This window comes from Eupeodes corollae, chromosome 1 (genome assembly GCF_945859685.1).
Source record: "Eupeodes corollae chromosome 1, idEupCoro1.1, whole genome shotgun sequence".
Taxonomy (NCBI): Eukaryota; Metazoa; Arthropoda; class Insecta; order Diptera; family Syrphidae; genus Eupeodes; species Eupeodes corollae.
In genome coordinates, this window is record NC_079147.1 from 77,714,786 (window position 1) to 77,786,874 (window position 72,089).

At 34.5% G+C, this 72,089-nt stretch overlaps 4 protein-coding genes across 4 annotated transcripts; 1 reads left to right on the top strand and 3 right to left on the bottom strand.

The window, feature by feature from the left end:
* Positions 1-2,339: 2,339 nt before the first annotated feature.
* Positions 2,340-4,162, bottom strand: LOC129942577 (cytochrome P450 6a2-like). The gene is made up of 2 exons (XM_056051582.1): positions 2,946-4,162; positions 2,340-2,885 (listed from the first exon to the last, which is right to left on the bottom strand). Exons 1-2 carry the CDS (start codon positions 4,012-4,014, stop codon positions 2,470-2,472), a joined length of 1,485 nt encoding a protein of 494 aa, XP_055907557.1. The 5' UTR covers positions 4,015-4,162; the 3' UTR covers positions 2,340-2,469.
* Positions 4,163-22,750: 18,588 nt separating this feature from the next.
* LOC129942580 (cytochrome P450 6a2-like) lies at positions 22,751-24,244 on the top strand. Its single transcript, XM_056051584.1, is given in 2 exon segments — positions 22,751-23,551; positions 23,554-24,244. Coding segments are annotated over 2 exon segments (1,218 nt in total). The 5' UTR covers positions 22,751-22,817; the 3' UTR covers positions 24,038-24,244.
* Positions 24,245-30,570: 6,326 nt separating this feature from the next.
* Positions 30,571-32,294, bottom strand: LOC129942579 (cytochrome P450 6a2-like). The gene is made up of 2 exons (XM_056051583.1): positions 31,164-32,294; positions 30,571-31,095 (listed from the first exon to the last, which is right to left on the bottom strand). Exons 1-2 carry the CDS (start codon positions 32,230-32,232, stop codon positions 30,680-30,682), a joined length of 1,485 nt encoding a protein of 494 aa, XP_055907558.1. The 5' UTR covers positions 32,233-32,294; the 3' UTR covers positions 30,571-30,679.
* Positions 32,295-37,483: 5,189 nt separating this feature from the next.
* LOC129940719 (cytochrome P450 6a8-like) lies at positions 37,484-39,157 on the bottom strand. The gene is made up of 2 exons (XM_056049157.1): positions 38,035-39,157; positions 37,484-37,968 (listed from the first exon to the last, which is right to left on the bottom strand). Exons 1-2 carry the CDS (start codon positions 39,101-39,103, stop codon positions 37,550-37,552), a joined length of 1,488 nt encoding a protein of 495 aa, XP_055905132.1. The 5' UTR covers positions 39,104-39,157; the 3' UTR covers positions 37,484-37,549.
* Between the last annotated feature and the right edge of the window lie 32,932 nt (positions 39,158-72,089).

Here is a 72,089-nt window from a genome sequence, read left to right on the forward strand (position 1 = left end):
AGATAATTTTAATGTCATATCTAGGTCACTGCTCATAAGTCTTGTCCAAGAGCTCGAAGAATATGTCTTTGGTGTCTTCATCTTTCTCCTCTGTTGGGCCATGCGCGTATATTAGGCTTATGTTGGCGAATTAAGCCTTGATGCGGATTGTCGTGATGCTCTCGCTCACACTATTGAAACTCAAGACTTTTTGCAAAAGTCTAGTTCCAACAATAAATCCACACCCAAATAGACGCTGTCTTTGTTCTCGGTAGCAGTCGCCGTAGTGTACATCGCAGTCTTTTAGTTTGCGTTTGTCCGGTACATCCCATTGCACTTTTTGGTTGGCTTGTTCTTCGGCTGCACGTCGTGGACTGTTAAGAGACTTAACATTATACGTAAAGAGCCGAAGTTCGTTGTCCTTATTTCGTTCGCTTGGGTTGTCAACAGTGAATTCGTCCGTATCCGAGGCTTGTTGGTGCTTCGCATCTAAGTTATTTTTACGTGGCCAAGAAGTCACCCCGACGGAACAACCCACAACCTGGAGTCCCAGATCCTAAGTATAACTCCAAGGACGGGGAGCTGGATACACCGTTCTTATAGGCCTGGGCTCCGAATAAGTCGTAGAAGCGCTATAAGGTGTTCACTAAGTAGTTCAAACTTTCTGGAACTGTTGACGCTACCGTTGATTAAATCTCGGGAATTCTTCCGATGCCGTCTGGATAAGGAGAGGTGCCTTAGTGGAAACACCTCTCCCCACCTCTCTCCTTTGCTGCTCCCCACAGCTTTCCACTCGGGTTAGAACCCAATCTCCAGTTGAGGTACTATAGGCACCCGATGTTCACCGCGGGGAGGTGAGAGTAGGTGTTGATAGACAGAGGTGGGTTTTGATAAAAACCTGGGGACGCTTGTGTCCTCTTGAATGCACATGTCTACCATTTGAACACCCTTATTTATTCCAGGGTTTGCAAATAATTTGTCGGCATATTTATTTTAGTCCAAAACTTTCTGTAAAGTGTACCAATATTATACAGATCATCAACACATTTAACAAAGGTCTATAAAAATGCAAATGTTTGGCTACACCCAACTTATCTTCTCTATCGGTTCTGTGATGACTTTATTTAGCAGATAAGACACATTAAGACTTGAGAAATATACAAAATGCAAGTCATTGTTTACATCGAACAGCAAAATGTGTGAATGATACAATACAAAACTGGTATGTCGTCTTAAGCTAAATTACAACTATTAAAATATCTACTTTATGGTGTTTTTAATTATGTTGATTCATATGACCTATCTGCTTATTAAACAAAACTGCTTGGTCATCGTTAAAAATTATAATAAATTATTATATAGCTGCGCAGTGGACCACATAAATGTTTATCATAATATTTATATTATTACATATGTGATGAAGTATCTACTTCAGAAAAACAAAAATACAAAAGTGTGTTATCAAGCCGTTGATTATTTTATATTGTTTTGATGTAACCTATAATGATGTTTGAATTGAAGTCTGTTATGAAATCAGTTAATAGATAAAATAAAATGCATGAGTGGAACTCACGATCTTGGCGGTTTAGTGTTTTGAATTGTTTTGTTTATAGTGCTTCAAAGCAGCCAAGCGTATCGATTATTTTTAACAATTACTATTGACAATGAAAATTTCAAGTTAATAATTATAAAATAATTTACAAAAATATTTATAACTTCCTATTGAATTTAATCGTTTGCAATCTCCTACTCAAGGAAGCAAAAGCAGGTGTTAAAGGGCATAATTCTAGAATCGAATGCGTTAGAAGTTTTTTTTTACTTTACAAGTTTAGGTTGGTATACAAATTTTAAAACCATCATTAAATTTTAAAAGTTCCATGAAAAGTTATTAACGGTCAATTTTGTTCTTAAAAATTGTGCTCAGGCTATAATGGTTCATATGTAAGCTTTTCTATTTGAAAAATTAATTGACCATCAAGAGCAAAGGTAAATCGTTAACGTCATACTCAAGAACATAATGATTCAATTTACGTTGACTTGGATCTTGAGTAATTTGAGCGCAAATATATAATTTGAAACAAACGCACAATGAGAATCTAAAGATCATTTGAATTGAGTTCAAAATTGGGTTTGTTCTTGAATAAAAGATTTTGAAAAATTGTTTTTCAGCAACATGCTCATGATAATCAACTTCTTTCTAGAACTTGTCTTAGGTAAAACTTTCAGCTAGTAATCTTTTAAGCTGTAAAATAAAATAATTTTCCAGCAAACAATCAGTTTACAAGTTCTCAAAAATTGACCTCACTTTAATCCTATGGGATGAAACGAAATTTCATTTCTTGAAATAAAAAAACATCAAATTTTTTAATAAAATTTATTTTTAACATATCATTTTGAGTGACTACAGTATTCCAGTAAAATTCTTAATCTTAATTTTAAGAAGAAACACAATCTTATCACATAGAGAAGTAAACCTAAACAAATATCACATTAAATGCGTTCAACACGCAACGAAATACCACCCTTGATGGAATAAAGAATATTTGAAACATCAACTGGCAGAGGATTCGGGGTCCTTTCAGAGTAGTGGAACTTGTAGTGTCTCAAAAGGATACTCAATCCGATATATGTTTGCATCTTTCCGAATCTCAGCCCAATACAATTTCTAGGTCCATCTCCGAATGGTAACCAAGTCAGTGGGTGCCGTTTTTGAATCTCTTCCGGACTAAATCTTTCCGGATCAAACTTATCCGGATCAGGATAGATCTCTGGATCACGATGGATAGCATCGACTGGAATGATTGCCATTGTTCCTTTCGGAATTACATACTTCGGATTGGACGTTGGGTAGTCGTTAAGAGTGTCTCTTATAAGGTTTGTTACAATTGAGTATTTGCGTAGAGTTTCTATAAACAAAATCAAATTAAATAAATTCCACAACATTTTAACATTCACTTTTAACATACCTTTCATCACCATTTCCATATAATGCATTTCGGCCATACTGTCGTATGTGAACATTCCTCCGTTCTTATCAAAATGAGCATTTATTTCAGCCCTTAGCTTATCTTGGATATCTTGATTCAGAGCCAACTCAAACAGTGCGAAACCCATGGTAGAGGATGACGTCTCAAAACCTGCCAAAAAGAACACAAACGATTGTGCAGCAACTTCTTCAATCGACAATCCTTGTTCGGTATTCTTCAACTCAATCAACAAATTCATGAAATCATTTCGTTTGATTGAATTCTTTTCGCGATATTCGACGGTCTCTCGAACCACTCTCATATAAAACTGATGAACTTCTTCGTCAATTTGTCGAAATCGAAGCAACTTGGCCAACTTGGGAAAACTGAAGATGAATCCTTCAATAATCTTTCCATGACGAGGCTGGTTGAAGGCTTTACCGCCCATGATGCGAAATTCGGCACGTGGATCCTTAAGGCTATTGCATTCGAGGCCAAAGGCACAGGTCCCAATGACATCGACAGTGAATCGCGCCAGAACATCCTTAACTTCGACAATCGAATCTTGTCGGACCAAATTATCGAAAGTATCCTTAAGTCTTTCACCCACCTCAAGAACAGTCGGGAACATATTCTTCATCTTGCCAGAGCTGAATGTTGGCGATAGCTTATTCCTCAAATGCTTCCATTTTTGACCATCCAAAGCAAACAAATGCCCTGTCAGAGGATCGTCGCGTTCATTGTGGAATATAGCTCGATCAGTGAAATTGTTAAAGTCCTTTATTAGAATGTTTTTGACCAAATCCAAGTCATAGATTATGACGCTTCGTTTGAGGAAGAAATAGAAGCCTCCAAATGGTCCGGTGTGTTTGTATTTCTCGTAATTAGCTTTGACCAAATCCCGCATATGGTGTGTCTTTTTGATGCCGGTTAAGTTGCCGTTCGGGAAATGAGGTGTATCATGAGGAATTCCGCGACGTGCCCAGTAGGTCATGCGTTGCCTTAGAAAATACACCAGCACCGAGGCTAGCGCTATTATAATATAGATCAAAACCGACGAAATCTCCATGACGACGACGCAACGGCTATAGATTATTTTACTAGACCGATCCGATCTCTGTGAATGCTTAAAGTTAACTGAATACAAAAATTAAACTTATGACAGGTTTATTAAAAACACGAACTCCAGTCCTAAAGCCTTATCTGTCTTGAGAGGTTCTATGTCTATGAGAGTGAAAATTACAAAGTATTTATATATATATAGGAATAGAGACACCATGCTGCAGTTTGTTATGAATAAATAACTGGTTTTGTTCTTTCTTTATAATGTTTGTATACATAGTTATCAATTAAAGCTTGGCTAGATAAATGGATCTTGACTATCTTGAGTTTTTGTTGGTATCTCTCTCCAACAAGTTTAGCGGTTAACGATGCCGCTGTAACATGCTGGTGTGTATATGGATGCGGAAGGGGATTCCAAAATGTAACCTAGTCATGATGTGTGCTTATAACGAAAAACCGGATAAGTATAATTGACTTAAACATGACCTTTTGTATCGCTATTACAGCTGACTGTTTTTTTAGCTGTGAAATTTTGCACGATGTTGATGTGGGGATAAGAAAAAGTGATAATAAGAAATGGAAAACCTTTATTCTCTATTTCGTTAATTACAGCTTAAGTAAATATTATCTATCTTATTTGCAAAGACGAAGTTCGGGAGAGCTCTTAATTCAACATGTTTCAGATGAGTCACTGCTAGAAGATGTCATCTGTTAGGATATTTACGAAATTTAACGTAGAAAAGAAAAAATAACTAACCTTTTTCTTGCATACAGAACGGAGCAACGAGATCAGCTGATTTTTGTATACTCTGTCAACAGCTGTCAATGACCTTTCCTCCACATAGACATTAGTAGCATAAAGGGGGACAATCAAGACTTGCCTTAGGAAACAAGTTTATAGTGGTACTGTGAGTCAATGTCATGAAGATGACTTGCTCAAATTAGAACTAGATTCGTGCAGTGCCTTGCGCACGTTACGCACGAATTGTGAAATACGAATATGATTTGCTGGCTACTTTTAAGTCTTGGACTTTGGGCTATATTTACTGCTATGCCGAAACAAACATTTTGACAATTGTTGTATTTTTGATGCAACACAATTTTCTCTGTCTGAAAAAAATAAGGCAAGATTTGTTAAGATTAGGAATTCCTTAAAAACACAATTTATGAGATTCTGCCATATGGAAAAAATGGCGGCAAAAACTGCATAGCATTTAAATCAGTTAAATAAAAAGAGGCTTGGATGCGGCCCACACTAACAACTACAATTTTGCACCCGTCTGTCAATATTCTTAAAACTTTTACAAAATATTGATAACAATATTTGAATGTATGAAACAAAACATTGAAGTCAATATATTTCTTTGTTCTCAAGATACTTGAGTTAAAAACCATATTTTATCAGTTTTTGTTGTTGTTATAGGTTGTCAATTTTTTTTTTCTAAAAAATTAACCTTAAAGTTAACAAAAATGTTTTGCATCATGATAAAATAAGTTGCATTTCAATAATTGCTTCTGTTCCGTAGATATTTAAGCCAAAAACCAACTTTAAGTTGCGGTTTGTTGAAAGTTTATATACAAAAATATGAGATTTTCAAAAAACAAACATTTTTAATACAATGAAATCATTTTTGAGTCGATACATTCACTTATTCTCAAGGAGTCTAAAATTAGACAAAAAGATTTTTCTTAAAATTTTACCAAATGTTAAGATCAACGTGTGTTATAAAATAACTTTGAAGTTCTAATTTAACAGGCTTTAAGGAATATTTTTTAATCTTAGGTTACTTCGATTTTCCAAAAAAGTTTAATTTAAAGCTGCATTCAAGGTCATATTCAATAATAATATGAAAGCTAAGTTTACTCTGTGAAGCCAACCCTTCCCGCAATTTGATTGTAAACTACATAATTAAAAAATGGAAAACTAATAATTAAATTTTATTCGTAACATATGAAAACCATGAAACCTTTTCTTTAAGTTCTACCTTAACTTAAGTTAATAGATTGCGATACGCACTTAAGGCATAAAAAGAACGCACCGCACATGAACAGAATGAAGAATGTAGAGGGTATGAAGATGAGGAGGTGGAACAAAAAATCTATCAGCAAATAAAGTTTAATTTTAATTAAACATATTACACATTTGAGATAGTTTTATGAACAGGGTTTTCAATTTAAGGCAGGTCAATTTTAAAATTGAAAAAGAGGCTGGGATGCGACCCACACTGATAACTTCCCATTCCATCTGTAGATTTGTCTTGCTTAAAAGTTTGTAGGTTTTCGTGTTGTGTTTGTTGAATTATTCTTTTAAATTTTAAAATTACTAACAATGTTTTCATGTTTTTAGATTTTATTTTTTTTTTGTGTAAAAACGGAATGTTCGATTTTTGTAAAGAAACTACTGATTATGAAAAACAATATTATTTTGTGAAATAAAAAAAAATTGTAGACTATATTTTTCATTTTGAAAAGCTATTTGAATGAAAAGTACATTTTTACCAAGTTTTAGTATTGTTTTTTGTTAGGTTTTTTATTTTTTGAAAAAAAAACTGTCAATTTGATTTTTCTAACAAAAAAAATTCCATATGTTAAAAAAACAATATTTCTTATAAGCTGAAATAAGTTGGGAGCCATACACTCAAATTATTGAAAAGATATTTGATTCGAAAATCAATGTTTCCAACTTTTGTTAAGTTTTCTTTTAAGTTTTTATTTTTTGTAAAAAAACTGTCAATTTGATTTTTCCCAAAATTTTACTCAATATTGACAACAATATTTTTTAATTGATAAAAGTAGTTTAAGGCCAATATCTCAAAGTTTTGAAAAGATATTTAAGTCAAAAATGTATTTTTACCAACTTTTATTATTTTTTTTTTTAAACTGTCAATTTGATTTTTCTTTAAAAATTTTCAGAATGTTGAAAACAATATTCCCTTAAAGATAAAAATTAATTGAAAATCAAAATCACAAATTTTTAAAAAGATATTTAAGTTGAAATTCAATTTTAACCAACTTTGAGGCATGTTTTTATTTTTTATAAAAAAACCTGTCCATTCGATTGTTCTCAAAATTTTACAAGGTATTAAAAACGTTATTTTTCGTTGCACAAAATTGTTTTGGAGTTGAAATAAATTTGCATTCGTAAAATTTTCGAGGTGCCAAAGTTTGTTTTAATTTTTTTTTTTAATTTATAAAAAAAAAAACAGCTCATTGGATTTTTCTTTTCAAAAAATATATATGTTTGGTATTACGTTACAATTTATTATATAAAATTATATTCAAGTCTCTAACAATTTTGGTTCGTAATATATTTAGGGTTAACCAAAATTTCCACCTTTTTTTTAAACTGCTTTGGTAAAAAACCACACACGCAATTTTCTTGAGAGCCCTTTCTGCATCTTTCTGCTTTTATATCTGTTTAATAAAACTTATTTGAAATCGATATTTCTTCTGGTTCTTGAGCTATGGACAATGAAAAAACGTCGCGAAGGTACACACGCACGCACGCACGGACCTTGAAACGTCGAGAAAAGTCAACATTTTCAATTTTACAAATCGGACCCATTACAATAACTTCCTATGGGAAGTTAAAAAGAGTCTGAGATGCGGCCCCACTGATAACATTTCCATCCCGTCTGTCTATTTTCTTAAGAAAAAGTTTTGTTTGAAAATCTAGTTTTGATAAATAGATTATTAGTCGAAAACAATTTTTTACCAATTTAAGCAGCATTTCGTAAAGTTTTACAAATTGGATGAATAAAATTAATTTGAGAGATATCAAAGAACCGATCATCAATTCTTACCAAATTTGCAAACTATTTCTTGTAGATATTATTTTTTTATGAAAAAACGAACTGTTGGATTTTTATAAAAAAAAAAACTACTGAATATCAAAAACAATATTTTCTGTAAAATAAAAATAGTTTGAAGACAATATTTTTAATTTTTAAAAGCTTTTTGAGTCGTAAGTAAATTTGTACCAAGTTTTAATGATGTTCTTTGTTAGGTTTTTATTTTTTGTAAGAAAATAGATTTTGCTCAAAATTTTACTGAGTGTTGACAACAATATTTCTTATAAGCAAAAGTCACTTGGAAGCCACAATCTCAAGTCAAAATCAATTTTTTCCAACTTTTGCAAAATTTTGTTTGGGTTTTTAGTTTTTGTAAGAAAATTGACGATTCAATTTTTTTCAAAATTTTACTGAATGTTAACAACAATAATTTTTAAAAGATAGTAGTTTTAAGCTAATATTTCAAAGTTTTGAAAAGATATTTTAGTCGAAAATCTATTTTTAACAACTTTTAATAATTTGTTTGTTTAGATTTTTATTTTTTTGTAAGAAAAACTGTGCAAAATTTCGTTTTCATTTTTTTAATTTATTAAAAAACCGTTCATTGGATTTGTTTCAAAAATATATTTCTTTGATATCACGTTACAATATATTATATAAAATTTAATTCAAGTCTCTAGCGTTTTTGGTTCGTAAGATATTTAGGGTTAACCAACATTTTCACCTTTTTTTCAAACTGCTTTGGTAAAAAAACACACACGCAATTTTCTTGAGAGTCCTTTCTGCATCTTTCTGCTTTTTTATCTGTTTAATAAAACTTATTTGAAATCGATATTTCTTCTGGTTCTTGAGCTATGGACAATGAAAAAACGTCGCGAAGGTACACACGCACGCACAGAAATCTTTCTAAAAATCTTTTATTTCGACTTTAGGAACCTTGAAACGACGAAAAATTTTAAAACTTTCAATTTGACGAATCGAACCCATTACAATAACTTCCTATAATAAGTATAAGAGAGTCTGATAAGTTTACATCCCGTTTTTCGATTTGGCTTTCTTAAACCTTACAAAATATTCATATCAGTATTTTTTGTGAGATAAATAATTTGAAGTTCTTTGTTCTCCTAATAGTCCGGTCAATTTAGACATTTGACCCACGACAAATTCAGGGGAAGCTGAAAATTCTTAAAAATGTTTAAATTATAATTATAAACATTGTATTAAAAGTCCCAACCGATTCCATGTAAGAAAAAAATTTTAGCGGGGTAATAAGGTCCTAAAAATGAGTTTTTCGCGATTTTCTTGAAAACGGTAAGTTTTATCGCAAAATTACCCCAGACATAATTTGTAGATCAGGGAATTTCCTATAAAAAAGGTATCAATAATTTTTTCCCTAAAAGCCACCGCTTCTGAGATATAACGATGCAAACAATTGCAAGCGTCATAAACGCACACGTTTCCACGCCACCTCTGAGGTAGTGTACTTAGCGCGTTTTTTTTAACGTGGTTTCCCCAATAGGCCTATTCCACGGGTCTGTTGTGATCAGATTTAGAAATTAATAGTTTATTCGTCGGATTCGGAATCGTCAATCACTTCTTCTTCTTCCTCTTCTTCTTCTTCTTCTTCTTCTTCTTCTTCTTCTTCTTCTTCTTCTTCTTCTTCTTCTTCTTCTTCTTCATCTTGACTATAGGTGAATTGTGTTAAAAGTGAAGCATCACATGTTTCTTCGTCAGTATTAAATGAATCCTCTGTTGTTGGTGATTCTACATTAGAACAAGACTGGCCTTGACAATTCGTACAAGCCAGAGAACAAAACAGCCCAACTTTTTTGCAACCACATTTAGCATTGCATCCTTTTTTACAGTTACAAAAGATAGTGTTGAGCAATTTTTCCGGCGCAGGTTGAAGCAAAGTCTGAATTGGTTCTAATATATTATCGACCAACTTCCAACCCCAATCTGTTGGGTTTAGTTGATAACCAAGCCACACTTGAACTTGGTAGTATACCCGAAGAAGATGTTGATGAGCGGAGACTGAGGTTGGAGGAAGACAAGCTAATTGTACTTGTTTCTTATTTCGAGTATTTTTGACAAAAGATGCATATCGAAACTTGTCTAAGCAGGTAGTTTTTTTAGGAGCTCCGTACATACGAAGAAGAAAGTGAATTCCGTTGGTAATAACTTCTTCTGGAGTTGAATTACATTTTTTAAAAACTTCAGCAGTTGCAAGTAAGTCTTGCTTTTCAAACATTTTGAATACAGTTGTTTTACCCCTCCTGTAAAATGCAGATGTCGTATCACAGCCAGTTATGGCGTGTAAAAATAGTATGTGATTTCGACACTTTGCAAAAGTCGACAAACTTTTTGATGAATAAAACTCTGATTGATTTTGAGATTTTCCTGGTTTTAAGAAGAAAATAGTTTTTTCAGCTGGACTTCGAGCAGTGAGTAACACGAGTAAATCTACATCTTCACCCACAACAATCGTTATATTTGTCATGTTAACTTGTTCTATTGCTGTTTCGATAATCAGTACATCGGCGTCGTTATGAGCTTGTTTAACCAGTATATTCTCAGCAGTAAACTTTTCTTTTAACATTGAAATAAATCGAGACTTGTTGTGAGTATTTGCCAAAAATTTCTGTTGCCAAAGTTCGACGACGCTGTTCTGCTGCTTTAATATTTGTCGTGCAATCATTATAGCCATCAAATACGACAGTAGCTCTGGGACCAAAATGTCGACGTACATACTGAACGTACTTATCAAAAATAACACTGAATGTTTCTTCAGTATCCCAAACAACACGGTGCAGTAAATATCCACCATCAATAATGTACGTCGCATTATCGTTGTTAATATCAATGTTTACTTTTTCGAAACAACCGTAAATGGCAGACTTCTGTGTTTTACGCATCCCGATATCATCAAACAACGATAAAGGGTACGGAGCTAATTCATATTCGAAATATTTTTCAATTTCATCCTGAAATGCTGCAGTAATACTCATGCGCTGGAACAATAATACAGGGTCAACAGGTATTTTTTGTAATGTAACTTAAAATCACCGACAGAAACATATTCTTACTTACATTACAGCTACAGAAAGTATATGGGTGAGGTACTTAGGCATATTATGACGCTCGCAATTTTTTGCATCGTTATATCTCAGAAGCGGTGGCTTTTAGGGAAAAAATTATTGATACCTTTTTATAGGAAATTCCCTGATCTACAAATTATGTCTGGGGTAATTTTGGACCTTATTACCCCGCTAAAATTTTTTCCTTACATGGGATCGGTTGGGACTTTTAAGACAATGTTTATAATTATAATTTAAACAATTTTAAGAATTTTCAGCTTCCCCTGAATTTGTCGTGGGTTTACTGATTTTTTGGTCTAATTTGACCGGACTATAATTACTGAATCGAAAACCATTTTTAATCAGTTTTCGTTGTGCTTGTAGGTTTTTGTAGTTTTGTTAAAAAAGTTGAGATTTGAATTTTTCAAAAAAAAAAATTAAATAAAAATTACCAAAAATATTTTGCATATGATGTAATAATGTCGTTTGATTTCAAAGATTTTTTTTTGAAAACGAGATTTTTAGTCGAAAACCTTCTATTTTAATAGCTTTTTTGAATGGTTTTATTTCTTATTTAAACAAATACGGATTGTATTTTTTCTAATAAAATTTAGGACTGATTTCATTCATTTTCAAGTCAGTGTCATCAATTAGGGAATCTCGAGAACCGAATATCAATATGTACCAATTCTGCGTTCTATTTTTAGAAGATATTATTTTGTATGAAAAAACTTACTTTTCAATTTTTATAAAAATTTTAGTGAATTTCGAAAACAATATAAATATAAGATGAAATTATTTTTTAAATTTTTTTAGAGATATTTGAGTCGAAAATCAATGTTTACCAACTTTTAACAATGCTTCTTATAAGTTTTATTTTTGTAAAAAATACTGGCAATTCGATTTTTCTAAAAAATTTAAACAAAACATTCGAATTTCTTGAGAGTCATTTCTTTTTGCATCTTTTTGTGTAATTATCTGTACAACAAAATTTATTCGAAGTATATAGCTCTGCTAGTTCTTGAGATATGGATGACGAAAAAAGCTTCCCAAACGTCTCTAAACATTTTTGATTTAGATTTAAGGAACCTTGAACCGTCGGGAAATTTTAAAAGTCTCAATACGAAAGATCGGACTGATTACAATAACTTTTTTTTTAGAAAAAGTTAATAAAACAAAGTGTATTTGAGATATCAATTAGTTTTATCTTTATTTGAGATCAATGCCTTTCTGTCTAAAATATTGTATTCGAAGAGTCTAGTTTGGCATGCATTATTTCTTTTTGAGGGCAGCGGTGGTTTGCGGCTTATTTGCAGAGACCTGTGACTTAAAAAAGCTTCACAAGAAAAAGTCTGGATAGGTCAAAGCACATGATCCATGAAACAGCTCACGCACAATATCACTTGAGCTGTTTGACACGTAGCGCCATCTTGTTGGTGATCATCGATCTAAAACTATCGCCGTCGTCGTTGATGGTCTGGTAAGCATCATTTTTGAAAGAGTACGGACCGATACGCCTCCAGCCTGCAATCCACACTAAACAGTCACTTCACTTGGATGCATTGGCACATCAAAATTCTCGTATAAATTGCTATAGTTCCATATCCAGACTTACTTATTTACAAACCCACTCATTTAATCATCGGCCTCATCGCTGAAGATAATTTTTAGAGCTTAATTGTGATAAACTTCCAATTGAATTTGTATCATTGGTAAGTGTTGATCGACGCTATAACTCTCCATGATAAGTTGTCTTTAGTGATTGATTTCAACAAAATATTTTGACAGAATGTAGAAAAAACAACATGGCCACCACGAGCTGTCAAAATGGACCCGTCCCTATTTAAAAACCTTTACAAGTCACATTACATCACAAACAAAAAACTGACAGAGAATTTCAACTAACTAAATTTTCAATAAACCTCAGTTTGATCGTGAAATCATAGTCAAATATTGACTTTTGCTATCATCAAAAATGAAATCGTTATACAATTTTATATAACCAAAAACAGTCAATTTTATTAGTAATAACTGGTTATCCATTTTGCGGTTTCAAAAGCATATGGCTGGAATTGTGTTTATCAGTTGAAAGTCTGACATTTACGAAAATGGATCTCTTAACTATTGCACAACGCATACAAACTGATAACGCCTACTACAAAAATGTAAACGGAAAAAAGAATTATTTGTAATAAAATTTTATTGTTTACGAAGGGAGCCTTTCGTGCTTTTTTCGCCGAAAAATCGTTGATGATTTCGTTGAAATCCAGTTCTCGGAGTAAATCACTTTCAAAGCTCAGGAGAGAGAGCTTCGATAGACGATTTAGTCCCATAGTGTCTATTTTCTATAATTTTAAATTTTGAAAATGAGAGCACTCCAGTGCAATTTGTAACCATCAAAACCAAATACATTCTCAATGCAATTTCGAGGTTTGATAATGTAGCTCTGAAATTTTGATTTTCGACAATTTGGTAGGGAAAAGGTTCCGGCGATTGATCTGTTCCATAGTCCTTTTCCTTTCTGTATGAATCAATCAAAGACACAAGACTAACTCAATAACAAGACTAGGCTCTAAATCATCCGGATACACTTTCACCAATGCCTCTGCTTCAGCGTACAAATTTTCAGCATCCATCTTCTGGATGTGATTCAGGAAACCAAATCTCGAACGTACAGCTTCATTTTTCTTTGTATTTTTCCTTGAGCGGATTCAACATTACATTTCTCGTTCTGGTGCGGGTGCGTGATTGTACATATTCATCAATATGGGAAATTTTTTTGGCTGCTTCTTCGTATTTATCAAAATCATTTCGTTTGAATTCCACGAATGATTTCAATGATTCTAGTGCACGCATTGCTGATTCAAGAATCATTTTCGGGTCTTGCAACATCTTGTTTGTAGCTTTAAATCACTCCAAAATATCGTTCCAAAATGTTGTTTTTGCACTTTTTTGCAAGTTATGCTGGTTAGAGCTTATTTGATTTCCGAATAGCCGTTGATTAACCGTTGAACAGACCAACGAGTGTCTCTGAGATTTTTCAAGACTAAAAACTGCCCACTTTTCTTCTCCAATAATTTTGCACGAAATCAAAGAATTGTACAGCCGATGGTCAAGAGTTAGCAGCTGCCTTTCCCACTAAATTAACAAAAGGACCGGAACAAGGTACGAATGCCGATAAATGATTTTACTCCAAAATAAAAGCCTGTATCCCCTTGTATTTGCCACTCACGTTTTCCAGCCCTGTTACAGATATTGTAAGCCCTGTGCATCATCGTTTCTCTCGTATCACTGAAAATATCGCTACTCTAAGTGAAAGTGTTGCCGAAGGCCCGAGTGTATCGTTTTCTCGTCGTTCTCAGGATTTAGGACTGTCTTACTGCACATAATGGCGTGTTTTGCTTCTTCAAAAACGACCATGGAACGTCGCCTACTCTATTAAAGAATACGACTTGGAGAATATGTGAAAGCGAATATTTCCTGGACGTATAATTTCCCGTCGTGGCGATATCAACTTTCCATAAGATCGTGCGACTTGACACCGCTGGACTTTTTTTTAGGGCTACGCAAAAGGTTGTGTTTATGTAGATAAACCTATAACTCTTGAACACTTAAGAAACAACATTTAACAAGGATGACAATTAGATGAAATACACTCCACTGTGAAAAATAATTAAATATTCAAATAACGTAAGATCAACCCACAAAAGCTTTTGGAGAGAAAAAATAAAGTTCAACTAAAGATTTTTATTTCCAAAACACGTTAATTTAAAAGAGTCATTGTCAGGGTCATTTCTTGTTTTGATGTTGATAAGCTTTAAGCAATGTTTTTATTTACATTTGTATACAAGTATAAGTTCCAAGTGTATGATGATAGATCGACTTTTATTTTAAATTTAAGAGAGTTCATTGATTAATTTTAAATTTAAAAGCTCATCATAAATGAAATGAATGAATGCTCTTAAAATTTAAAGTTCTCTTAATTTTGTGTCTTGTTTTTTACATAAATATTTTAACTAAAATCACACAACTATAATTATACTCCTAAATATCAAGGGAGTGATAAATTTTCTTAGACTTGGTCAAAAACATTTTGGTTAACCCTAAATATCCCACGAATCGATGATTCTAGAGACTTGAATTAAATTAAATAGAGACTATATATTCTTACGTGATACCAAACCAAATATATTTATTTAAAAATCCAATCAAGGGTTTTTTTTATAAAAAATGTAGCCCCTCGAAAATTTTACGAATAAAAAATAATTTCATCTCCAAAACTACATTGTGCAACAAAAGAATCGTTTTTAGCATAGATAGTTTTTTTTTTATAAAAAATAAAAACCTAAACAAGACATTACTCAAAGTTGGTAAAAATTGATTTTCGACTCAAATATACATATTTGCAAAACTTTGAGTTACTGGCTTCAAACTTCTTTTGATTTAAAAAAAAAATGTTGTCAATATTTAGTAATATTTTGTGAAAAATCGAATTGACAGTTTTTTTTACAAAAAATAAAAACCTGACAAAAAAACAATACTTAAACTAGGCAAAAACTTACTTACCACTCAAAAAGCTTTCAAAAATCAAAAATATTGTCTTCATTTTTTTTATTTCACAAAATAATATTGTTTTTGATAATCAGTAGTTTCTTTAAAAAAAATCCAACATTCCGTTTTACACAAAAAATAAAATCTACAAAATATAGCACGCAAATATGCCAAAAACTAATGTTCGTTTCTTGATATAAAAACTAATGTTCGGTTCTTGATATCTCTCGAATTAATTTCATTCTTCCAATTTGTAAAAATTTAAGAAATGCTACTAAAATTGGCAAAAATTTGTTTTCTACTAAAAATCTATTTAACAAAACTAGATTTTTAAACAAAACTATTTCTTTATATGAAAAATATTGTTGGCAATTTAAAATTTTTTAACAAAACTTTTTTAGAGAAGTCGAAAAAAGTAGACGATTCTGTCCGGTCTGTTTTGTCTGTCTTTCCACGCTTCTACAGCATAAACTATTGGGTCGATTGAGTTCAAACTTGGAAATTAAGTTTTTGAGAAGATTCGCGTAAGGCTTTTTTTTCATTTTTTCAAAAAAATGATAATTCGAATTTTCTCAAAAACAAACCGAAATACATTTTTTTTCTCTAAAATTGTATTTATTAAATTGGCTTCTTTTAGTAAGCAAAACATATGTTTTTTTGCTCAGGAAAGGTACCGTTATTTTGTCTTTTAATTTTCTCAGCAACTTATGAACTGATTTTATTATTTTTTCAACAAGCTCTTATTTTGCCTTAAAAATATTTGATTATCAAAAGTGTTGTTTTTGTTTTGTTTGGATTTTTAAAAAAATATTTAATTTTTTTTTTCAAGATTCTATATCTCAGAAACGGGTCAACATTTTCTTACGAAATTCAAACGTATTGCGTATATTTAAAATCACTAAACAACTGCTCACCAAAAATATTTTTAGAACAAAATTGAAAAATTTTATATATAAAAAATAATTAAAAAAAAAAAACGCTATAACGATTTAAAAAAAAAATTGAAATCTAAGGTTTTTTGATTTATAAAATTTCATTTAAATTTTTGAAGACAAACTTATTTTTGAAAAATTTTGAAGCAAACAATTGTCCACTGTGTATACTGCTCGTGGGGTGGTATTTGTAAAACAGCTGTGAAAGTTGACTGCATCGAGGGACTTGATGACGTAACCAGATCAGCAGTTTCTTATGAAAATTAATATTTATAAATACTTAAATGAAATTAATTTTAAATAATCATTCTTTATCATAAGCTGCGTTTTATTATCACCAAGTTCTATCTTCCACTAACGAACAATGGCAATTCTTAACGAATAATATCCAAACCCTTTTTGATACGCATGTTCCTTTGAAAACAAAAACTCTAAATTCTAATGATAAACCATGGTTCACGCAAAATATTAGACTGTTGATGCAACAACGAGATAATGCATAATAACAACTGGAAGCGATATCGGTTGACCGAATTGCAACGCTTGTTTTGTTCACTACGAAACAAAGTCACAGCTTAAATCCGTTTAGCCAAATCGCAAATTTTGTCTAACCAACTGAGTTCTTGAGTTGAGTTCTAAACTTGCGAAACGTTGCTATTGGTAAGGCAAGAAATATGCCTACTCACGATGTTGATGTAAACTCACTTAATAAAACTTTCATCTCAGTTCCATCAACCGGGGCGACTTTCTCTGATAATATTTCATTTAGGGAACATTTAGATCACTCTTGTTTCAGTTTTTGTTTGGTGGATGCTGCCGATGTTGTTGAAAGTCTGCTTTCAGTGAAGTCAAGTGCTCTCGGTCTGGACAATATTTACCCCAAATTTTTAAAAATAATCTTGCCAATTTTGTTGCCTTACATTACATACGCATTTAATACTATTTTGATGTCTGGAGTTTTTCCGGACATTTGGAAGTCAGCAAAAATCATACCACTTCCTAAAAATGCTAATGGATCTGAATATAGACCTATCTCAATTCTACCTTAATTGTCTAAAGTCTTTGAGAGAATTTTACAGCGACAAATCAACGCTTACCTTAAAGCAAACTCTTTGCTCACTCCAAAACAATCTGGTTTTCGGAAGCAGCACAGCTGTACAACAGCACTACTTTGTGTGACTGAAGAAATAAGACAAGCGCTGGATAAGGGTGATGTAACTTTCTTAGTCTTGCTCGATTTTTCTAAAGCTTTTGACACTGTCAACACCGTAATTATGTGTAACAAACTTATGCAGCAGTTTAATTTTTCGGAAAGCTCTGCTAAGCTCGTTTATTCTTACTTGTCTAACAGAAAACCAGCAGTTCAAATTGGTGACTGTTTGTCTAGTTTTGTACCTATTTTGGATCCTCTACTATTCTGTATCTATGTAAATGAACTTCCAGGTCTGATCAAAAACTATTCCTGTCATCTGTACGCCGACGACTTTCAACTTTATTTTAGTTGTCCCCTGGGACTTATTGAGCATGGATCTTGATACTATTTCAAACTGGTCTCACTTAAATGGTCTTTTTTTAAACCCTAAGAAATCTAAATGCATAGTAATCACCAAAAAGATTTTTGATCGCTATTAATTTCCCTCGATTTTGGATTTTGTTAAGTAACACCCCTATTGAATATGTTGAAACTGCCATAAATCTTGGTGTTAAATCGCTCTTTAACTTGGGACAACCATATAAATGGAACATCCGAACGTCAATTCTTTATAAACTCAGTCCGACTCTGGAACTCTCTTCCTCGCGCTATTACGGAAATCTGCCTAACTACACAACCAATAGGCGATCGCTTTACAATTTAAACATACATGTTCTTCCTCTTTCTTATCTTCAGATAATTTACTTTCCATCCTGGTTCTTCTAATATGAAACTTTAAATAAAGCTATTCAAAGGAAAAAACTTTTAAGGAACGAGTTGTATACACAAACAATTGTTTTCGTTAAGTATGCTTACGAGTATTTTTCATTTCCGGGATGAGTTGTGTCTTGGGATGAAACTTCCTAACCGTCAAAAAATTGTTTGTATTCAACAAACCATTTCCCTTAACATAATATTTTTCGAGTAGTTCATATTTGTATTATAATAAAAAGTTAAGTTTTATCAACATTTTTTAAATTAATATTCAATAAAATACAATACGTATAGTCTACGGAAAATGATGAGTCATCCAGACTTAATTCCTATTCAATCACTTAACAACTGAATAAGAAAAATATATTTAACGAAAAATGGAAAATTTGTATACATAAAACATTAATTTAAATAAAGCCGGTCTAACGAGTAACGATTTTCAAACAAAAAAATTTAAAAATGGATGTTTTTTTGACAAATCAAACGACATTTATATCTTTGAAGAACAGACTCTTTGCATACAGGAGCAATTTTGCGCGACCCAGTCGTGCATTTTATTCACTTCCTATAGGAAGTTATTGTAATGGGTCCGATTTGTCGAATTTTTTGACATTTCTCGTCGTTTCAAGGTCCCTGAGACGAAATAAAAGATTTTTAGAAAGATGTCTGTGTACGTTCGCGACGTTTTTTTCGTTGTCCATAGCTCAAGAACCAGAAGAGATATCGATTTCAAATAAATTTAGTTACACAGATAATAAGGCAGAAAGATGCAGGAAGGGCTCTTAAGGAAATTGTGTGGGTGGTTTTTTTACCATAGCAGTTTGAAAAAAGGTGATCATTTTGGTTAACCCTAAATATCTTACGAACCAAAAACGCTAGAGACTTGAATTAAATTTTATAATATATTGTAACGTGATATCAAAGAACTATATTTTTTGTAAAAAAACCCATTTAATTTTTTTTTTTAAATCAAAAAAACTGAAACAAAAATTTGTCACCTCCAAAATTTTACGACTCAAATATGATTTCATCTTCCAAACAATTTTGTGCAACGAAGAATAATGCTTTTGACATCTGATAAAATTAAAAAAAAAAACGAATTGACAGTTTTTTTATAAAATATACAAATCCAAACAAAACATTACTCAAAGTTGGTAAAAATTAAATATCGATTCAATTATCTTTTTAAAAACTTGAAATTAAGGCTTTAAACCTATTTTATCTTATAACAAACATTGTTGTCAACATTCTAAAAAATGTTAAGAAAAATCGAATTGAAAGTTTTTTCTACAAAAAATAAAAACCTAAAAAAAATATTAATAAAAGTTGGTAAAAATTGATTTTCGACTCAAATATCTTTTCACAAATTGTAGATATTGGCTTTAAACTACTTTTATCTTCCAAAAAATATTGTTGTTAACATTCAGTAAAATTTTGAAAAAAATCGGATTAACAGTTTTTGTACAAAAAACTATAAACCTAAAAAATATTAACAAAAGTTGGTAAAAATTGATTTCCGACTCAAATATCTTTTCAAAAATTTTAAATATTGGCTTCAAACTAATTTTATCTTAAAAGAAATATTGTTTTCAATATTCGATAAACTTTTGAAAAAAATCGAATTGACAGTTTTTTTTTTACAAAAAAATAAAACTGTGAAAAAAACAATACTAAAACTTGGTAAAAATTTACTTTCGACTTTTTTTTAAAATTAAAAATATTGGCTTCAAACTTATTTTATGTCACAGAAAATATTGTTTTCGATATTTAATAATTTTTATATAAAAGTCCAACAGTCCGTTTTTTTATAAAAAATAAAATAGTACGCAAATTTGGTTAAAATTGATACGACTACATGTAGACAAACTTTTAAGTAAGACAAATCGACAGACGGAATGGAAGGTTATCAGTGTGGGTCGTATCCCAGCCTCTTTTTAAATTTTATATAGGTAAAAAATAGACTCTTTGCATACAGGAGCAAGTTTGTGCGACCCAGTCGTTCATTTTATTTATTTATCAATTCGAAGAGTCAAGCATCGATTATGTTGTCTTTGAACATAAGGAACAATTTTTAAGTGGTAAAATCACACATGTTGAATTTACGTCGCGTAGAGAAGATTGATTAAGTCTTGAGCATGTTCTAACCATATGTCTTCGGTCTGTATATCTTTCAATTTAGGCCACAAGAAGTTGGTGATCATCAACTAATAGCTATCGCCGTTGATATTGAATGCCTGTCCAGAAAATTTCCAATAAACCTCATTTTAATCGTTAAATCATAGTCATCAAAAGTGAAATCGTCATAAACGTCTATTGAATTAAAAACATGCGATTTGAATTATAAAGTTTTGAAAATCTATGCTTTAAAGGCATTTCATAAAATTATCGATAAATAAATAAGTCATTTAAAAAAAAACAGCGATCTTTTCCATAACTTTTCTCCAACAACCGCTTAATTAACGATGAAAATTAGATGAAATACACTCCACTGTGAAAAATAATTAAAAATTAAACATTCAAATAACGTAAGATCAAACCACAAAAGCTTTTGGAAAGCAAAAATAAAGCTCAACTAAAGATTTGTATTTCCAAACCACGTTAATTTGAAAGAGTCATTGTCAGGGTCATTTCTTGTTTTGATGTTGATAAGCTTTAAGTAATGTTTTTATTTACATTTTTATACAAGTAAAAGCTGCAAGTGAATTATGATAGATCGGCTTTTTTTTTAATTTAAGAGAATTAATTGTTTTTTTTTTTTTTTTAATTCAAAAGCTCATATTAATTCATTCTCTTAAACTTTAGATTTCTCTTAAAGTTTTTTCTTCTTTTGGATGAAAACAATAAGTAAAATCACGATACGATAAAACAACGATAATTACTAATAAACATCAAGGCATTGATAAAGATTCCCTTAAACTATCTCAGATAAGATAAATAATGAGGAAATATCCACCGAATATAACACTGGTCGACAAGGTTTTCTAATTGGTAGTAAAATTGCCTTCATTTAAATCCGACTTTAAAATTAGTTTTAAAAAACATTTATATGAGGCTTTTTGAAGTTATAAATATGAATTTATGAAGTTCTTTTTTTTTCAACAAAATCCGTAATGGTTTTCAAATCAATAAGTTCTGAGATTTCAACTGTCCTACAAAAATCTGAAAGAAACGCTAAGCCATTTATGCTAAAACGAGCTTCAACAGAAAAAGGCAACGTGATTTGAAAGTAGTTTTAGAAATATTTAAAAAAAAATGTAAAAATTAGTGTTTAAAACGAGTATTTTTAAAACTTGAGCAAATAGTAAAAATAAAAATTTTGTTGCGAAATTTAACTAATTTAACTCGAAAACATATTTTTCAAAAATATGAAAGTACTAAATTCAAGGTTTGCTCAAAACTTTATATAAAGATTCATAACTAATAAAAATTTCCAAAAAACTAAGTAGATATTAAAAAAAATTAAAATTGTGTGTAGAAGAGAAAGATTTTTACTTTTCAAAATCATCATACAATTTATTGTTCATTTTGACCTTAAGCTTAGTCTTAAAAATTTAGGTTTTTAAATGCTTTTAGCTTTTTTAAAATGGCAAATTTTAAAAACAGGATGTTATAACTGTCAAAAATTTCAGTGTTTGGACCTAGTGACTTACAGCTGTCAACCATTCCTTTGTGCGAGTCATTTCAAGGATAGAGGAGGCCTACAGTTTGTATGCCAAATCCGAACGGCTCATTTGCGAGAAAGCAATTTTCATGGCAAGAATTACTCTAGGAGGTTTTGTCAATTCCTCGCAAGAGGCTAAACACAATGGTGAAGCCAAAGCTTGCGGTACTGTCAAAGTTGATGAGTGAATGTAAAGCCAAAGCTAAAGCGCTCATTAAATGAACTTTTACTTTTGACAACATGCTGCGCAGATTTCTTAGATATCAAGTTGAAGACTTTAGAATTAATGCTGTGCAGATTGCGCTTCAGTATTGTGCACATCCTTTGCTCCTTTGAAAAAGAAGTTTGTCCAGTGAAATATTGAATCGAATTCGATCGATTGTCAATATGGAAACTGCCTACACATTCATAGAAGTCCAAAAAGATGTCTCATATTGCTTTAAATCGCATTCAGATAAGCTTATTTATAATTCTGGCAATTCGTCATGATAAGGCTCATGATGCCAACACAAAACTGTTTAGTTACATTTTTCAAAAAGTCTCATATTAAAGAAAGTCATGCATGACATGCATTTTATTGTGTTTATAATGATAGCCCCCAACGAGGGCTACACTTTTGATGGACGAGTAATCTCAAAATTTTATGATTTTTCTACCCAAACGCACGACGACGTTTTATCAAAATTCGGAACATTGAACTACCACTGTATTTAACCAACAATAAAAGAGTTTTTCTTTTCCCTCTAAAATAAAATCTGAAGAGTCATTCCCAATCAACGCATCATGGAAAGTTATCAACCTATAAAAGCTTTTGCTCTCCCAAAAAAATGTTAGTCTTGTTCTTGGATAAGTCGCGTGTACCTCGTTTATTTGACTGCTAGTCTTCGTGAACATGGCGTTTTTTAGTGTTTTCATTTTTATCATAATAACCTTGATAACAACTATTTTTGCGTTTTTAAAACACCAACAATCCTACTGGAAACGACGAGGAATTCCCCACGATCCTCCATCTTTTCCACAAGGCAATCTCTACCCGGCTACAAAACATATGCGAGACATAACCCGCGAGAACTATCAGAAATACAAGAACGTTGGACCATTTGGAGGTTTTTACTTTTTCCTAAATCCTGCAGTAATCGTTTATGATCTCGATTTGGCTAGAGATATTTTCATAAAAGACTTTTCAAACTTTACCAGTCGTGGATTATTTCACAATGAAAAGGATGATCCTCTAACTGGTAATCTTCTATCTTTGGAAGGAGCCAAATGGAAGTACATGAGGAATAAATTATCGCCAACTTTTACATCGGGCAAAATGAAGTTCATGTTTCCAACAGTGGTAATGGTTGCCCAACGTTTGGTTGATACTTTGGGAGCAGCTATTGAGAAGAACACAATTCTGGAGATAAAGGATATTGTAGCACGTTTTACGGTCGATGTTATTGGAACGTGTGGTTTTGGCATTGAATGTAACAGTCTTAAAAATCCAGAAGCTGAATTCCGTGAAATGGGCGAAAAGAGTTTGTCGCTTAAACGTCATAATTTTATTGTTTCGCTGTTTATGTTCAGTTTTCCGGATTTGGCACAAAAACTCCGTATGAAGCAGACTCACGATGATGTTGAGAATCGTTAAAGGTAAGTCATAAGTTCGATAAAGTTCGATACAAATCATCCTATGTTATTATTTTTCCTTTAGAAACCCTTCGTAAATACCCAGTCATCACGAATCTTGTTCGAAGATCAATTAATGAATATCCAACTTCAAATCCAAAATTCATCATACCCAAGAACTCTATGGTTCTAATCCCTACTGATGCCATTCATCACGATCCTGAAATCTATCCCGACCCAGAAAAATTCGATCCGGAACGTTTCAGTCCTGAGGAAGTTCAAAAACGTCATTCATGCAGTTGGTTGCCATTTGGAGAAGGTCCCCGGCATTGTATTGGTTTGAGATTTGGAAAGATGCAGACTTCGATTGGTTTGGCAATGTTGATTAAAAATTACAAATTTAGCCCTTGTGAGAAGACACCTAGTGTTTTGGAAATGAATCCGGCTAATATTGTTTTGACATCGAAAGGTGGTATTTATCTTCGTGTGGAACGCATTTAAAATTGTCTGTAAATGGAATTATTATGGATTTTAAATGACGCAATGGGGCAGTTTTATGCTCATTTATTTCTTCTTGCAATACCTAATGCCCTGAGCGATGGGCGTAGCGCATGAAGATGTCTTCAACTGCTTAATTAATGAACAAAAAATAAATGATATTGACATTAGAATTAAATACAAATAAAACAAATATTTTGTACTTGATAACTCGTGCTTCATGAAGGGTTTTTGATAAAATGGAAAAATCAATGAAATTGAAATCAACAATGAAACCTATGTTCTTATCTCAGAATAAAGGTCTCAAGGTTCTAACCAGTATTTCTACACAAAATTTGGCCCGTTAACGATAAACTGATAAGAATCACTGATTTATGAAGACCACAAGCTACTTATGTTTTCTTATTGAATTTTTTTTTATGAAATTCTTTTCAAATTCAACTCAATTATTTTAGTTATTTCGGCGCAACGATATGACGTGTTATCTTAGACTAACCCTCAACCTTGTTTTTACTTAAAAAAGCTGACTAAAATTGCGTTAGAAGCATTTTGTTTGTAAATAATACGTCTAGTGTTTTTCAAACTTTCAGAATTACTGTGCTGTTTTCTATTTATGGGAAGCACATAAGATGGGAACAAAATGTACTTCGTACTATTAAAATTCATGATATCATCACATCCAACGATCTTTACACTTCAAAAAAGCTTTTCAAATTACGCACTAGATAAATTGATAGCTCTTGCTGCCCTTTGTAAGCGAGGAAATGAAGTGGAAGAGTGAGGAATAAGCGAACCATGCGTTAAATTGTGTTTATGAATTGATATTGGTTTAATTTTTACAACATACGTTATCCAAATAATTCCATAGCTTCATGTTATGAATGAATGAATATTCTTGCGTGACTTGTAAAAAAGCAGGGGCTATATGACAAAGCAACCAATGTTTTGGTAGCCCGAAATATGGCGAAGATTAATATTTTGGGGGAGGCGAAGGTTTAATGATCATGAAAATGATGGACTAGACTGGTTATTTGACAGCTGATAGTTGTCAGAAATATTGTTCTTTCATACCAAGTTAAATAATATTATCAACAACCATACCTTAAAATTGTAACTTCTTTATAATAAAATAATAATAATAATAAATTAGGTGGCGCAACAGTCCATGAAGAAACAGGGTCTAGTGACTTACAACTCTCAACCATTCCTGCGAGTAATGTTGTCAAAAATGGAAGTAACAAGAATTACTCTTGGAGGAATTGTCGATTCCTCGCAAGAGGCCCTACCCATGAAAAAAGTTATATGTCACAGGCAGGGATTGAACCCAAGACCGCTTGCATGACAGTCCAATACACTAAACATTACGCTACGGGTACTACTGACTTCTTTAAAGCAATAGTACAATATTTTTTTTTGATCCCATCTTTCGCCAATGGATGGTTTGCCCACTCGAGAGCATGCAACGTATAACATATCAGTGTGAAAAACATGAAGTGCTCCAATCTAAGCCGCAGACAGATATCTTTTGGCCTTGAGACTCATTGATTGTCATTGCAAATGCCAATTTAATTGCAAATTGAAGGCATTTGGATTGAATTGGCACATCTGTGGGTATAATAAGGAATCGCAGTAATAATATATTTTCGCCTGGGAATTTGCCATTTAGATAACATTTTTCGTTTATTTTTTTTAATACTTATTGCTTGCCATTGCGCAACCGTAGTACGTTCAAATACTTACTTACTGAAGATGGCGCTACAGTCCGGGTGGACGTGGGCCTCAACCAACATACGTCTCTAGCCACCTCGGACCCTAGCTAGTTGTTTCCAGTTTCACATGCCAAGTTGGTTGAGGTCTTCACCCACCTGAGTCGTGGTCTTCTTCTACTGCGCCATCCCTCGGGATTGGATTCGAATACCTTCCGGACTGGAGCGTTGATGTCCATCCGCTCTTCATGACCCAGATATCTAAGCCGTTGAACTTTAATTCTGCTAACTAGGTCAGTGTCGCTGTACAGCCCGTACAGTTCGTCGTCATATTTTCTCCTCCATTCTCCATCTACGTATACGGGACCAAAAATCACATATAGAATTTTTCTCTCGAAGCATCTTAAGACGCTCTCATCTTTTTTTGACAGGATCCAGGCCTCAGCGCCATAAATGACAACCGAGATGATGAGTGTCTTATAGAAGGTGATTTAAGATGCTCGAGAGAGGACTTTACTTCTCAATTGCCTTCTTAGTTCAAAGAAGCAGCGATTTGCAAGAGTTATTCTTCGTTTAATTTCAGCGCTGGTGTCGTTGTCTGTGTTAATAGCGGTGCCTAGGTAGACAAAGTCCTTAACTACCTCGAAGTTATAGCTGTCTACAGTGACAGCATATACTTGGTCTTGCAATCATTGACCACTAAACCCATCTTCTTCGCTTCTTTTGCAATGCTCAAAAACACTCCACTGACATCACGCTTTGATCTTCCAATTATGTCAATATCATCTGTGTATCCGAGGAATTGGATGGACCTTTGGAAGATTGTGCCTCTAGTGTTGACGGTTGGGTTTTGCACAATTCTTTCCAGAACGATGTTGAAAAAGTCGCATGACAGTGCATCGCTTTGTCTAAATCTTTTTTTGACATCAAATGCATCGGTAAGGTCTTTTCAGACCTTGATAGAGCAGCGTGCATTCTCCACCGTCATTCTGCACAAACGGATAAGTTTGACAGGGATGCCAAAACTAGACATTGCTCTGTAGGGCTCTTCCCTATGGACGCTGTCATACGCATCTTAAAAATCGATAAAGAATAGGTGGATATTGATTTGAAGCTCCTGGTTTTTTTCCAAGATCTGCTGTAGTGTGAATATTTGGTCGATAGTGGACTTTCCTGGTCTGAAGCCACACTGATAAGGACCTATCAGTTTGTTGACGAACGGCTTCAGACATTCACATAACACAGCAGAGTGGATCTTAACGTTAAGGAGACCAATACCTCTGTAGTTGGGGCAATTTAGAGGGTCTCCTTTTTTATGTATTGCTCTAAGCTGAGATTCCACTCATCGGTCATGCTTTCTTCCGACCACATTTTGCAGATGAATTGGTGCATGCTCCGTACCAAGTCATCACCTAATGCTTTAAATAGTTCGGAAGCGATGCCGTCAGTTCCAGCAGCTTTGTTTGACTTAAGTTTAGATATAACTATCTTCACTTCGTCAAGGTCAGGTAGGCAGAATTGTTGATCTGCGTCGCCTAGGTTGAGTGGTTCTATCTCCCTTACAGCGGAATTTGGTTCGTCATCGCCGATATATAATTTGGAGAAGTGATCTTTCCATATTCTAAGCAACGACTGTGGTTCTGCTACGATGTTCCCATGAACGTCTTTATAGGCTAAGGTTCGTGGCTGGTACTCTTGGGGGTTTTTTTCTACCTTTTGGTAAAATTTACGAACCTCATTTTTCTGTTGTGACATCTTTCTATCTCCTCGATCGCGCGCTTCTCATGCTCTCTTTTTTTCCACCTAAGAAGCCGATGTTCCTCTCTTCTTCTGCTCGTAGAGCTCGCGAGCAGCTCTGGTCCTTTTTTTGCAGCGCCGCGCCGTTTTGTATGTTTCTTGTTTCGCTGCATGCGCTTGCCGGCATTCGTCGTCAAACCAGGGGTTTTGCTGTGGTGGCCGTGTGAAACCTAGCACTGCAGAGGCGGCATCTCTGATGGCTGCAAGGCAATGTTGTTACTGGTTTTCAATGCTTAATGCAGTCAGCATAGGACTCTTTAAGAGGTTATTAGAGATTCGATCGGAAAAGGACATGGCAGTCTCTTGCGATTGTAGACGTCTAACGTCGAATCTTCTAACAGTACTACCTTGTTTTGGCTTTGATCGGGATATCCGTAGCCGTACCTTGGCTACAACGAGGAAGTGGTCCGAGTCAATGTTGGCCCCTTGGAATGTTCGGATATCCTGTATACTGGAGAAATGTCGTGCGTCGATCGCAATGTGGTCAATCTGGTTGACGGTTGATTGATCAGGAGATTTCCATGTTCGCTTGTGGATATTGAGATGTGTGAACTGCGTACTAGCTACCAGCACGTCTCTCCCCGCAGCGAAATCGATCAGCCTGCATCCGTTCGGTTCAAAATTCGAAGCAAAATTACCGGATGCTCTTCACTAAACTGCAGAACTCAAAATTAACATAGGAATTGAATGTTTTACTCAGCAGAGGCGAATATTGGAGCACCCAACGGTTATCAATCTAAATTTTCGGCGATGCTAATATTTTTAAGAAATAATTTTCCACTAAGATCGCTATTTCTTCTATTATATGGTGGATATCCATCAGCAATCAACTTGTGTGATCGTAGCGTTAGTGAAATTTTTCGGAAAACTTTCCATCTGGCATACAAGGCGATGAGCGATTCATATTGCCACATGGGTTATGAATCATGTTTGTTGTAACAATATCAAACAACATTTGATCAGTAGAGGGATCTAAAATTTCTGCAGAAATTTTACTGTCGATATCCGTAGGACGTATTTTATCGACTAACCAAACCAAAATGTGAGCATGAGGTAATCCCCGCTTTTGCCATTCAACTCTATACATCCAGCAACGTGTAGAACCGAATGCATGTAATTTCAGCCATGATGATGTCTTGCATTTTGATCAGGCAATAGTAAAGATGTAATCTCCGACTAATTCGGATTACACGTAAACGCGTGGACTGCCTATGTTTGATGATGTTAGAATGACAGAGTTATCGATTTTTGCACCGTCGGCGTTGGTGATGATAGTGTCTTGCACGCAGCTTTTTTTGATTAAATCTCAAGTATCGTAATCGTTCGTAGTACCCGTGGCATGATGGTTAGTGCATTGGACTGTCATGCCAGAGGTCTTGGGTTCCATCCCTGCCTGTGCCATCTAAAATCCTTTCACTGGTACTGCCTCTTGCGAAGAATTGACAAATTCTCTAAGAGTAACTCTTGTCATGAAAAAGTGCTTTCTCAAATTATTAGCCGTTCGGATTCGGCATATAAACTGTAGGTCCCCTCTATTCCTGACAACATTACTCGCAAACAAGTTAAGAGTTGTAAGACACTAGGCCCTAGTTCTCAGCGAAATGTTGCGACACCCAATTTATTTATTTTTATCGTAATCGTTCGCTCTCTGTCTTTATAAACATGTCGACCATGATTTGCTGACAAAGCTCACGACATCGTAGAATAACGTTGTTTTGATCGTGTCTAATTATCAACCGATACGCATACAAATCCTTCGAGCTGACATTCTTGTTTCGGTAACAGTTGCGGGATCTCGTTGTTTAATATTTATCCAATACACGTCTTGTCCCTTCCAAAATATTAGCGGATATTGGAGAGGAGCGTCATAAGAACGGTGTGCATCAGAAGTAAACTGTATATTATTATTTCTTCTATGAATCTCGATTTCTCGCGTACGATCGCCAACAAGGATTTCAGCAACATCGTCAAGAACAGGTGCATTAAATCTTCGAATATGCTCTCCAACAGGTGTTTTATCAGGATTGGTGACAATTGAAATCGGTGAAGCCGTTTCAGAGGATTATGGCAACTAACAATGTGACAAGAAAAGTTTATATATTAGATATCACTTTTTTTAAACATATCGTATAAAAATCCTCATTGTCATTTCATTTGCGTGTCAGGTAAAAACTTATTAATCATTAAAGAATGAAATTATAGACTATGAGGGTACTTAAAACAAGAATGACAAAGCAAAATTTGATATAAAATTGAAAGTATAAAAATAATAATTGTTAAAATATTAAAACACATCGTTGTCAGAACAGCGATAAGGTGAGATAAAAATAGTTTCTTTGTTTACCAATTTAGTTTAACGTTTAGATATCATGATTGATTTACTTGGTATGCAGAACACTTATGAACTTATTTTGTTAAAAGATAAGAAGAGTTGACTAAAAGGCCGCACTGTGGGGAGATCATTACAAAATCTCAAGTGAACTTTAAACCAGATTGTTCTTCTAGTAGCTTTCCGAGGAACTAACATCAACTCGTATTACTTCCCTGTTTAAGCCAAGGTGGAATTAAGAGTGTCCAGATATCGTAAGGCAAAACAGGCAGATGCTGAAAGATGGAAGAGATCGCCAAATCCTTCTCCGATCGAGTTACAAATAACTTCTTTCAAAACATCTTGCCACCAAAACAAGGTATCGAGAACCAGGCGCTATACAGCCAAGATTGCATCAATAAGAAACTATTGTTTTGAGAACGAATGAGGGGAGATAAGTCAAATACTAGCGCCTATGAAGCTCTACGAGCAAAAGAGCAGAGAAGATTACTGATTTTTCAAAAAGAAAAAAGTGGAGCACGTAAACTGTGCGATTGGGAATGTTGAGGAGTGACAGTGAAGAAGTTCAGAAGCAGAAGGAAGTCTTGAAAGCCTTACCAGCAGGTGAAATACAATTAAAAAAATCCTTAACTTTGAACCTCGAAGAAGAAGTTTAAACATTTTTTCTACTAAACAATTTTGTGGAAAAGTTAAAGACATCTTAAAAAATTTAATTTTATATTTTGGATGAAAAATTATGTGACGACAAATCGTCAAATTTGTTCAAAATATATTAACCTTACGTTAAAAAAGAGAAACAACAATAAAACCACATTAAATACGTTCCACACGCAAATAAATTCCACCCTTGGTTGTAAAGTGATGAACTGAAACATCAGTCTCAAGTGGACTCGGAGTTTTCTCACAGTAGTGAAACTTGAAGTTCCTCAATAAATAACTTAATCCTATATAAGATTGCATCTTCCCAAATCTCATTGCAACACAATTTCGAGGTCCATCTCCGAATCCTAGCCAAGCAATTGGGTGTCGTTTCTTCATCTCTTCCGGACTAAAACGTTCCGGATCGAACTTATCCGGATCAGGATAGATCTCTGGATCACGATGATAAGCATCAGCTGGTATTATTACTAATGTTCCTTTTGGTATAATATATTTCGGATCAGAAGTTTGATAGTCGTTTTTGGTGTCTCTTCTAAGATGACTTAAAATTAAGTATTTGCGTAGAACTTCTATAAAATTAAAAAAAAATATGTATTAATGAGAGGTTTGAAAAATCCAAGTTAATGTCTGCACATACCTTTCATCACCATCTCCATATAATGCATTTCTGTCATATCCTCGTACGTAAATACTCCCCCGTTTTTATCAAAATGAGCATTTATTTCAGCCCTCAGCTTATCTTGGACACTTTGATTCAAAGCTAATTCAAACAGAGCGTAAGCCATGCTAGAGGCAGATGACTCGAAACCGGCTATAAGAAACACAAATGCTTGTGCAGCAACTTCTTCAATCGACAATCCCTGTTTGGAATTCTTCAACTCAATCAGCAAATTCATAAGATCATTTTGTTTGATTGAATTCTTTTCGCGATATTGGACAGTCTCCCGAACAATTCTCATATAAAACTGATGAACTTCTTCGTCAATTTGTCGAAGTCGAAGCAACTTGGACAACTTGGGAAAACTGTGCAAGAAACTGTCAATTATGTTACCATGTCGACTCTTTGTGCAGGATTTGACTCCCATAGCACGAAACTCGGAATTTGGATCCCTAAGGCTATTACATTCGAGGCCAAAGGCACACCTTCCTATGACATCGATAGTGTACCGCGCCAGAAGATCCTTAACTTCGATTATGGAATCTTTGCCGAGATGTCTGTCGAATGTGTTCTTGAGTTTTTCACTGACCGATAGAACAGTCGGAAACATACTCTTCATCTTGCCAGAGCTAAATGATGGCGATAATTTATTTCTCAATTGTCTCCATTCCTGGCTTTCCAAAGCAAACAAATGCCCTGTCAGAGGATCGTCGCGTTCGTTATGGAAAAAAGCTCGGTCAGAGAAATTGTTGAAGTCTTTTATTAAAATATTTTTGGCTAAATCCAGGTCATAGATTATGACGGAACGCCGAAGTAAGAAAAAGAAACCACCAAATGGACCGGTGTGTTTGTATTTCTCGTAATTTGCTCGTACTATGTCTCGAATATGGTGCGTCTTCTTGAAGCCGTCTAGATTTCCGTATGGAAAATGAGGTGTGTCGCATGGGATTCCTCGACGTGTCCAGTAGTTCGTGTATTGCCTTAGAAAATACATCAGAACGGAGGCCAGCATTATTATAATATAAAATGTGACTGACCAAGGCTCCATCGTAGCTATGATTATTTTACTCAACCGATCTTGCTGAATGCCAAAAGTTAACTAAATTCAAAAGTGAAACTATTGACGAATTTATAATAACTCCATTTTAACGGCCTTATATTTATTGACACATGCTAAATTCATATTAGTGACAATTATGAAGTAAAAATGCAGTTTGTTTAGAATTAATTACTGGTTTTGTTATTTTAATATTTAGTTAGTTGTTAATTAGGGTTTACTATATTAATGGGTTTTTAGTCTTTCTCTTTCCTTGTGATCGTAATAGCGTTTAATGATACTGTTATAAAATGTAGTGAAGGTAATATTTCTGAAAATTAAAACACAAGACCTCAAAGTTGCCAATTGTGCTCTTTTTTTCGAGGAACATTACGGTAGGGAAACGTTTTTCACAAAAAATTGGTTCGTTTCTTGTGACAGTCAACGCCGCCGCCTTGTTAAAAAACACCAATATCTTCCAATTATAGCCATAACATTTCAAAAAACGCAGTTCGGTAAAGCGCTTCATTTGTCAGACTAGTTTTGATATTTCCGGCACGGGGAATTGAAATTTAGAAATTCTTAAAACTCGTCTGGGGCGAACTGCGTACGTGATCAGATTATCCATTTTCTTATTTAAATCTTTCAATTTCAAAATAGTTTAGAAAAGGCTTGTTCTGAAATCATGGTGTAACTTTGGTTCAAAATTTGGGTTTAAATGGGTTTATATTAGAAATGAGTTACGGCGCGACTATTGCTCACTTCGTAATAAAGTTGTAGCGGAAATACGTATATTCAAATCCCGAATGTACTCTAACCAACTCAGTTCTTCTTTAAATGGCCGTCAGTTGTGGATAACCTACAAAAAATTGGCATTGGCAAGTCAAGTCCTAAATCGACAGTAGATGGTAATGCTCTCAACAAAGTGTTTGTTTAATTACCATCACAGCTATTTTGTCCTTTGAGCTTAGATCCTTACTTATTTACTTACTTAAGGTGGCGCTTCAGTCCGGGAAAACCTGGGCCTCAACCAACATGCGTTTATAGCCAGCTTGGTCCCTAGCTAGCTGTCTCCAGTTTCGCACGCTAAGTTGGTTGAGGTCCTCTCCCACCTGGGTGCGCCACCTGAGTCGCGGTCTTCCTCTACTGCGCCGCCGTCCCTCGGGATTGAATTCGAAAACCTTCCGGGCTGGAGCGTTGATGTCTATTCGCTCTACTTGACCCAGATATCTAAGCCGTTGGACTTTAAATCTGCTAACTAGGTCAATGTCGCGGTACCGCCCGTACAGTTCGTCGTCATATCTTCTAATCCATTCTCCATCTATGCGTACCGGGTTGAAAATCACTCGAATATTTTTTCTTTTCTTTGTGTAACACGTCGTTGTTCAATGTCCTTTTTCGATGGCAGTTTATACTTGGTCTTGCCCTCATTGGCCACTAAACCCATCTTCTTCGATTGCGTCGCAACGCTCAAAAACGCTCCACTGACATCACGCTTTGATCTTCTAATTATGTCAATATCATCTGCGTATCCGATTTATTGGATGGACCTGCGGAACATTGTGCCTCTAGTGTTGGCGGTTGAGTTTTGCACAATTCTTTCCAGAACGATGTTGAAGAAGTCGCATGACAGTGCATCGTCTTGCCTAAAACCTTTTTTGACATCAAATGCATCGTTGAGATCTTTTACGACCTTGATAGAGCAGCGTGCTTTCTCCATCGTCATTCTGCACAAACGGATAAGTTTGACAGGGATGCCAAAACTAGACATTGCTCGGTGTAGAGCTCTTCTCTATGGATGTTGTCATACGCGGCTTTAAAATCGATAAGGAAATGGTGGGTATCGATTTGAAGCTCCTGATAAGGACCTATCAGTTTGTTGACGAATGGCTTCAGACGTTCACATAATACGTCAGAGAGGATCTTATATGCAATGTTAAGGAGACTGATGCCTCTGCACTTGGTACAGTTTAGAGGGTCTCATTTCTTATGTATCGGGCAAACTATGCTGAGATTCCACTCATCGAGCATGCTTTCTTCCGACCACATTTTGCAGATGAGTCAAATGAGTACCAAGTCATCGCCTGCTGCTTTGAATAGTTTGGCAGCGATGCCGTCAGCTAATAGAGCTTTGTTTGACTTTAATTTAGATATCTTCACTTCGTCAAGGTCGGGTAGGCGGAATTGTTGATCTTCGTCGCCTAAGTTGAGTGGTTCTATCTCTTCGCCATCGCCGTTATATATATATATTGGAGAAATGATCTTTCCATATTCTCATCATCGACTGCGGTTCCACTACGATGCTCCATTGATCGTTCTTACAGGCTTCGGTTCGTGGCTGGTACCCTTGGGGTTTTTTTTTTACCTTTTGGTAAAATTAACGAATCTCATTCCTGTTGTGACATCCCTTTATCTCCTCGATCGCGCGCTTCTCATGCTCTCTTTTTTTTAAGATAAGAAGCCGGTGTTCCTCTCTCCTCTTCTGCTCGAGTTCGCGAGCAGCTCTGGTCCTCCTGTGCATTGCCGTTTTGTATTCCTCTTGTTTTGCTCCGTGAGCTAGCCGGCATTCGTCGTCAAACCAGGGGTTTCGCTATGGTGGCCGTGTGAAACCTAGCACTTCAGAGGCGGCATCTCTGATGGCTGCAAGGCAATGTTGCCACTGGTTTTCAATGCTTAATGGAGGCAGCATAGGACTCCTTAAGAGGTTATTAAAGACTCGATCGGAAAAGGACATGTCAGTCTCCTGCGATTGTAGCCTTTTAACGTCAAATATTCTCATAGTACTTCCTTGTTTGGCTTGGATCGGGATATCCGTCGCCGTACCTTGGCTACAACGAGGTTGTGGTCCGAGTCAATGTTGGCCTCTCGGAATGTTCGGATATCCTGGATACTGAAGAAGTGCCGTGCGTCGATCGCAATGTGGTCAAGCTGGTTGACGGTTGATTGATCAGGAGATTTCCATGACCCCATGTGGATATTGAGATGTGGGAACTGCTTACTAGCTACCAGAACGTCTCGCCCCGCAGCGAAATCGATCAGCCTGAATCCGTTGTCGGAGGTGGTGTCGTGCAGGCTGTATCTCCTGATTATGACACCACAGATGTCTTCTCTTCCTAGCTTGGCATTAAAATCTCCTATGACAATTTTAATATCATAGCCAGAGCACTGCTCATATGTCTTGTCCAAGAGCTCGAAAAATATGTCTTTGGTGTCTTCATCTTTCTACTTTGTTGGGGCATGGGTACATATGAGGCTTATGTTGGCGAATTAAGTCTTGATGCAGATTGTCGTGATGCGCTCGCTCACACTGTTGAAACTCAAGACTTTTTGCCTGAGTCTAGTTCAAACAACAAATCCACACCCAAATAGACGCTGTCTTTGTTCTCGGTAGCAGTTGCCGTAGTATACATCGCAGTCTTTTAGTTTGCGTTTGCCCGGTCCATCCCATGGCACTTCTTAGATGGCGGTAATAAAAAAACGCAAAAGGTAAAGAATGTAGGCCTGTATCTATCTTACCATTCTTGTCGAAAGTGTTTGAAAGGATTTTACAAAGACAAATCAGCTTTCATCTTGCGCTCCTCACACCACTACAATCTGGTTTTCGTGAAAAGCATAGTTGTATCACAGCACTGTTAAATGTTACTGACGATATAAGACAAGCTTTGGATAAGGATAGGTTACGTTTCTGGTGTTGCTTGATTTTTCTAAGGCTTTTGACACTGTCAATCACGTTAAATTGTGTAACAAACTTATGCAAAACTTTAATTTTTCAGCAGGTGCTACAAGGCTTATCTATTCTTATTTGAGTAATCGAATGCAAACTGTGCGAATTGGGGATAGTTTATCTGATTTTCTTCCTAACAATTCCGGTGTCCCTCAGGGTTCTATACTCGGTTCTCTGCTGTTTTCAATCTACGTCAATGAACTGCCATCAATTACCAAGAACTGTTCGGTTTATATGTATGCCCCCTTGGGCTCATTAAGCATGTGGAATTTTGTGTAAATGAAGACCTAGAGAAAATTGAAAAGTGGTCTCAATTAAATGGTCTCTTTTTAAATCCAAAAAAATTCTAAGTGCGTAGTAATATCAAGGAAAAGTCTTGATCTCAAATATTTTCCTTCGATTGTATTGAGCAATGGTTCAATTGATTATGTGGAAAGTGCGAAAAATCTCGGGGTTGCTTTCAATCGAAATTTGACTTCGGATAACCATATTAATGCACTTGTGGGAAAGGTATTTGGTGTACTACGTACCCTATGGGTTATGGTTTTTTGTAAACTCCGTCCGTCTTTGGAACTCTCTACCACGTCGCAAGATTTAAAAACGATCTAAAGGAATACTATTCTAAAAATTTATGAATTTTATGATTTAATATTTGATTATTTTCTCTTTTTGTTTCTAAATGATATGTATTAATTTATTGTTATATTTTTTTTATTCTCTTTGTAAAAATTAGCTTGTAACTAAATTATAAGATATTTTACTGTTATAAAGCATTCACGAAATAAAATAAATCCTGTAGCATTTTTTACGAATTAAATGTTTTTGACAATGTTTTTGTTTGATACTTACAAATTGAAAGAGAATTAATCGCAGCTCTTCGCAATAAATAATTTAATGCCTATTTAACACTGTTATTAGGCTACACGGCACTTGCTTTGGAAAAAGTTTAGCTGAAGCTTAAAGCGACCCATTTAGTTTCACTCAAGAATAATTCTGACTTTCTTTCGAATAGTTTCTCACTACCGATGCAAACGCCACCTATGGATCACCATTTATTAGCCAGAATTGAAAAACACGATACGAAGCATCTGCTGATTCGAATTATATTTTTTATTTTAACTTTCCTTACAATAGTTAAGAAGAATTTGCAAAGATGTTTACGAAATATTTGAAATACTCTTAAAACCTTGGCATGCACTGTTATTTTAGATAACCAATTTTAAACTACTTCTGAAAAAGTTAGAAAGTAGTTTCTTTCCAGCCAAAAAGTTTCGTTTTATTTTGCTAAAAGCTTTGCGATTTTATAGTTTTTCACGTTGTGTGTCTTGTTATGAAAGGTGCAATGAAAACAGACTAAAAGCAAACGTTCTTATGACGCAGGTTGCCAAGATTTAAAGTGACAGTAATAAAAAATGGTTGCTCAAACGCCAACGAGCTGAAAGCAGAACCAAATATTGTAACATAACATTTCAACGAGAAGGGGCACTGTCTACATCCGAATACGCTGATTAAAATTAGAAAGAAATCAAACACCATCAATTTTCCTAGAAAGTTAAAAACTAAAAATGTTTATATTTGTACAGAGTAATACTTAAGGATTGAGTTCTAATTGATACGTTCCACACGCAAGTAGATTCCTCCCTCGCTACATAGGAGCGTGTGTTTCTTATTCATAACTAGCGGGTTTGGTGTCTTATCGCAATAGTAGAATCTGTAATTTCTCAACAAGGTCACAAGTCCAATATATGTCTGCATTTTTCCAAATCTCAAGCCTATGCAATGTCTTGGTCCATCACCAAATGGTAACCATGCCAAAGGATGACGACTTTGAGTTTCTTCGGGACTGAATCGCTCAGGATCATATTTCTCCGGATCGGGGTATATTTCGGGATCATGATGAATAGCATCGGCTGGAATCAATACCATTGTTCCTTTGGGAATAGTGTATTTCGGATTTGAAGTGGGATAGTCATCAATTGCTCTTCGTACTAAGTTCGTAACCAGAGGATACTTGCGAAGAGATTCTAAAAGAAGAAAAAAAAAAATATTAGACAACAATATTTTACAAAATATTTCAAATCCCAGTTTACCTTTTACGACTTTTTCCATGTATGTCATTTCAGTCATGCACTCATAGGTGAATTCGCCATTGTGCTTCTCGATACAGGTGTTTATTTCATCCCTTAGTTTGTCCTGGATGTCCTGATTCAATGCCAATTCAAACAGTGTGAATCCCATAGTTGTGGAAGAAGTCTCAAATCCAGCCAAAAAGAACATGAATGTTTGTGCTGCAATCTGTTCAATGGTCAAACCGCCATCTTCATTCCTCAACTCAATCAGCAAGTTCATGAAATCGTTGCGTTTTATTGAATTTTTCTTGCGGTACTCAACGGTCTCACGCACAACACGAATGAAAAACTCGTGAATATCGTCGTGAATTTGCCTCATTCGCAACTGCCGGGCCAGTTGAGGAAAACTGAATATAAATCCATTGACCATCTTTGAATGACGTTTGAGGGTCGAAGCATTAGCACCCATGCGACGGAATTCTGCGTTTGGATCGTTCAGACTGTTGCATTCAAGACCAAAGGCACATGTTCCAATAACATCGACTGTGAACCGAACTAAGATGTCCTTCATTTCCAGAATAGAGTCTTGTTCCGCCATGAGTTCGAACTTTTCCAAAAGTCTCTCTCCAACTGACACCACTGTCGGGAACATGAACTTCATTCGGCCCGAAGTGAATGTTGGTGATAGCTTGTTGCGTAACTGTCTCCATTTGGCTCCATCCAATCCCAATAAGTTCGCCGTCAAGGGATCGTCTTTCTCGTTGTGGAACATTCCACGATCGGTGAAGTTGTTGAAATCCTTTATGAGGACATCTCGAATCAAATCCAGATCATACAACATCACAGCGGGACTAAGGAAGAAGAAAAAGCCTCCAAATGGTCCTGTTCCCTTGTATTTGTGGTAATGTTCACTTGAAATCTCCCGCATGTGTTTCTTTTTGGGATGATCTTGTAGATTACCCGCAGGAAAGACGGGTTCATCGTGTGGAATTCCTCGACGTTTCCAATAGGAAAGACGCTGCTTGATAAAGTAATATCCCAAAGAAACTGCCCCCACGAGCAGGCAAAATAAAACGGTAAAGAAGCCCATGATTAAAAATTATACTCGACGTTACCTCTATGAAGCTCCAGAGAGCAATGAGCTTAACTTCTTAAAACTAAAAGCTTTTATACGAAGTTATTGTTATCTGTTGTGTATAGGTTGTCAAAATCAATTGAATCTTTCGAAGAGAGAAAGAAGCTGATAATCTCTTTGATAAATTGTGAACAATCCATTAAGCAGACCTACGAGATAAGAGATATTATAATGTTTTGAACTCTTCAGCTATAGCAATTCTATTCAAACGATGACTAAGTGCCTTGAATCACGATGAAACCTCAGTTTTTGGTTTGGTTTGGCTATTCGGTGTACGCATACTTCAATTTTTATATAGTCACACTTTGACGATATGTATCTTTCTATTAAGCGGAATGAGTTTGTTTTTATTTGTTTAAAAGAAAAACAATATAAACAAAAATCATATGAAAGATAACATTTTATCAATACCGATAGTCAAGCAGTGTTTTTTATTTCATAAGGTAGAAAGATTAGTTAGAGACTGTTTTCGATATGTACAGCAGAATGTACATACGAAAAATCAGGGTTATCATGTAGAATGCTTTCAACTTATTCAATTGTTATGTTTACCCCAATTTACATTTAGAGATAATTTTTTATTTCTTTATCTTATTTATAATTAAATGAAAACATACAATTTGAGTAACTTGGTCAAAGTTCGATTATTACAAAAGATAAAAATTATGATTACTTCGATTAATTATTAAACAAAGTTTGAGGCCATAAAAACACTTGGTTTGCTAAATAAGGTATGATTTATAAAAAAAACTTAATTTAAATATCGAGGGGGATGATACAAAAATGAATACCTACAGTAGGCTCCCTCTAACTCTACTTTTGACAGATATTAAAATTAGTAAGTGTTTGGAAATATGAGTTTTAAAGAAGTCACTAAATGTACAAAAGGAAGATCAGTAAAATTGAAAGTTTTCAATAAGGACTTTTGTCCTAAATATTGAACAAACTATCAGTGTAAAAACATTCTGTTAAAACAGAACAAAATAACAGCATACAAAATTATTTTTACAAAATAAATTCAGATTCGATGTTTGATTTTCGCATAGGGTTAATTTTATACAATATTCTTGAACACTGAGTTATTTCAAACTAAAAACTCCATTCTGAATGGATCAAGGTTCGTCTAAGTCTATGTAACCACAGTTGCCAAAACGAAGAAAAATGGTTCAAAACAATCCAAGCAATTCTGTCACTCTGTAGATGCAATATATTTTCGAGAATGTTTGGGCTTCACAGGACTATCTTTGAAAGTAAAATTTTTTAATATTCCCCGCAACCGTAGAGTGAAACCTTATTTCGTTCTGCACAGATTTTGCTGAAGATTTTGAGGGGAAACAGCGGTCAATGTCAAATCAATAATTGATTTAAAAAAAAAAAAAACATCTATATGGCTCACCTAATGTACTATTAATATTAAAAATAATTAAGTATCGCAACAGTCCGTTGAAAACTAAGGCCCAATGACTAACAACTCTTAACCATTCCTGTGTGCGAATTGTGTTTTTAGGGATGGAGGGGACCTGCAGTTTAAAGCCAAATCCGAACGTCTGATTTGCGAGAGCACTTTTCATGACAAGAAATACTCTTGGAGAATTTGTCAATTGCTTTCAAGAGGCAGTACCCGTAAAAAAACTTTAGATGGCACAGGCAGGGATCGAACTCAAGACCTCTGGCATGAAAGTCCAACTATTGATATTGGTAAGAGGAATTTTGTTTAGTAGATAAACGGCTTTGGCACTGTGTATTCTCTTTAGATGTTATCACATTTACCCTCGTTTTTTTTGTCATTAAAATGTTAATATTTTTCGACGTTTTCAGGTTTTTTGAATCTAAATCCATAATCATGGTTATAAGTACTTCCTTTGGTGTTCTAAACTTACTTTTTTTTACAAACAAGAACATAACAACGAATGAAAATGATATAAATTCCAAAACAATTTCACATTACGAGGAAAAACGTTTTTTGTGGGAGCGGGTCAAAATGCTGCATTTTAAAATATTGTAAGTTCAAAATTCTGTATTATGCTGTATAGTTAATATTCAGTACAAAAAGATGGATTGTCAAAATATTTCATTTTATAAGTACTACTTTACTTGTTTGTAATCTAAAAAAAACCTTAGAACACCTTTTAATCGAAACTATTATTTTGATGTTTTCAATTATTATTATTATTCTTGATCTGAATTTGAACAGACGTTGTTACTTAATTAGAAGCCTTTACAAATTCAGAAGTGGGATAGTCGCTGTTATAAAAAAAAACCAATACCATTTTCCGGATATATCAAGAATGAATAAAAGCGATCTCTTAGCATGGTCTGAAAGCAATAATTTGGAAGTTCCGTTAAGTGCAAATATAGCTCAGCTGTGAGATTTTTAAATTCCATGGTTCCTGAGCTGTCAACAACTTCCGAACAGGATGAAAGGACAGAAAATATTGACATTTCTGAACATTCCGAGCAATAAGGCGTTCAACTCTACACTAGAAGACGAAGAAGCTAGTGGAAAGAAATTCGTTTATTAGAAATTCGTTTATTAAAATTATTAACATTACACAACAAATTAAGATTGTTAAAAGAAGCTAGTTCATCAAATAATGGCAACATTTCACAACTTTCTTTCAATGATATACAATTTTCTTTTTCAGGATATTTTGGGGATGACTTATGTATATGATGCCAAAATGTGGTTGAATGTTTTTGAACCAACTTGTGAATCAGTTCAAGGACATTCTACATTCCGATTAAAATGTATTCGTCATCTTATGAAACAAGTTTCCGCTGCTGAATTATTGTTCGTATCGATAACTCCAAGACTTATGAGGAATTCCGTACCAAATTTCTCACAAATGTTGGTCATATATACTCAATATCTGGAAAACAACGTTCAACTCTTCAAAATCGTCCATCATGGGATATATTTTGACTGACTTCCCGCGTGAATATCGATGAGTGTCAAATACATATGTAGCTGATTTATATCCTGCTTCCAATTTTAATGAATTAAAACAGTTATCTCACCGTTATTCCCAATTACGTGATGTGAAGTCCACTAACGTAAATGTAACTCATTCAATTAATTTAAAACCTGCGACTTCGTCTTCAATAATTGGAAAGAATATTCGACAAAATGTTACTACGTATACTAAACCGACTCTCTGCTACAATTGTTCTGGTGTTGGACATTTTTCATCATCTTGCCCCGAACGAAAAAGAGAACGAGGATCATGTTTTTGATGTGGCTCCACACAATATGTAATTAAAAATTGCCCAAACCAAAACTTAACAAACCAAAAAGTGGCATTAATAAATGAAGTTCGATTTGGTTCTGATGCCGAACAAATTAACACTAGAAGTTCCGAAGAATTAATTTTATGCCTAAGAGTTCTGTTGCACACTGTAGTACATTTGTCTCTCTTTTCGATACCGGTAGTCCAATCAGTTTGATTAAGCGTTCTGCTGTTCCCAAAGACGTGCAGTTTAGACCCATGGAGCCATCTGGTTTTAGTGGAGTAGTAAATTTCCAAATCTGTACCTATGGTGAGATTAAAATATATGTTACTTTCTGTGAAGTTACGAAACCAATCAAAATGTATGTAATTCCTGATTATTTAATTAAAAATTCATTATTATTGGGCCGCAATTTCCTGCAAGCATTTAAAGTTTGCCTATCTTTTATTTATAATTTAATTCAGAAACCGATTGTTGAATTGAATATAGATTCTGACTTTAAGAAGAATAAGATTGCCAATAAAGTATACTTGTACATACAGTTCGTTTTTTCATCATCCTGTCTTCTTCAGAGACAGTATGATGGAAAGTTTCATCCAATTGGATACTTTTCAAAAGCAACTTCCGACTGTCAATCTCGTTATCACAGCTACGAGGTAGAAACATTAGCTATAATCTATTCCCCTGAAAAATTTCATGCATTGGCTGATGGTATTCCGTTCCGAATAATCACTGACTGTAATTCATTAGCTCAACCTTTAAAAAATAACAAAGTTATAACTACACAAGTACACAATAAAGATTTATTTTCTGTTTGTACAGAAATTAAATCGAATTCTCTAATATTCGCTAGAAAAGTTAGAATTGGAATTAATTCCTGACTTTGTTTAAGATAATGGACTAGTCTATAAAAAAGATCAAAACGGTCGTTTATTTTTCTATGTTCCTCGCGTAATGTAATGCTATAGGAGCTGCTCACGAACAAAATATATCATTTGGGTACTGGCAAATGTCAAATTATAATGAATTATTCATTTCCGAATATGAAGGAGAAAGTTGAACGCATCATTCAAATTTGTTTAAAATGGATTATGTATTCCATTCCGTCGCAATTTAATAATCAAACTCTGCATTCTATACCGAAGTAACCTATTCCATTTGACACTTTACACATTGACCACTTAGATCCTCTTCCGTCTATTCGTTCAAAAAGAAAGCATACTCTAGTAATTGTAGATACATTTACAAAGCATGTGAAGATCTAACCTGTAAATTCTACCAGTAGCAAAGAATTTCGTGCATGTTTAGATAAGTACTTTCAATAATTCAGTCGACCTAGAAGAATTATTAGCTTTCGTGCTACATGTTTCACTTCCTTGGAAATAAGTTCTTATTTTATTGATAACAATATTGAACATGTTAGAGTAGCAACAGCGTCTCCACAGGCTAAAGGTCAAGTGGAGCGTGTAAATCGAGTCTTAAAGTCTATGCTCGCAAAGCTTTCCGAACCCATGCAACACTCTTATTTGACACCAAAGTTAACAAACGTTGAGTATCCTATGAATAATTCTGTGCACTGTAGCACCGGCAAAACTGCTTTCAAGCTACTATATAGGTACATCAGCAGGGTCCTAAAGTTGATATCCTAACTGAATATTTGGATGAAAAGTTTGAATCTTTTAATCGTGATTTAGACGGAATACGTGAAAAGGCTTCCAAGCTAATTGAAGAATCTTAGCAACGAAACTCCGAGTTGATTAAAAGAAATTTCAGCCACACTCAAAATTCTCTGAAAGTGAGTTTCTTGCAAACAAAAAATTGATAATAACATTTAAGTGCCCATACAAAGTTCATAAAGTGCTTCCGAATGACAGATATGTAATTAGGGACATTGAAAATTGTAATTATGTTTTTTATTTTTAATCATAATGATGAATTATTTGAATTCTTATAAGTAGTTAATGTCAGGATTGGCCGAGTTATAAGTACTTTCCTGTTTCTTTGTTTGTAATCTAAAAAAAAAACCTTAGAACCCCTTTTAATCGCAATTATTATTTTGATGTTTTCAATTATTATTATTATTCTTGAGCTGAGTTTGAACGGACGTTGTTACTTAATTATCATTTTAATAAAGAAGCCTTTACAATATAATAGTGGAAGTTATGAAACATCAATTCGTTTTGTGCATTATGTTTTTGATTATAATAGAAACGGTTCATGTAAAAATTATAGAGAGATATAAAACAATTAAGAAGAAGAAAATAGAAAAGAGAAAATAAGAAAATATTTTTTTATACATTCAAAGACTTATTAATTATCATAGGTATTTACATATTTTATTGTTCAATGGAAAATCATGCTAATGAACAATTATTTTGATGATTTCATAACAAAAGTATTCTGTTATTAAAGTTCGGTAATTCAAAATCATATTGATAAACTGAAAAATCGTTTTGATAATGCAAAAAACCGCCGTCCGCCTTTCCAACGAATACCAGCCCTATACTTTTCAAACCACAAAATGCCACCGTTACATGCCACTGATTGTACACAAGCAAGATCACAAACTGTCCATGTCACAATATTCAATGAAAACAACACTTCTATTATGCTAACGTAAACGATGGAGGTAAGCTTACAAGATTTATTTCTGGTATATAAATTCAGATTCGGTGATTTTTGAGAAGGTTTTGAACATTAGATAATATCAAACATTTTACTCGGCATGGCCGAGAGGTATTCCAAGTTTGTGACATCATTTTTTTTAATACAATGCTAAACTGAATCGCTTCTGTATCCCAAGAGTCTGTTTAAAAATAGTACCTATCATTAAATTCCCATAGGAAGATATTGTAATAATCGGTCCGATTTATTGAATTGAAAATTTTGACATTTCTCGAAGTTTCAAGATTCCTAGAGTCGAAATTAAAGATTTTTAGAGAGATATCTGTGAAAAGTGGAACATTTTGGTTAACCCAAACTACCTCACGAAGCATATATATTGTAACGTAATATCAAACTGTTATATTTTTGGAAAAAATTCAATTAACAATTTTTGTATGAATCAAAAAAACTGAAAAAAATATTTGCTACCTCAAATATTTTACGAACAAACATTCATTTTATCTCCAAAATAATTTTGTGCAACGAAGAATATCGGTTTTGACATGTGGTAACATTTTGAGAAACATCGAATTAACAGTTTTTTTTTATGTATACAATTGGTAAAAATTGATTTTCGGCTTAACTTATGTTGGCTTAAAGGAAATACAGTTTTCAACATTTTCAGTTTTCTTACAAGAAACAAAACATTGCTTAAAGTAAAATTGATTTTCGACTCAAACATCTTTTCAAAAACCAAAAGGATATTGTGTTCAAACTAATTTTATCTTGTAAAATATATTGTTTTCAATATTCAGTAAAATTTTGAGATAAATCGAATCGCCATTTTTTTTTACAAAAAATAAAATCCTGAAAATAAAACAATACTAAAATTGTTTTTGACATTCAGTATTTTTTTTATAAAAATCCAACAATCTGCTTTTTTTTCATAAAAAATTTAAGTCTACAAAAAACAAGTGCGAAAAATTGTTAATTGTTGAAGTTTGGTTCTCGGTATCTCGTGAACAAAAGAAGATACTGACTTCAAATTAGTTTAATTCATCCAGTTTGTATTTGTTTATATAAGGATTAAAAACTTTGAGGAAATGCTTTTAAAAATTGGTTTTCGATTAAAAATCTCGATCACAAAAATAGATTTTGAAATCAAACTATTTCATCATGTGCAAAATAATGTTGGTAATTTTTAATTTTTGTTGGAATAACTCAACTGACAAGTTTTTTAACAAAACACGAAAGCCTACAAACCTTTTAGGGAAAACAAATCGACAGACGAGATGGAAAGTCATTAGTGTGGGTCGCATCTTAGTAATTTTTTTAATTTCAGATAAAAACCATCAAATAAAACACAACAACTATAAAAAATTTAAACGGACTCCATAAGTATGACCTCAAGCTTGGCAGTTGCCTTATGGGAAGTTCTTAACCTCAAAGAAAGAAACTGTCGATAGAGTTTTTAGCTGTAAACAACTTCTTAAATGATGAATTTAGAATCTCTCCTAACTTAAGTCCTTAACCGAATCTCGATGTGAACAGAATAACTTTTAGTCTTCATTCGTCATTACTTCTAAATTGAGAAATCTTAATCATTTTGTCGAATAGTCTTGCAATGTAATGATAAACTGTTTTCATGGTACCACAACCCCATTGATCACTCTGATTCGCATTTGATGAATTCAGTAATAAAATAAATTGCCATCGATTAGTTGCTTATCATTATCATGACGATAAGAATGTTAACCCGCTTACTCTATAGGCAAAGTTGAATTCCTTCCTTAATAATAATCAATACCTTACCAAACAAAAAATCACTCGTTTTTATGACATTAAGACCAAAAAAAGGAGAAACATCAATCAGATTATCTTAACCAGATTATTTGAAGAAAGTCTTTAGAAAATGTCTTTGTCCCTGTGCTATCCTATATATATTTAACATTTTTTCTACACACTTTGCATCACAAATGAGAATGGTAGAAGATGTAAATGTTTTCTATTTACATTTTACATGATTTTTGAGATTTATACACAAAAAAACAACCCAAATGGATCATCGAGATTGCGAGAAAACCATTTTATCATTTTAAATGAAGGTAAAAGAAGGTGTAAACGATGTTTTTTGTGCGTGTGTGTGTTTTCAAGATAATGGTATATGTTTTTATTTGTCTGTTTAGCTTGGTGAAGAAAAAATAACATTAACTTTGATAGAACTTTATCTTGGGGTTTAAAAACTGCTATTTCAAAAAATATGACTTTTATTTAAATTTGCATTGGTGCATTAAAAATATATATTTTAGTTTAAAAATTAATGTAGGGAAATAATTTATTGTTATATTACATGTTTCTGTAAATATTATGAAGACAACGAAAAATGCTTTAATCTTTCTGATGTTTTATGAGGGTTATGATTGATATGTTTTCTTCTTTCAACTGAAAGACCCAATTTTTGCGAGAGATTCTGATCCTGTGGAAGGTTTTGATTTTCTATAAAAAAAAATCCAATTTCTATAGGCTTTGAGTCTTGATACGCTTATACCAGTGAAAGTACAACATAATTCAACAATAAATTCAGCTAGAAATTTAAAAAAAATATCCTAGAAGCAAAAATCCAAAATCAACTTGCAAACGGTAAAGAGCAAATCTAAATCTTTCAGACTTTTTTGAAATGTCGATGATACAAGATCTCCCTTGAATCGGTAAAGCATTTTACACTCTCGATGAGTGGTTAAAAAAAGAATCTCTATACTTAACAGTACGTCCGAAATTGATCTCAAAGGTAAACTGATGAGCATTCCTAGAAGTCTAGGACCAATGAAGGCTTTGTAAATTACATTCTGATCAGAAGGGGGGACGTTTTTTGTACCGTCAGAGAAATCTTAAGCACCTAACAGCTTTATTGGCGATATCAAATATGTAATCATTACATAAGAGGTGATCTGCGATACACATACCGAGTATTGAAAGTTGATTATCTTCCTGTATACAAGCGTCAATCATGGCTAGCGTTAACGGGGATGGATTACGCTTTAACGACAGGAGCATTAAATTATATACATGGTTCTTAATTCCCCCATTGAACATTGCTGTCTAAATTGCAATTCAATGAGCTTATTATACGCTCCCATTCAAGTTCCACATCCGCAGTAGAAACGGATATAAAAAGCTGAGGGTACTGTCATCAGCGCAACAGTTAAAGGAATTAGAAGTGGCAGACAAGAGATTGTCTATGAACATAAGGAAGAGAGTCGGAGACAAAACAGAGCCCTGGGGAACACTAGCATTTATTTTATGAGTTTCAGATTTCAGACCACTAATACACCTTGTATTGAATGGTTCGAAAGGCAGCACGCATTTTCAATAAGAGAGCTTGGTGCCTACATCAAATGCCTATGCTTTTGAAATATCAAGTGCAATGATCTTACTTTCTCCAAAACAATGTTAAGATTTGTTCCACTGATCGCTGAGATCCCCAGTGAACCTATTGCTACGAAAGTCATACTAACGGTCATAAAGAAGCTTTTGTTCTTCTAGATATTTCTTGAGCTGATAATCAGCGTTTCCATGACCTAGTTGAAGTGGAGGAAGATTTGCCTTTTTTAGGGACAATCAAGATTTAGATTAGATAGATTTGTATTGCTCGTCTTAAATAATTAACATCAAAAACAAACAAAGCATGACAATTGGAAACTTATTTTTTATGAAATATAATTTATAAATAAGTGAATTAGGTAAATGATTTAAATTTTTGTTTTAATAGTTTACTATTAAAATTAAATATTATCTTCAGAAACTCTCATTAACAATTCTTCACCCATAATTTAGAGCCAGTTTGCAGTACGTATACAGTTGTTTAACGTCGACTTCGTTGAACAATGATACAATTTCATTTTCGTTCAAAAAACCCGTTCCAAGGACATTTCTAATGATGTTTTTAAGAATTGTACTATTAAGTGAAATACATCTTCTCGCACTTGTAGCTTACATAAGGAGCATAATATTGGTGAATCCTCCCTATTTGGAATGAAGTTAAGATGACGAGTTCACCACGCAGCTTTACCATCATCGAAATCTCATCTAGATACGCAGTATTCATCCCGGAAATAGTTTTTCACCTCCAAATTGTGATTGAATTGACTGTAAATCGCTTTATGCAGACACCCAGTTGCTTCATTAAGGCATTTTTCCCACAAAATATCATCCACTTTTGCAATTAGGTGGTACAGTGATTCTTTCCATTGATTGAAGTCTAAGTTATCTATGTTAAGGTCTATGTCACTCTCCCTAGCAAGTCTTATCCATTCTGCATACAATCTCAACCTCTCTCGAATAGTTTGAAGTGCCACTATCTTCGGTAATTATCCATATTCATGATTTTGAGCACATAATCAATCTGTATTCTAGGTGTTCGTATAAAGAGTGGCTGCAGTTCCGTTTCCAACAGAACTATATTGTTTGGCGTATTTGGTGGAAGCCGGAAGATCCTTTTAACGTAGAGGCGAAACAATTTTTCCACATCTTCATATTGCTTAGCTCCCCACACTTGAGCTGCATGGAATAAGATTGATTCTGTTACTACCTTAAAAACAGTGTACTTACTGCTGTGTGCGATATTTTTGTTTGAGAAACACATACTTCAAGATGCGCTGATGGCAGCTTTTGCACCTTGTAAGCTTTTCTCTCAGATGCGTTTCCATATTTAATTTTTTTGTCAAATCACTCAAAGGTATTTGAACTCTTTGACAATCTCTATATTTTCCCCATTATAGTTCCATTTTTCATTAAGGCAGTTTCTATATCCTCCGTTCTTGAAAGTCATGATCTTTTCCATGTTTACAGTTCTCAAAATCCGGTTTATCATAAGCTGTAGTGATTCTGGAGATGACGCGGGAACCACAATATCATCTGCAAACAGGAGTCCTTTAATTAATTCTGCCAAAGAATTAAATTTGTAACCATATCTCTGTTAAAATCCACGTCACTATTGAGGAAGTTTAGTGACCAGTTCCTAATTAATTCACACCAGTTGGCTTTCTCATATTGCCAAACGGTTTTTAGTTTAACTGGGATCTTATGACATGATAAATTTACAGATTAATTACAATCGTCTGATGTGCCTAGAGATGGTAATACACTGATTGTGTATTTATTAGGAACATAGCTAAAAAAGTTGGCTAGTCTAAGAGCTGGGTTAATTGATTTAACTTAGCAAAAACTTTAACACACCTTCCTTCGGGTGTTGTATGGACAGAAAAACAAAGCCAAGAAGAATACCGTACATTGAAATCACCAGCAATGAAAATTTCAGGAATGAGTTGGGTAAAGTATCAAATTTGTTAAAAGTTGAATTTCTGTCCAGATTTTGACTAGATTCGCTTAAAACTTGAGTACTCAATTAAAAAAATTATTGCGTCGGCAATGACAAAGACTAAAATACATTTTTTTAAATTTATTTTCCTTTGTAAGCAATTAATGAGAATCAATAAGAACGAAGTTTCCTACCATAAATCTTAAATATTCAAGAAGATCATTTTGATTCCTTTAATTTTAAACGAGCTCAAAATGGCTTAAAGCTGACTCCAAATTCACCGTTTGTAAAAAAAACATACATAACTGTTTATTTTGGAAATGATTTAGTTCTTTCGTTATATTAAGGGCTTCATTAAGAGAGACAGAAACTTTTAATTTTGTTTTTAGCAGTGGAATTTTCGGTTGTAGTTTAGGTTATTGGTAGTTATTTTACGCACGTATAGGGTACGGCCGTTTCTAGGGGGTATCGGTTGGTTTTGTATTTCGGCTGTACATTTTTTTTAAATATTAACAAATATAAACATTTTAAAAAGACATCATTTTAAAACAAAATAGTGGATTGCAGGAATTTTAAATGACTTTTTATGGGACGAAGTCGCTCACGCTAAAACGTCATCCCTCCGCTTACGTTATGTCAGCTCTCTGGTGTCAATGAAAACATTTTTTGATTTAAGAGCACTTACACCCTTTTGCCTAAATGTGTCTTGACTTTCTTTAGGACCATCAGTAGTCATTTAAAAAAACGAATCAAGTTTTTATTCATCAGCATTACAATGTTGTTATACAATTTTCAGCACATAAACTTAATGTACAGATTAATATTGAAAACTTCCAATTCTCTGCGATTTATTTTCCCCAATATCCACTTCCTTTTAAATTTGCAAAATCGACAATGACAGCCACGTGTAATATTTCCTAAAATCGCTTAAGCTTCATACCTAGTTACCAACCCCCCAATGGCATGAATCCCTATAAAGGATACCAGCTAGAGCTTCAATTACTACAAACTGAAAAAAAAAAACAATAATTGTGCCCTGAAGATCGAAAAGCATCGAAACCATTCAATTTTATTAATCAAAACTTCCAGAGAGAGCGAAAATATTTTTCAGGTCATTTTTTAACTTCCTCTTCTGCTCCGCTCCAAAATAAAACAAACGAAAATTCGCCTTAAAGAAAAATCGTTCCACTTCAAAAACACATTCCTCTAGTGTAGATTACTTTTATCTAAATAAAAATAAAAATAATCAAAAGCTGGCTAATGGTGCTCATGAAGCAAACACCAAACAAAATAAAATAAAAAAAATAAACTCTTAAAAAAAAAAAAAAAAAAATGGACATTGGTACAAAAGGAAAACAAAAATATAGTATAATAAATAAATTGAGTGAACAAAACAGCAGCAGCTCCTTTAGCTAGCACTCTTTATACATAAAGTTCCCTTTGTTACCTTGCCTTGGCAGGAGGGTATTTTTTTTGTTTATTCAACCTCTTACACTCTTATGGCATTTATAATCTCGCGTTCTATATTTGCGCGAAAAATAAAGTAATTTCTCATTTCTCGTTTCAACAAAGGCTCACTATATTGCTGTCTAGTGGCCAGCACCAGCATGGACATTATCCATCATCTTCAGTGCAAGCAAGATGTTATATTGGTGTTGCCACTTTAAAAGAAAATATACTTTTTTTCTTATGAGTTTCAAGTGCGAACGGACTATTAATCAACTTGAATAATTAATACTTGAACCAACTTTTTGTTTTCATTTCTCGCTATTGTCTTTTAAAGTTATAAACACCAAAAGCTTGATTAAACGTCCCAACTCTGGGTTGGTACTCCAGCAACTTACTTTAGTCTCTTAGACAGTATTCAAAGAAAAGCGTTAAGAAAGGGTGATAGCAATAACATCTTAAGTCCTCTGAACACTGCCATGATGTTCACCGTGTTCTTTTGCCGAACTAGGTGAATATGGTATGCTCTACCACAATCTGTCTTTTTCTCTCATTGCGATATTCAGGAATTTAAAATAAATGCCTTCCTTTAAATTCTTTCTTCTTTTCCTTATGCTCTAATCGTCTCTTGGGCTTCATTCAATGATGACCTTAATTTAATGTTTCAAGAATTTCTTAATGAATCAATTTTCTTACTTATCTACTACAAGTCGTAAAATTAACTCCAAATAGCCTTATCTAATATAACATAACCTAAATGAACCTTGTAGAATTCTTTTAAACCTAACTAAATTAATCCAACCTATCATTTTTCGAATTGCAAAAATTTGGAACAAAGTATTTTTATATTTCCACAATAAAATCAGAATATTTAAGCTTGACAATTTTAATTATGTAATAAATTCGAAACTAAGGCATTCAGTTGTTGTAGAGTAAAGTCATCTGAGACATTTAAATTCATTGACACTCTCTACGAATGTGCTCAGATTGCCTTTGACCTGTTGCTCTTGTATTGGTTTAATTATTCCTCTATTAAATTTCAATGTCCTTTCCATTCCTGGGGAATTTACAACTTAAGCTTTTTAAGCTGAATTTGATGAACCTTCCATGTCTTCTCTTTGTCATCCTCTTCAGGATAGTCAAATTTCCACTTGCATTTTCAATATCTTCCTTGTTAATTTAGAAATTAAACTTTATTTGGTAGCAAAGCAATATAATTAACTGGCAACACTTAAATTATATGATACTACGGTATATAAGTAGTAGTAAAAGCGTTTTCTAGACGAGAATCGTAACAAATTTGAAGTGCTTTTCCATTCCAATTCACGCGGTGTCCTTCCATTCCATCCAACACTAGGACTTAACTTAACAGATCTCTGTAGAAGCACCAGAGAACAGCACAGCAGCGCCGCGCCATTGCCACCAGCAGTGACAAAGATAAATGAGAAACATCTCCTACCTGCCAACAGGCACCACACCTAACACTTCACACCACCCACAGCCCACACCACTTCAGAGGTTTAGTTCCACAAACTGATAGCTAACAAATAGCACTTGTGCGAACAAATGAGCATTTCACCTGGGTATGTCGAAGGCTTTATTACTCAATGTTACCCGGAACATAGTACACCCCAATCCTGAAATCCCCATCAACCAAGCTAACTTGCGCCCTGCTTCAATTCTAAGTGAGAGCAAGAGACTTTATCGGATTGTTGTCTCGGATGTTATGTAGAGTTATATTGTAGTTCTCAATGATGCTGTACGCTTTGATTTCTTTCTTTTTATTTTTGTTTTTCATGGTAAACTGACTCTTTAATGGAAATAAAAGAAATGTACGGTAGGTTGTGCGTTTTCGAGATCCAGAAAAGTTATAGTGAAAGAGTCAAAGAGCAGTATCAAAGGTATTAACATTTTTTACTTATGTGAATTCGGTATAAACAGCAAGCAACTTTATCGAATCCTTGAAAACAAATAGGAGTTCATTTAATATTGCATTACGCAAGGGATTAATATGGTTCCAGAGATGAACGAGGGCCCAAAAGTGCGCCATAGTTATGAGACTCTTTTCTACAATAGCTTAGACCAAATTTCCAATAACAAATATGTGTTTTCCTTTTAGGGGTTATATTATAAAATTTTGTACCTTTATTGAGAAATTCACGGTTTGAAAGCTTCATTGTGTTTTATGCATGATTTCTAAATCGAATCGCTATGATCTAATTCTTCAGAAAGCCTGCTTCTAGGAGACTGAACTAAAAAAGAGATATTGATCTAAAACTAGATATACTATACATATGTATATGCAGCTCTTAATTTTAAAATATTCGTAGACCAAATCGTAGACGTTCAAATGGTAGACATGTGCATTCAAGGGAACACAAGCGTCCACAAGTTTTTCTCAAAACCCAATTCTGTCTATCAACTCCTACTCTCACCTCCCCATGGTGAACATCGGTGCCTAGTACATTTACTGGAGATTGGGTTCTAACTCCAGTGGAAAGCTGTTGGGGAAAGCAAACGAGAGAGGAAGGCGAGGTGTTTCCATTAAGGCACCTCTCCTTACTCAGACGGCGGCGGACAAATTCTCGAGATGGAATCAACTGTGGCGTCTACCATTCCAGTAAGGTTGAACTAATTATTGAAAACCTTTTAGGGCTTAAACGACTTATTCGGAGTCCAGGCCTATAAGGAGCGGTTTATCCGGCTCCCCGTTCTTGGAGTTATATTAAGGATCTGGCCCTCCAGGTGCAGGGGTTGTGCCGTCTCGGGGTGATTTCCTGACCATGTAAAAAAATACCTTAGTTGCGAAGCACCAACAAGCCTTGGATACTGACGGATTTACTCTTTACAACCCAAGCAAACGAAATAAGTCAACGAACTTCGGATATGCATGTGCAATGTTAAGTCCTTTAACAGACCACGTGCAGCCGAACAATATTAGCGGAAGGCTTATACTGCTGCAAGGCAGATATTACCGCCATCCAAGAAGTGCGATGTATCGACCGGGCAAACAAAAAAGACAGCGTCTATTTGGGTGAAGACACCAAAGACATATTCTTCAAGCTCTTGGACAAGACATACGAGCAGTGCCATGGCTATGACATTAAAATTGTCTTAGGAGATTTTAACGCCAAGCTAGGAAGAGAAGGCATCTCTCTTGGCATAATCGGGAGATACAGCCTGCACGACACCACCTCCGACAACGGATTCAGGCTGATCGTTTTTGCTGCGAGGCGAGACGTTCTGGTAGCTAGTACGCAGTTCACACATCTTAATATCTACAAGGGGACATAGAAATCTCCTGATCAATCAACCGTCAACCAGATTGACCACATTGCGATCAACGCACGGCACCTCTTCAGTATATCCGAACAATCCGAGAGGCCAACATTGACTCGGACCACTACCTCGTTTTAGCCAAGGTACGGCTACGGATACAAGGAAGTACTGTGAGAAGATTCGACGTTAGACTGCTACAATCGCAAGAGACTGCCATATCCTTTTCCAATCGAGTCTCTAATAACCTCTTAAGGAGTCCTATGCTGCTTGCATTAAGCATTGAATACCAGAGGCAACAATGCTGAAGCGCTAGGTTACACACACCCACAACAACAAAACCCCTGGTTTGACGACGAATGCCAGCAAACGCACGCAGCGAAACAACAGGCATACAAAACGGCGCTTCACAGAAAGACCAGAGCTGCTCACAAGCTCTGCGAGCAGAAGAGGAGAGAGGAACACCGGCTTCTTAGATGGAAAAAAAGAGAGCATGAGAAGCGTGCGATCGAGGAGATAGAGGGATGTCACAACAGGAATGAGGTTCGTAAATTTTACCAAAAGGTAAAAAAAACCTCCCAAGGGTACAATCCACGAATCGAAGCATGTAAGAACGATCAGGAGAACATCGTAGTGGAACCGCAGTCTATGTTGAGAATATCAATCCTTATATAAATATAACGGCGATGACAAACCGAATTCCGCTGTAAGGATAGAACCACTCAACCTCGGCGGCGCAGATCAACAATTCCGCCTACCCGACGACGTCGACGAAGTGAAGATAGCTACATATATCTAAACTTTAGCCAAACAAAGCTGACGGCATCACTGCCAAACTATTTAAAGCAGCAGGCGATGACTTGGTAGGGAGCATGCACCAACTCATCTGCAAGATATGGTCAGAAGAAAGCATGCCCGATGAGTGTAATCTCAGCATAGCTTAGTACGGTACATAAGAAAGGAGATCCTCTAAATTGCGCCAACTACAGAAGCATCAGTCTCCCTAACATTGCGTAAAACATCCTCTCTCCCGTATTATGTGAACGTCTGAAGCCATTAGTGAACAACCTGATAGGTCCTTATGAGTGTGGCTTCAGACCAGGAAAGTCCACTATCGAAAAAATATGCACACTATGGCAGATCTTGGAAGAAACCTAGAAACTTCAAATCGATACCCACCATCTCTTTATCGATTTAAAGCCGGGTATGACAGCATCTATAGGGAAGAACTCTACCGAGCAATGTCTAGTTTTGGCATCCCTGTCAAACTTATCCGTTTGTGCAGAATGACGATACAGAATGCACGCTGCTCTATCAAGTTCAGAAAAGATGGCACCGATTCATTTCATGTCAAGAAAGGTTTTAGACAAGGCGATGCACTGTCATGCGACTTCTTCAACATCGTTCTGGAAAGAATTGTGAAAACACAACCGTCAACACTAGAGGCACAATCTTCCAAAGGTCCATCCAATTACTCGAATACGCAGATGATATTGAAATAATTGGAAGATCAAAGCGTGATACCAGTGGAACGTTTTTGAGCATTGCGACGGAAGCAAAATCCCTTCTTCTTTGGACTTATGAGTAGTAAAGTCCTCTCTTGAGCATCTATAAGACACTCATCATCCCGAATCTCCGTGACTAGGCTGAGGCCATGCTTTTCCATCCATGAATTTGTTCGTCGCATGACATGGTTTATCTTTCTTTGCGCGCTATCGGTGTCTAGTGCCGGGCGTAGTCCCAGGTGCGATGTCATCGTCGGCGTAGCCAATCAGGAAGGCATTGTCAGACATCTCCATGCGAAGGGTATCAGCATAGGAGTTGTTCCACAGGTTTAGTCCTAAGATTAATCCCTGCGATGCGCCAGATGTGACTTTCTTCCTTCGCTGGCCTTCTGTGGTCTCGTAAATCAGCTCGCGATCCCTAAGATAGTTCTTCGCCATCCGTAGAAGATAGGCAGGAACATTGAATTTCCATTCGATATCATGTAGAAGGTCACACCAACTGGCCGAGTTTGAAGCATTTCGTAAACCAGTTAAAAAAATAAAACGTGGTTAAGTTTTTAACATAGAGAAAAATGCAGTAAAATGTTAAGGCTTTTTTCAAGAGTGATATAAGGCGTAGAGTTGTTTTTTTTTTAACACTTCCATTTTCTGTACACTTCTGATTAGTTTGAATAGAGCTTGAAGTTTGTTTCGATCCCATTGTAAATTTTAAAAAGAGGAGTTTTTTTAGTATACCTAAGACTCGGTGAATACTTAACGCAAGTATTCATTTAAAAGCTTTGCTGCGTTCCTAATTAAGTTGACATATTGATTTTATTCCATGTTGATTTTATTTTTTTAATATTTGTTCCTAATTCAAAAAATGTTTGAAGAAGAAACAAATGTTATATTTTTGGAGTAATTAAATTTAAAAGCACATGACATTTTGAATGGATCCCTCAGCTTGAGTCACAATTTATTGATTAAATTATTGAGATAAGAAACCTTTGCTGTCACATAAAAACAAGGTGTTTCGGGCGATAGAAATCGAAATTTTGGATTTCAGCACTCAGCTTTTTATTTTATATCTACAAACTGAATAAATTTTATTTGTTTTGATAAACCATTACTGGTTAGTTTCCGGTGTTTTTGAGGTGATCTAGAGTAAGCGCCAGATAGAAACATTGTGTAATATTAATTTACGAGTAGTGCGTCTTTTGTAGCTGTTTTTTATAATTCATTTTTATTAATTCATTCTTAAACCTATCTTAAAGCTAGACAAAAATTCATAAAACTAGCCGAATTATCCATAACTTACAACTAACTTAATGGTCCCATTCGGACACTCTAAGTTAAACTATGACACTAACTACTGCTGCCTTTCGGCCCTAAGATCTATTTAACTTCAATTTATTTTGTATTTATTAGAAAATTATGAGAAAAAACTAATATCAAGGTCCTTTTTTATTTTTACTTAAAAACTACTTTAAATAAGGTCCTTAATATAAAACTTAAAGCTAACTTAAACTACCTGTTCTACCTATAAACTACTTAAAACTAGAACAACCACAGAAGCAAATCTAAGGTTTTTGTTTTTATATTTTATTGTCTTTTTTATGTTTTTTTTTTTTTAAATATTTTTTTTTATATTCCAAGTTTTTTTTTTGTTTTTATTTTTTTAAATTTAAATTTTTTTTTGTATTTTTTTTTGTGTGCCACCATGCCTATTCTACTTAAAACAAAACCCTAAATAAAACAAGTATGTAAGTCGGCCAGGACTTAAAACCCCATCCCGACTACCCGCTATCAAGTGCCGATTGAAGCCACCAAAACTGGTTCTCCTGCTTCACCCTATCAGTTCGGTCCCGTTCGGACACAGCCCTACTGAACCGAAGGAGCTCTGCTCCGCCTTGTGCCATGACGTCCCGATTGTACGGGAGTCGCCTATCCACGGTTCTTCGTCTGACGTGGTAGATTAGCGGAACTGCCAATCTATCCTGTATCAGATCGCATTTGTCTAAAAAGAGGAATGCCTCTGGTGGAATGAAGCCACTTAAGTGTGCACTTTCAAAATACTCGTCGTTCAGATAGAACGCCACGAAAATTAAATTGTTGGTCGAAGACATAGCTCTTGCAATGTGACCTCGAACGAGTTTTATCACGAAATTGTCAATCCTGTTGATTCGGCCCCATTGTATAGGACCTCGTTTGAATAGTAATGCACATAAGCCGGTACAGCGTCGTAAACACTGCCGCTCGAAGACCCGAAACTTCTCCATCTGGGAAGGGGCAACGTTGAACCACACAGGACAACAATAAACGATCATTGGCCGTATGAGGGCCATGTAGCAAATTAACTTCACTTTGGGGTCAAGCCGACTGCTAAAAAACAGCCGTTTCGTCAGAGCGAAGGCTCCTCTGGCCCTGGTCAGAGCAGCATTTATATGTCTGTCGAAATATAAATACTGATCTAACCAGATACCGAGGTACTTCACTACACTTTTGCTCTCTAATGGCTGCCCGTGAAGATCAACGATGACCATCTTGCTCCAATTCTTGCACGTATCCCTCGTGGCCCCAGCCAACGGAGTCCGAAACAGAATTGTCTCTGACTTCTGGACATTTATTTTCAGTTTCCAGTCGTCGCAATATCGCTGAATCTTGTCGAAATCACGCTACAAGAAAATTGTAATAACCTCAACCTTTCGGGCTGTTCTGTACGCAATTAGAACGTCGGCGTACGCAATTGCCTTTGTAAGACTACCTATCAGATCGCTGGTGTAAATGCTAAAGAAAATCGCCGAATTCACCGCTCCCTGTTGAAGACCATTTTTAATTGAGAATGTTGTGGTAGAAGTTACATTGCCACTTTTGACAACAAACTTTCTACCGTTAAGCATATCATAAAGTATGTACAACAATGGCTTGCTAATGCCAAGCCTGCTCAGTTTTAGGTAAAGACCCTCTAACCATACGGTGTCAAAGGCCTTTTCCAAATCAACCAGAACAACACCTGTGCATTGTTTTTTTGATTTATTCCATTGGATATCAGAAACGAGTTTAGACGCAGCATGAATTGTGTCATGACCCGCCTTGAACCCGAACTGTTTATCCGGAATTATTTTGTTGTCCGCAGCCCACTTAGTCAGAGCCCTATTCATGATTTTTTCGAAAACTTTGCTGATGCTCGGAAGAAGACTTATCGACCGAAGATTTTCCCTTTTTCGGTCTTTTGTAGCTGTGTTCAAAAAGTAAAGAGTAGCAAATGTATTATCTCCTAGATCCGATTTGTGGATTTGTTTTCCTTTTATTTTAATTTATAGAAAATGAAGGAAGTTAGGTTGTTTTTCATTTTTATAAAAGTAATTTTAGTCACATCAATTTCAATTTATTGAACTTGTGAAATTTTTATGTGAGCCGATGTAACAGATGGAAAATAGTATGTCAAGATGACAGTGACGAGTAAAGCAGCACTTTAATTTCTTGAAAATTTTATATTTAAATGGAAACTGATGTTCTTTTTTGTCTACGAAGGGGATAAGATTCCATGTGCGACTATACATACAATTGAAAGTGTATGGATCTCTCCAATTTTGTTACAACAATAATCTGCGAGTTTCATGTCAGGAAGACATAAATTAAGGATGTGCAATGAAAAATTAATTCGGTAAGAAAATTAAGAAATAAGAATTACTTTTTTCAATTTAAGTTTTATAGATAAATATACATATATGTAGGTACATTATATTTAAGAGTCATTCATTTCCTTAAAGACAGAGAAGATTTTGGCTTGAAAGGAAATTAAATTTAAAATTATGTTAAGTCCTGGCAAGTCGATAAGAGATATTCTTGTCTGTTAGCACGAAGTGGTTCCTAGAAAAAATTGTGATGCACTTGAAACTATTTTTACTTTAGGAACTCTGTACTTTTAAAAAGCTTTTTTTTTTGAAATACTGTTATTTTATGCTAAGAGATGAGTATTTTCACTAATATTATTCGATTTCGTCTCACTTTCACATCATGACATGGGTGTTTTTTTTCAAGACTAGAAATATTGGAAGAATTAAATTTATCTATTTTTTCATTGAATGAAAGTAGTCTTAATTTTATAGCCTGAGATTATGCAAAGATTTTTGTTATATCGAAAATGTTTGTATACTTGTAATTGGTTTGGGAACTTTAAAGCTCTTAACGCAAAAAAGAACAATTTTGAGATTGTTCAAACTGTGTTCAATTAATTCAACTTTATCAATTCTGCGGTATTTTATTTTGAAAAACTGATGGTCTTTTAAAATGTAAACGTACGACCAATCTTCTCGATCAAAACACGTATCCTAACATGAATTTGCCTTTTGACATACGTATTTCTTGATTCTGGAAATGTCATTAAGGGTTCTATTGCTTAGACCCTTGTATTTAATGCGTTTTTATAAAAGATTTAAACACAAAAATGCTATTTTTGTTGCAATTCAAAATCTTCTTGCGAAGTTGTTTTGAAAAAAAAAACATCTTTCCTTTTTGCAATCACCAATAACTTTCTGGTTATTTTAGCTGGTATAAATACAAGTTCATCCAAGAAATGGTAACGGCCCTTTTCCCAACTGCGACTCTTTGATTCAGTTACTGATATTTGCATATTTAATTCTAGTGTATCAGGTGTTTTGTAGGAATTATATAGCTTCAGGACGGAATAACTGTCCAAATAGCTGTCAATGCTAACAAAGAGTATTTCAATCTTCTGAACATTGAGTATAAAATCCTTTATGTGTCGTGTTATGTGAACGTCTGAAGCCGTTCGGCAACAACTTTCAAGTTTCTGCTCAGGAAAGTTTACATTGACCAAATGTTTACATTACGGCAGATTAAGGAAAATACCCACAGACTTTTTATGAATTTCAAGGCCGCCTACGACGTCTTTACAGGGCATAGTTTTGGCATTCCTATCAAACTATTTCGCAGAATGGCGATGGAGAATTCACGCTGCTATATCAAGGTCGAAAAAGATTTCACCGATGCTTTTGATGTTTTAGGTTTTAGACAACGCGATGCACTTCTGGAAAGAATAGTGCAAACCTCAACCGTCAAGAGTAGAGGGACAATCATCCAAAGGTCCATCCAATTATGCGAATAAGCCAATGAAACATGTGGATAACGTTGCTGTCTTTAAACACGTAACCGATAACAAAATTACAGTTGATGGTTTTTGCACGTTTTTGAAAATAGTTCGGAGGAGAAAAAGTTCCAACAAAATTGCCCAACATACCCAACAGCAGCGCTTGCAACCATCAGAAAGAAATTCATAAATTGGCTTTACTTTTGTATCATTTGACACCTGTTGATGGTTTTCGCTTAGAGAATGCCAAACCTATTTTCTGTAATTATAAACCAGGTACGATTTCTTATAACGAATCTAACAATGAACAATTGACAAAATAAAAACAGACTTGTTAGAAAAAGTGCAGCAAAGTTGGATCGATAGAACGGAGATCATGTGTCAGTAATTATTTTTTTTAATAATAAATTAAGTTTGGAAGCTAATAAAGTACATTTTTTAAAAACGTACTAGATTCTTAACATTAAATAATTATTTTTTTAGGGTTATAGTTATAAAATTGAAATGTTAACCTTAAGTCTCTGGTTTTCAAAATATTGCTCTTCGCAATATTGAATAAAGCTTCAATAGAAGTTCTTACACTCCAATACTAAAAACTTCTAAAAAATTCTAAAAAATACGATTGAATATTTGAAGAACTATAGACTTTAAAATAAATGTTGTTATACAGATATTAATGCGAAAAGAACCAGAAAGGACTCTTTCTGATTTCTGAATCAAATATCTTTTCAATATTTTAAAATATTGGCTGCAAACATATTTCATCACATTGAAAATATTGTTTTCGGCAATCAGTAAAATCTTAATGAAAATCCGATAATCAGTTCTTTTTTTATAAACACTAAGATCTAAAAAAAATAGTACGTATTAATGGTAAAATTGATGTTCGATTCTAGATAATTGAAGAAATCTTTATTTGTGTACATTAGAAATATAAACTTTCAAGAAATGCTAAGATTTGGAAATTGAAAAGAATTGGTTTTCAAATAAAAATCTCGTTAGCAAAAATAGATTTTGAAATCAAACTGTTGCATCATGTAAAATATTGTAAAAGATATTTAAGTAATATCTTAGAAAAATTCACTAGACAACTTAAAAAAAAAAACGAGACTGAGATGAGACCCAAACTAATAATTTCCCACTCCACCTGTCGATTTGTCTTGTTTGTAGGTTTTCGTGTTTTGTTATAAGAGTTTTCAGTTGAACTATTCTTAAAAAATTTTAAACTACCAACAATATTTTGGATATGATGAAATAGTTTGATTTCAAAATCTATTTTTCTTAACGAGATCTATAATCGAAAACTAATTTTGGTAGCATTCACTAAAAGTAGTGTCCAACCGAAGGTCGGTTTTTGGCCAAAACCGAATTATTAAGCTGAAAGAAAATCTTGCCGAAGCCGGAGCCCAAGGTTGAAAAACAGAAAAGAATTCTCCCTTCGAATTGGATAAAAATATTTTTTTATTAAAATTTATTGCTAATTAATAATTATGAAGATAAAAAGAAAATAAACAACACAAACCAAACCGAAAGCACGATTTAACAAAATAAAACCCAAACGATGCGCAAAAGGTGCAAGCTAAATTCAAAAATTCAGATATTGTTCGGTGACTGATATGATGACACGCATGTGTTTTAAAAGTTTTGAATACCTACCGAAGAAAAGATTGCAATCCATTCAAAAATTGAAATGGCGCCTAGTACGGTGCTCGATATAATAAACAGATTCTTTGGCTTCGGCCAATACTGAATGTCAAAAACAATGTTTTCTGTGAGATAAAATTAGTTTGAAGCCAATATTTGTAATTTTTAAAGAGAAATTTGAGTCGAAAGTAAAATTTTGTTCAAGTTTAAGCATTGTTCCTTTTACGTTTTTATAACAAAATTTGTCTCAAATCTCAAATTTTTGAAGTTTTGAGTCGAAAATCAATTTTGACCAACTTTTGTTATTTTTTTTAATTTTAATTTTTAATTAATATGTCAATTTAATTTTTTCAAAATGTTACTGAATGTTGAAATAAATATTTTTTTTAAATATGAAATTAGATTTAAGCCAATATCTCAAAGTTTTGAAAAGATATTTAAGTCGAAAATCTGTTTTTACCAACTTTAAATAATGTGTTGATAGGTTCTTATCTATATATATAAAAGAAAGTCGTGTTAGTTACACCACTTATAACTCAAGAACGGCAGAACAGATTTGGCTGAAAATTGGTAAGGTGGTAGACGGACATAGGAAACTTTTTATCCCGTTCGACAGCGTTCCCGTGTGACTTGGCATGAAACGTCAGTCACTCTAAAACATGGTATAACAAAAAAGAATCACACTTGGAATAACAAAACGCAAATGACAGCTATGTAATTGACGTAAAATGACAGCTATGTAATGACGTATGGATGACAATTTGATATTTGTAAGAAATCAATGTAGGCAAAATGTGCCTAGCAATGGACCCTTAAGTCCGTCCTTTCAAAGAATGACAGCAACAACGGCAACACTAACCAAATAATTCGAACTTGAACGACCAACAGCAATAACCAACAGGAACAAAAATCAATCGAACGGTGACGACGAGAAGCTACGAAAGACGAAACGAAAACGCCACGAATTTAAATTGTTATCCTTATCTACTTTTATTAAACTAAATTTATTTTTATTTAAACTAAATATCGCTATTACTAAACTTAAAACTATTATTATTTAAAAACTAAAGTGAATTAAAACTATATACTATTATTGAACTATTAAAACAAGTGTTTCTTTTGATTTAAGAAAACCTTTATTCTTCTACTTAGCCCCCCACATGGTGTCAGAAGTGTTTTTATCCCCCCCTCAGTGATTTTTTTTTCTTTTCGTAAAAATATAGTGCATGACAAATAATAGATAGCAGTGTAATACAAAGTGAAAAAAAAAATATTCTACTCATATATTAATTAAAAAAATTAAAAAAAAAAAAAAAAATTAAAAATACTATATGATATGCTAAATGCATGATTGTGCGTACATATTTATCATATAGCTGTTAAAACGTGGTGTGATTTGTGACAGTGCAATCAAAATAAACGGTTGTCTATACACCGTAACAAACGGCATTAGTATGCAGCAGTATTCAAGAAGAAACAAAAAATGAAAAATTGGAATCAAAAATACAATTAGAAAGAAAACGATAAGTATCATTATTTTTTTCACTATATTTTTTTATATGCACGTACATAAATGAATTTTGAAGCATTATCGACAAAGCAATTACAGGCTTTATTAAAAGATCGTGGTTATTCCGTAAGCTATAGGCTCAAACAAGATTTAATCGAGCGACTTAAATCTGTGCTTGGTGAAGAGAGTCTCGAAAAGTCTTTAGAAGGGGTTGAACTTGAGGAAAGTGTTGACGGGGATCAAGAAAAGGGTGTGAGTGAGGGCGGAGACGAATACGATAGCAACGGGAAGGACAGTGTCGACAATACGGTAGAAATGGCGCAAAATAATTTTGTATTTAAAGATGTTGAAGATTCCTTAGAATCATTTGATGGTGAAAGCGGCAAAGAAATTAGCGATTGGATAAAGGATTTTGAGGACATTGCCTCTGTATGTCTGTGGAACGATATCCAACGTTATTTATACGCGAGACGTTTGTTGAAAGGTGCTGCAAAATTAGCTATAGAATCAGAGAAAAACATAAATACGTGGAAAGGGTTAAAATCTATCCTAGAAAAAGAATTCGGTAAAACTGTTTCGGGTTTATTGATTCATCGTCAACTAGAATCACGGCGTAAAAATGTAAACGAGTCGTATTTGGAATACATGTTCCAAATGAAGTTGATCGCGAACAAAGGGAACGTCGACGAAGAATCCTTACTTTCATATATTGTATCGGGTATAAATGATAGCACAATAAATAAAACAATCTTATACGAAGCAAGAACATTTAGCGATTTAAAGTCAAAATTTAAAATTTACGATGAAATGAAGCTCCAAATACAAAAACAAAGAGACGAGGTCCGTACACATAAAACAAACACCCAAACTCAGAGTTTTAAAAGTCAAAACCGTGTTCAAACTCCGGGTTATTCATCGCAAGGTTCGGAGTCCCAAAAACGCTGTGTTACCTGTGGAGCGAAAGGGCATCCTTCACAAAGCTGCCCCCATAAAGATAAAGGACCTCGTTGCTTCAATTGCAATGATTTTGGGCATTTGTCTAAACTTTGTCCAAAAAAGAACCAAAATCAAAATTCAACTAAAGTTAACCGTATCTTTTCTCCTATTGTTAGAATGCAGATAAAGATAGATTCGATTCCTTTAGATGCATTATTTGATACAGGTAGTCAATTATGCCTGATAAAAAACTCTGTATTTTTGAAGTTGAATAAACGATTTGATAGTGCAGGTACTTTACTAACAGGTATCGGGCAAACGGTATATAAATCGGTCGGTGCGGTTAAAATGACTGTCATTGTCGATGATATGCCCTACATTCTAACTTTCGATGTCGTCAATGATGAATGGATGTCTGAAAATGTTTTGATCGGTACAGAAATCCTAGAATACGCGAATATGGTGATTGAAAATGGCAACGTTAGTTTTAAACGCAAAGATGTTAAGTGTAGCGATGAAGTAGGAAATGACAATCATATTAGCAAAATCGATACGGAAGCTTTAGTAACGGAAAATAAAAAAGTATACAATATAGACATAATTCAGAATACGCGAATAAAGCAAACAATAGAAAATATGGTAAAAGCTTATAACCCAAAAAAACCGATAAAATCGTGCGTGGAAATGAAGATCTTATTAGAAGACGAAAAGCCAGTCTTCCATCGTCCTAGAAGGCTAGCGCCTAAGGAAAAAAACTTTGTGACCAATCAAATATCGGAGTGGCTTGTAGAAGGCATCGTGGTTCCAAGCAATTCCAATTTTGCAAGTCCAGTTGTTCTCGCGAAGAAAAAAGACGGTAGCTACAGACTTTGTGTCGACTACCGCAAATTAAATACAAGAATTGTTAAGGATAGGTACCCATTACCAATAATCGAAGACATTTTGGAAAACCTCTATAGTGCGCGTGTTTTTACTAGTTTAGACCTTAAAAATGGATTCTTCCATGTAGACATCCATCCCGAAAGTCGAAAGTTTACATCGTTTGTCACTCAAGATGCTCAATATGAGTTTTGCAAAGTTCCGTTCGGTCTTTGTAATTCACCTTCCGTTTTTCAAAGATTCATTAATACGGTTTTTAAAGATTTAGTACGTGAACGATTTTTATTTATTTATATGGACGATTTAATAATCCCATCGGAAAATGAAGAAGACAATTTAAAGACTTTAGAGCTTGTTTTAAACGTTGCGGAAAAGAATGGGCTCATAATTAAATGGGAAAAGTGTAATTTTGTGACTCGATCAATTGAATTTCTTGGCCATATTGTTGAAAATGGAACGGTAAAACCTTCAATCGAAAAAACAAAAGCTGTCCGAAATTTCCCAGAGCCGAAGCGCTTAAAAGACCTTAAAAGTTTTCTGGGTTTGACAGGTTTTTTTAGAAAATTTATACCTAACTATTCTAGAATCGCGAAACCTTTGTCCGATTTGACAAGAAAAACTTCCGTCGGTTTTAGTTTTGGCCACGAGCAAAGAAACTCATATTTGCAGCTGAAAGAACTTCTGTGTCAGGAACCAGTTCTCAAACTTTTTAACCCAGCATTGGAAACCGAGTTGCATACGGACGCAAGTAAAGTTGGTCTTGCTGCAGTTCTGCTTCAGCGCCACGAAAGGGAGTTGCACCCGGTGTTCTACCTAAGTTTTAAGACTAAACCGACTGAAGAAAAGTACAGTAGTTATGAGTTAGAGGTACTCGCAATCATACGGTCACTTCAAAAGTTAAGGGTTTACTTGCTAGGTTTGAAATTCAAAATTTTCACTGATTGTAAAGCGTTTCAGTTAACAATGCAGAAGAAAGAACTATGTACTCGCGTGGCACACTGGGCGTTATATTTAGAGGAGTTCGACTGTACGGTTCATCATAAGCCAGGGAAATATATGCAGCATGTGGATGCACTGAGTCGTGTTTTGACTTTAGCAACAGTTGATACAGGAGTTCTCCATAGAATAAAAAAGGCTCAAGAGAAAGATGAAACTTGTCAACTTATTCTCAAAATTTTACAGCAGGAGCAATACGAAGATTACATCAATCGCAATGGTGTCCTTTACCGATTCATCGAGGGAGCATATCTTCTTGTAGTCCCAAAAAGTATACAGAGAGAAATTGTAAGAAGCGTTCATGAAATCGGACATATCAACTCCCAGAAGGTGGAAACGCATTTAAAACAACATTACTACTTTGCGAATATGCGGAAAAGAATTAATGAAATTTTATCGAACTGTGTCTCATGTATTTTAGCAGTTAAGAAAGGTGGCAAGCAGGAAGGGTTCCTCAATCCAATTACAAAAGTTGATGTACCGTTACATACTATTCATATGGATCACCTGGGACCCATGCCCTCTACTAATAAGAATTATAAGCATCTGCTCGTAATAATGGATGCCTTTACGAAATTTGTCTGGATTTTTCCAGTAAAGTCAACGACAACAGAGGAGGTTTTATCAAAACTTGTGACTTTAGAAAATATTTTTGGAAACCCTGCACGAGTAATAACTGATAGAGGAGCCGCTTTCAGTTCAAATAACTTCGAGGAATATTGTGACCAACGTAAAATCTTACACAGTAAAATAACAACGGGTGTCCCTCGGGGAAACGGACAAGTCGAGAGGATGAATCGGATCATAATAGCAACTCTTACGAAGATGTCCTTGGAGAACCCTCTTAAATGGTACCAGCACATCACGAAATTGCAAAAAGCTATCAACTCAACGACCTCCAGAGCTACGAAAAGAACACCGTTCGAACTTTTATTCGGTGTACCAATGCGAAATAACGAAGATGTCAAGCTTATAGAGATGTTGGAAGAAGAAATGTTAGAAGAATTCGAAAGGGACAGAGCCGAGCTAAGAAAAGAAGCCAAGATACAAATCGAACAAATTCAAAAAGAAAACAGTACACAATACAACAAAAAGCGTAAGCCAGCCAGGAAGTATGCAGTTCATGATTTAGTCGCAATTCAACGAACGCAGTTCGGAACAGGACTAAAAGTTCAACCAAAGTTTCTGGGTCCGTACGAGGTCACGAAAATTCGACGAAATGATCGTTACGACGTTTCTAAAATCGGCAGTCACGATGGTCCTAACAAAACATCGACTGCGGCTGACCTGATGAAGCCGTGGGTACAGGAAGATGATTATGAATCAGACATCAGCTCAGATTAATTCAGGATGGCCGGATGTAGGCAAAATGTGCCTAGCAATGGACCCTTAAGTCCGTCCTTTCAAAGAATGACAGCAACAACGGCAACACTAACCAAATAATTCGAACTTGAACGACCAACAGCAATAACCAACAGGAACAAAAATCAATCGAACGGTGACGACGAGAAGCTACGAAAGACGAAACGAAAACGCCACGAATTTAAATTGTTATCCTTATCTACTTTTATTAAACTAAATTTATTTTTATTTAAACTAAATATCGCTATTACTAAACTTAAAACTATTATTATTTAAAAACTAAAGTGAATTAAAACTATATACTATTATTGAACTATTAAAACAAGTGTTTCTTTTGATTTAAGAAAACCTTTATTCTTCTACTTAGCCCCCCACATCAATATTAAAACTATTTCTATTAAATAAATAATTAAGAAGTGGATTGAAGTGAAGTGAAGTTTAATTAAAAGTGAAGTGAAGTTTAATTAATAATGCCGCGACCAAGACGATCGAATCTTTCCCAACAAAGCCGTAATGCAAGAAGAATACAAAATACTGCAAATGAAAGGACTAAAGAAGAACAAGAAATTGCACGTGAACAGCGCTGCGATAGTATGACTCGACTTCGTGCTTCTCAATCACTAGAGCAAAGTGAAACAGCCCGTGAAACAGCTCGGTTGGCAACATTAAAAGATTTACGCAATGACTCGAGATGTTTTGGAGGCGATTTCCGCCAAATACTGCCAGTAATTCCAAGATCTACGGCTGCCGATGAAATAAACGCTTGCCTCAAATCGTCAAATCTATGGCGCTATGTGAAGAAACTGCAGCTGACAACAAACATGAGAGTTACATTGCTTAATGATACATCTGCTGAAGATTTCTCGGAGCAATTGCTGACTATCGGTAATGGTCAAGTACCTGTCGATGAATCGAGCGGATTAATATTATTTCCAAATAAATTTCTGTAATTTTGTCTCATCAAAATACGAATTTATCAACAATGTATTTCCAAATATTATTTCTAACTACAAAAATAATGAATGGTTGAGTGAGCGAGCAATTTTAGCGGCTAAGAATAAAGATGTAGATGACCTGAACTACATAATTCAAAATAAGATCATTGGAACAATGCATTCATTCAAATCTATTGACTGCGTCACAAATGAAGATGAAGCCACCTATATCAATTGAATTTATCCAATTGAATTTTTTAACTCTTTGGACGTGCCTGGCTTACCACCGCACAATTAACGCCTAAAGGTTGGCTCCGTAGTAATCATGCTTCGAAACATAAACCAACCAAAACTGTGCAACGGCACGCGTTTGGTGGTTAGTAAATTGATGAACAATGTAATTTACGCTACGATAATGATAGGAAAATTCAAAGGTGAGGAAGTTCTCATTCCGAGGATCCCGATGATCCCAACCGATATGCCGTTTGAATTTAAAAGACTTCAATTTCCGATACGTCTTGCATTTGCCATGACCATCAACAAATCACAAGGCCAATCCTTAAAAGCTTGTGGTTTAAATCTAGAACATTCATGTTTTTCCCATGGTCCATTATACGTGGCATGTTCACGGGTCGGAAGACCATCTGCGTTGTTTGTTTTTGCGCCTGATAATAAAACAAAAAATGTTGTGTATCACAAGGTACTTAAGTGAAGAGCAACCTATGTAATAAAATACAGAAATAATAATGAATGATTAATGTAGTTATTTAATTTTTTTTTATTTTTTCCAATAAAAAAAAACACAATCTGCCTATTTATTGCCATTAAGGCGGAACAAAGTTCGTCGGGTCAGCTAGTTTTTTATAAAATAAACTGTCAATTCTATTTTTCAAAATTTTACCAAATGTTAAATACGTTATTCTTCGTTGCACAAAATTGTTTTGAAGATGGAATCGTTCTTTAATCATACAATTTCTTAGGCAAAAAATTAGTTTAAACAAATTAATTTAGTTTTTTGATATATAAAAAAAAGCGTTTATTCGAAATTTTCCCAAAAATACATTTGTTTGGAATAGAGCTACAGTATATAATATAAAGTCTCTAACTTTTTTGGTTCGTGAGATATTTAGGGTTAACCAAAATGTTCACCTTTTAAACTGCTATGGTAAAAAAAAAAAACACAAACTCAATTTTCTAGAGAGTTCATTCTGCAACTTTCTGCATTATTATCTGTATATCAAAGTATATTTGATGTCGATATCTCTACAGCTTCTTGAGCTATGAACGAAGAAAAAACGGCACGAACGTACGGACGTACTAACGTACGTATACACGCATTTACAAACATCTCTCTAAAAATCTTTTATTTTGACTCTAGAGACCTTGAAACGTCGAGAAAGGTCAAGAATTTTCAATTCGACTAATCGGACCGATTTTAATAACTTCCTATGGAAAACTCGGAAACCTTAAAAAATGACAAAAAAATACTAAGAAATGGTTTTTGACGCAAGTTTTATGGAAAGAAAAAAAGATATTGACTTCAAGTTATTTATCTAACACAAAATATTCAAAACAATATAGTTTTAAGCAAGAAAATTCGAAAGACGGAAAGGGAAGTTGTCGGTTTGGGTAGCATCCCATCCTTTTTTCATAAAATAAATTCTTTAACGTTTTTTTAACTACCCGTTTAACAACAAAATCCTATGAAACGACTTCTCATTATATGTGTCAATGGTAAAACAAACAACCTATAAACCATAACACTTCTCCTTAAATCTTATACCCTTACTCTCATTATCTTACCTTACCTTTAATCTTATATATTATGTACTTACTGCACGCAATATTGTAGACCATGTCGTCTGATGATATAGTTGTAATAAAAAGGCTTGTTTCTTATTCCTCGGGTCAATGTAACGTAATAACAAGCTGCTTTTTAGTTAAGGTATACCTAACACTTATAGTATAGGTTTGGATTTTCTTTTTTAAAGCTAAACCACTATAACACCCCTATAACACTCACTCAATAAGAAGCTAACCAATAATAATAGTTTTGGTATAAGAAAGAAAGTTACTTAAACCCATTTCATCGTTTGCCGTTCTCAATAACAACCTTATGGAAATCTTTCACAACCCCTCGTCCCGGATACGGATATGAATGTTAAGTTCTGTGAATGCTATATTCAGCCAGTAAGCAGTCTGTTGTGTATT

Coding starts and splice junctions, on each gene's coding strand:
- LOC129942577 (XM_056051582.1), bottom strand. CDS start 4,014: ATGGAGATTTCGTCGGTTTTGATCTATATTATAATAGCGCTAGCCTCG. Junction 2,886..2,945: donor TATGGAAATGGTGATGAAAG/GTATGTTAAAAG, acceptor TTTTGTTTATAG/AAACTCTACGCAAATACTCA.
- LOC129942579 (XM_056051583.1), bottom strand. CDS start 32,232: ATGGAGCCTTGGTCAGTCACATTTTATATTATAATAATGCTGGCCTCC. Junction 31,096..31,163: donor TATGGAGATGGTGATGAAAG/GTATGTGCAGAC, acceptor TTAATTTTATAG/AAGTTCTACGCAAATACTTA.
- LOC129940719 (XM_056049157.1), bottom strand. CDS start 39,103: ATGGGCTTCTTTACCGTTTTATTTTGCCTGCTCGTGGGGGCAGTTTCT. Junction 37,969..38,034: donor CATGGAAAAAGTCGTAAAAG/GTAAACTGGGAT, acceptor TTCTTCTTTTAG/AATCTCTTCGCAAGTATCCT.